This window comes from Eulemur rufifrons, chromosome 9 (genome assembly GCF_041146395.1).
Source record: "Eulemur rufifrons isolate Redbay chromosome 9, OSU_ERuf_1, whole genome shotgun sequence".
In the NCBI taxonomy this organism is placed as follows: Eukaryota; Metazoa; Chordata; class Mammalia; order Primates; family Lemuridae; genus Eulemur; species Eulemur rufifrons.
The window spans coordinates 38,007,271-38,075,000 of NC_090991.1; the positions used below are offsets into that span (position 1 = coordinate 38,007,271).

At 55.0% G+C, this 67,730-nt stretch overlaps 5 protein-coding genes across 8 annotated transcripts in view; all 5 read right to left on the bottom strand.

The window, feature by feature from the left end:
* Positions 1-220: 220 nt before the first annotated feature.
* On the bottom strand, positions 221-3,958 carry KRT36 (keratin 36). Its single transcript, XM_069481414.1, has 7 exons — positions 3,454-3,958; positions 2,731-2,813; positions 2,311-2,467; positions 1,640-1,801; positions 1,414-1,539; positions 1,019-1,239; positions 221-656 (listed from the first exon to the last, which is right to left on the bottom strand). The coding sequence occupies exons 1-7, from the start codon at positions 3,910-3,912 to the stop codon at positions 461-463; spliced, it is 1,404 nt and encodes a 467-aa protein (XP_069337515.1). The 5' UTR covers positions 3,913-3,958; the 3' UTR covers positions 221-460.
* A 10,093-nt stretch (positions 3,959-14,051) lies between these two features.
* LOC138391583 (keratin, type I cytoskeletal 13) lies at positions 14,052-16,917 on the bottom strand. Of its 2 annotated transcripts, XM_069481417.1 has the most exons (7): positions 16,772-16,839; positions 16,432-16,660; positions 15,307-15,389; positions 14,954-15,110; positions 14,604-14,765; positions 14,368-14,493; positions 14,052-14,276 (listed from the first exon to the last, which is right to left on the bottom strand). In XM_069481417.1, exons 2-7 carry the CDS (start codon positions 16,603-16,605, stop codon positions 14,052-14,054), a joined length of 927 nt encoding a protein of 308 aa, XP_069337518.1. In that variant the 5' UTR covers positions 16,606-16,660; positions 16,772-16,839. The 2 variants fall into 2 exon arrangements, with proteins under 2 accessions (XP_069337518.1, XP_069337516.1); XM_069481415.1 differs by having other exon boundaries at positions 16,432-16,917.
* A 7,657-nt stretch (positions 16,918-24,574) lies between these two features.
* KRT15 (keratin 15) lies at positions 24,575-28,703 on the bottom strand. 3 transcript variants are annotated; one of them, XM_069482547.1, is made up of 8 exons: positions 28,197-28,703; positions 27,180-27,262; positions 26,902-27,058; positions 26,296-26,457; positions 26,081-26,206; positions 25,671-25,891; positions 25,144-25,169; positions 24,575-24,672 (listed from the first exon to the last, which is right to left on the bottom strand). In XM_069482547.1, the coding sequence occupies exons 1-8, from the start codon at positions 28,701-28,703 to the stop codon at positions 24,575-24,577; spliced, it is 1,380 nt and encodes a 459-aa protein (XP_069338648.1). The 3 variants fall into 3 exon arrangements, with proteins under 3 accessions (XP_069338648.1, XP_069338647.1, XP_069338649.1); XM_069482546.1 differs by having other exon boundaries at positions 24,575-24,659; positions 25,128-25,169; XM_069482548.1 differs by lacking the exons at positions 24,575-24,672; positions 25,144-25,169 and having other exon boundaries at positions 25,667-25,891; positions 28,197-28,431; positions 28,528-28,640.
* A 4,455-nt stretch (positions 28,704-33,158) lies between these two features.
* Positions 33,159-37,193, bottom strand: KRT19 (keratin 19). Its single transcript, XM_069482549.1, has 6 exons — positions 36,717-37,193; positions 34,746-34,828; positions 34,361-34,517; positions 33,895-34,056; positions 33,659-33,784; positions 33,159-33,515 (listed from the first exon to the last, which is right to left on the bottom strand). Exons 1-6 carry the CDS (start codon positions 37,155-37,157, stop codon positions 33,261-33,263), a joined length of 1,224 nt encoding a protein of 407 aa, XP_069338650.1. The 5' UTR covers positions 37,158-37,193; the 3' UTR covers positions 33,159-33,260.
* A 28,608-nt stretch (positions 37,194-65,801) lies between these two features.
* The window catches only part of KRT9 (keratin 9), a 5,900-nt gene continuing 3,971 nt past the window's right edge, over positions 65,802-67,730 (bottom strand). The window contains exons 7-8 of the mRNA XM_069483148.1: positions 66,927-67,513; positions 65,802-65,821 (exon numbers count right to left, since the gene is read on the bottom strand). Of these exons, the coding sequence (XP_069339249.1) occupies positions 65,802-65,821; positions 66,927-67,513 (607 nt within the window). The remainder of the gene's footprint in view (positions 65,822-66,926; positions 67,514-67,730) is intronic.

The following is a 67,730-nucleotide window of genomic DNA, read 5'->3' on the forward strand; positions in this document are numbered from 1 at the left end:
GAGCCACGGCCAGCACCCATCCAGATTGGGACGTGCCTGTCCTCGCTGGCCAGGCCGGAAGCATCCCCGTTCTTAACCACTTTGAGTCACCCTGCCACTTGTACCACTCAGACCCCAAGAAGACAGACCTGAAACCAAAACCCTCAACTTTACTGCAACCCCTGATCAAACACCTTCACCAACTAACCACATGACAATCAACAGAAGCAGCCAGGGTCGCGTTTGCTATGCCAAGAGGACACACTTTATTGGGTAAATTTCCAGGAAACCTGGTTTTGCACGGCGTAAAAGCATAGTTAAGTTCAGAAACACAATACAAGAAGTATTTTGGTAGAAAAACCTGCTAAGCGGGAGGGTAGGAGGGCCCCTCTAGGGAAGGGTGTGGTCATATATCAGCCAGGAGCCACAAGGGTGTCCTCCTCCCTGTGGCGCAGGCCCTGCCCTGGTGGCCGCCAGGTGCTCACAGCGGCCGGGGCTGCAGGTGCTCCCTGGAGGAGACGACCTTCCCGTCCCTGATCTCCTCCGTGATGGTGCGGATCTGAGTGCTGACCTGGGGAGCCGGAGCGCAGGGAATGGCCGGGGCGCAGGGCACAGAGGGGACATAAGGAACTCTAATGGCAGTCTTGCACTCCGTGGCACAGGGGTGGGCAGGAAGCCTGTGGAAATGAAACCATGCAGGGTGCGCTTGGCATTGGGTGCTGGACTAAGATTCGTGATAAACAGATCAATGAGACGGGCGACCTCAGACCTTTTCAGTGCCTTTGAACTCCCCAAGGGTGGGATGATCGGGCTGCAGGAATGAAGACCAGAAGCTAACAATCAAAAAAGGTGGTTGGAGAAGAGCTGTGTGTGTTGAGTTGGCTCATACCCCTGCACGTTACCAAAGCCCAGGGCCAGAAGCAATCTCGAGGGGCTTTGGCTCGACCTTCTCCATCTGTGCGAAAACCACTTCTGGGACTGGCACCCTCCAGGGAGCCTCCCTCCCCCTGCCTGGCTCTCAGTGCCCGGGGCCACTCACTTGCAGTCCTCGCCCTCCAGCAGGCGGCGGTACGTGTTGATCTCACACTCCAGCCGGGCCTTGACGTCCAGCAGCACCTGGTACTCCTGGTTCTGCCGCTCCAGGTCAGCCCGGATCTCGGCCAGCTGGGCCTCCACGTTGCTGATCAGGCACTGCATCTGGGACAGCTGGGAGCCATATCGGGCCTCCGTCTCCGCCAGCGTGTTTTCCAGGGAATTCCGCTACAATGAGAAAGAGGAAAAGCTGCCAATGGGAAGGAATCCCACCCCAGAAATAACAGCCCTGAGTGTCCGTGTGTGGCCTGTAATCACAGCCCGTGAGAGCCTGCACGCAGAGGCCGGTGGGGCCGGGCCTGCCCCGAGCTGTGGCCAGCCACCAAGGCAGAGGCCACTCACCAGGCTGTGCTGGGCCTGCAGCTCGATCTCCAGGGTGTTGACCGTGCGTCGCAGCTCGATGATCTCCGTCTGGCAGCACTGCAGCTGCTCCGAGCTCGACACCACCTGCTGGTTCAGCTCCTCGGTCTGAAACACGAGGGGGCACAGAGCATGGTCAGACCAGGGCAGCCATGTAAAGGGTCACCCCACCCCAGGATCTTGTGGTCCCGGGCCGCCCCAGCCCCACCTGGGTGTTGAACCAGGCCTCCACATCTCTGCGGTTGTTCTCCACCAGGGCCTCGTACTGGCATCTCATCTCATCCAGGACCTTGTTGAGATCCACAGGTGGGGCAGCGTCTACCTCCACATTCAGTCGGTCCCCAAGTTGGCAACGCAGTGCACTGACTTCCTGCAGAGAAGAGGCAAGATGGCATGAGGTTATGGAATGGATGCTGGATTGCGGGTTCAACTGACCTGGATGCAAACCTTCCTCCCTCCGTTGTCAGCTGTGTAACATTAGATAGAACACTTAACCTCTCTGAGCCTCGGTTTCCTCATAGACAAATACCTACCTCCACCTGGGAATCTGGGAGAGACAAATGAAATGACATAAGCACCGGGCAAATAGAATTGCTCCTACTCAGCACTATAGCCCAGATGGAGATTTAGTGTCCTGGACAGAAGTGTGAGCTCTGTGTGACCTTAGGCAAGTGACAACCTCTTTGTTCCTCAGTTTTTTCATCTGTAAAATGGAGCGAGTAATAGTTTATACCTCCTGGGATTATTGTAAGGATGAAACAAAACAAGAATGACATGCAAAGGGCTTTATGTAATTCCTGGCACACAGGAAGCCCAGGGCCAGCAGTGGCTCCCTAAGCTGGATGGGAATCATCGGGAGGTCATGTGCACCAGCCTCACCTCCTCGTGGTTCTTCTTCAGGCACATCAGCTCCTCCTTCAGGGACTCCACCTGGGTCTCCAGGTCGGCCTTGCACAGGGTCAGCTCATCCAGGATCCTGCGCAGGCCGTGGATGTCGGCCTCCACCAGCTGCCGCAGGGACAGCTCGGTCTCGTACCTGCACACACAGAGCCCTGCCCAGTCTGCAGCAAGGGAAGCTGCCCACAGGGAGGGCCCCCGGACTACTGTCCCGCTGCAGGGCTGACTCAAGTTCAGGAACATGGTGGACCTTGCCCTTGACCTGGGAGGGATCCAGGGCCTGTGCCATATTTTCCCATTTACAGCTCTGTCTGGCCTCATTCCCACTTCCCCAGCTCCCAAAGGCAGGGGACAGAGGCAAGGGAGCAGCCCAGCAAACCTCCCCTGATCAGGCCCACTCACTTGGTTCGGAAGTCGTCAGCCGCCAGCTTGGCGTTATCAATCTGCAGGACCAGCCTGGTGTTCTCAGCCTTGGTCAGCAGGATCTGGGGAACAAGGAGCTTCCTATGAGCTGGAAAAGGCTGGGCAGTGTGGGGGCCATGCTCCTAGGTACCACCAGCACCTTCAGCCCAGACCCCAAGTGTGGTGGGAGCATCGACCTCAGGATGGTCATTGCAAGGATGTCAGTGGTCATGGTCCTGGCACGTGTAGTCCCAGAGAGGGACAGCAGGATAAACCAAGGTGAGGCAGACCTGGATTCAGGTTCTGCATCTAACATTCAGACTGTGTGATCTCGGGCAAGTTGCTGAACCTCTCAAAAGTCAACTTCCACATCTGTTAAATGGGTCCAGTAATACTCATCTCTCTGAGGTGAGGAATAAGTAAGCAGGTGGATGGGAAGGTGCCAGGCACAGTGCTGTATCCACTAGGGGCTTGGGACATGTCCCTTCCCTCCCTACAGCTGAGACAGTGAGGGGAGGGGAGGAATGGCTGGCAACAAGGTACAGGCAAGAGTCCAGCAGAAAAGCCTGCGTCCCCCAGGAAATCAAAGCCCTAGAGAGAAAAGCTTGCCCTGCCGGGAGGACGCCCTAAAAGCTACAGTCGCATCTGGAAAGGCCTTGGAATGAGAAAGACCCCTCCCGGGAGTTGGGCTGCTCAGCTGGAGAGGGGCCAGGTCCCCACTACCTTCTGCTGGAAGTCCTCGATGGTCTTGAAGTAGGACTGGTAGTCGGGGCAGATGTACGGGATCTGAGACTCGTACCACTCCCGGATGCGGCACTCCAGCTCCGCGTTCTCCCGCTCCAGCTGACGCACCTTCTCCAGGTAGCTGGCCAGGCGGTCGTTCAGGAACTGCATGGTCTCCTTCTCATTGCTGTTGAAGGAGCCCTCGCAGAACCAGCCCCCACTCCCAACAAAGCCAGAGGGGTGGCACCCAGAGGACAGGTAGGAGCCAGGTAAGCAGCTCCCGAGGCCAGAGAGGCCCAGCCTAGCAGAAGAGACAGACCCCGCAGCACCTCCAAAACTGGGGACCCTGCAGGAGCCCACAGAGCGGATGGAGGACACCCGAGAGATGCCACCTGCTGTGCCACAGAGGCCCTTGACAGACCCAGTGGAGAAGGTCGGGGTACTGATCTGGGTGGCCATGACGCTAGCAGAGGGAGGTCGCAGCTTAGCAAGGAGCTCGGGTTCTGGACTCTCGAGGCCTCTCTGGAGCATTTATATACCCTCTCCACGGGGTGTCGGCGTGTTACACACCTGTTACTCTTGGGAAAGCCTCGTCCTATCCCAGAAAGCTAATCTCATTAGAATGTGATTTTTGCTACCCATCCAGAATTCCTTGTCTTGTAAAAAAAAAAAAAAAAATTGTTGAATTTGGTTTGCTAAGTCAGGACTCTCAGCTTTTGTCATTTCCCAGCAGAATATGAATTTTATTGCCTCTTCAAAGAGTCTTCGCACCAGATCCCATAAATCGGGAGTGGCCTTGCAAATGATATTTGATTCCTGCCTCACCTGCCTACCTTTCCCTGAGGAGCCCAGTCTGTCCACTGTCACCTCCATCCACTGCACCACCCCTCACAGATGCTCGCCTGTGCCCGGGCCACCCGCGTGGTGAAAGGGAACGAAGGGAACTCAAAGTCGTGGAGCACCTGCTATATCCCAGGCGCATAGAGGTTTCATTTACACCCGGTAACGATCCTGGGGGGAGGCTGATGCGATCTTCATTTTACCCATGTGGAAACCGGGGCTTAGAATGGTTTAGAAACTTGCTCAAGGTGAACAGCAAGTGAGTAGCAGAGCTCAGATCTGAAGCCAGGGCTCTCAGACGCCAAATCCTATGCCCCTGCCCCACCGCTTCCCCACACAGCTGAGGTCAAGCCTGGGTACCCAGACATTAGGGACAGGTAAGAGAATTCGGTTCAAGTCCTGGCTCTGCTGATAATGTGCTCTGTGATGGTGAGCACGTCACTTCCTCCCTGCGATCCTCAGAGTCCTCCTCGCAACAGTAGAGATGTCACCCTGCCCTGCCTGCTTCCCACCGATATGACAAGGACCAAACAAGAACAAATAATTTCAAAAGTATTTTGAAGCCACCGTGTACTGCAGAAGTTCTGGTTAGGCTCAGGGGACAGTCTTTGATGATGGTTTATGGCTGTGGGTCCCAGGCAGGGGGCCCCAAATGGGGCAGTGAGGGTGAGGCCTGCCCACCTCATGGTGGCCATGGGGTGAGGGGGTGCCCTGTCACCAACCCTCACACAGTCGATGGCCGCATCGTCCTGGAGAGTCTCCTGCCACTGTGGAATCTGCAAGCTTGGCTCCATGCATGGGGCCGGGGGCCGTTCCCTTTGAGGGCCTCAGCTTGTTGAACCAGTGAAAGTAGAATCAGGACCCCAGGGCAGCCCACTCTGACCCTCCTGGTCCCGGAGCAGGTCACAGGGTCGGCCAATGGCAGAGTCTTTGAACAATAAAGAATAAGAAGAACAAAGCTAAGTACCACCAGATAGTTACACACATCGAGAGAGGAGAATCAGAGAATTAAAGACCAAAAATAAACCTGGTCCTTCTGCCTGGAAACGGGGGCTTTGCCAAGGCTTGGGCAGCCTGCTCTCGCTGCTCCCACACGGACTTGGTTTGCAAGGCTGGCATTTATGGAAGCGTTTATGTGCTTCTAAAGTTGTAATTTGCCAACCTCTTAAAATGCTTTATAAGCTTCTCTCTGAAATTATCCAAGGATTGGCAGTGGTGAACATGCCTCGCCCAGTGCAGTGGGCACCTCGGCAAGAAGCCCGAGAGCAGCTGGTGACGGTCTCCCTGGGGGCCCGCTCCGTGCAGCCCCTCCTGGGTGTGAACGCAGGGCCTTCGCCCTCCAGAGCAGCCTCTGCCCCGGCAAGGGTTTCCCCATGGCCTCCCCATCTCCCCTGCTCTCCCGGCAGGGCCCAGGGTTGGACTGTCACAGGGCTTCCCGATCTCAGCGCTGTCGACACCATGGCCGGGTCATTCTCTGTTGTCTGGGGCTCTCCTGTGCATTGCAAAATGTCTGACAGCATCCCCGGACTCTACCACCCTGTGCCAGTGGCAAAGCCCTGCCCCGGCTGTGACAACCAAAAATTTCTACAGATATTGCCAAATGTCCCAAGGTGCCAAAGAACCAGTCCCAGTTGAGAACCACTGGCCTGTCAGGACAGAGACAATGTCTCTGACCCAATCTCTCCCCACTTTGTTTTCTATGACAACTAATACAGAGTCGGGCTGTCTCTGTTGGGCCCACTCAGGCACATCCTCAACACACCTGTGCCTCAACTTACCTCATTTGGGACACGGAGTACTTGCTCTGCAACATAGGTCCACTTTTTCCTTGTAACAAAAAATTAGCCAGGCCGGGCGCAGTGGCTCACGCCTGTAATCCTAGCACTCTGGGAGGCCGAGGTGGGCGGATCGTTTGAGCTCAGGAGTTCGAGACCAGCCTGAGCAAGAGCGAGACCCCATCTCTACTAAAAATAGAAAGAAATTATATGGACAGCTAAAAATATATATAGAAAAAAATTAGCCGGGCATGGTGGTGCATGCCTGTAGTCCCAACTACTCGGGAGGCTGAGACAGGAGGATCCCTTGAGCTCAGGAGTTTGAGGTTGCTGTGAGCTAGGCTGATGCCACGGCACTCACTCTAGCCTGGGCAACAAAGTGAGACTCTGTCTCAAAAAAAAAAAAAAAAATTTGTTCAAGTGAAAAAGCACTTGGGACCCCCCGGCCCCTCCCCTGGAAAGCACGGTTCTATATAGTCTGTGTCAAATAACCACATCTATAGCTGGTGAGGAAGCTGTTGCCCGCTTAGGTTGGATTCCAGTACAGACATGCTGTAACAGGTACACAAAGTTGAAGAAGGCATTGCAGACGGTAAAAGAACTTACAATTAGACATTTCTAACCACCAATGTAGTTTTTCCAAAGAATCCAGGAAAGGTCTTGCTCATTCAGTTTTGATGGTGGAAGACTGAGGGCCATTTGCAGACCTGGTAAGGGTAGGCTTGCCAGATTTGGCAAGTAAAAATACATGTGATATTTGGGACACACTTGTACTAAAAAGAAATTATTTGTTGTTTATCTGAGGTTCCAATTTAACTGTGTGTTACCTGGCAGCCCTGGGTAAGGAAGCACGGCTGGAGGAGAGCCTTGGGCTAACGAGATGCAGCCGTTCCTCCCCTCCTCCCCTGGTGGCCTGTCACCATGGTTAGCTCTTCTTGGGGACAGACAGATCGGGCTTCCCTTGGAACATGATGCCTTTCTGTCTCCTGACTCCCTGCTCTCAGTGGCGGCCATTTTTGCCCTTCCAGGCCCAGAGAGCAGGACTTGGAGGTACCTGGGCTAAGTTGTCCTGCCTCCCATCCTGGCCACCTCAGTGACATTCCACCCTGATTGTAGTTGCCTTCAGTAGGGTGACTCAGACCATCCTGCACAAGATTTCGCAAGTCTTTCTCTGCTCCATTTCCAACCCCCCGCCCCAGCCCATGCCCCAAGCCTCCATCTGCCCCTGCTGTCACTCAGCCTCACCAGGCTGAAGACAACGTGAACACACATGCAGTGACCAAGGAGGTCTTGCCCCCGCTCCCTGGCTGCCCCTCCACTGTAGCGACCCTGGCCCTGAGCAGCGGCTCCTACGGAGACTCGGGGGCCCTACGAGGCTCGCAGGCCCGGATTTCGGACATGCTGCTCCGGGCCTGTCCTGAATGCCCATTAGGCCTCCACCTTACCCACCTTGAAACCCCCACTTTACAAGGCCCAGAGCTTCTCTAGAATTCTCATCTCTCCCAAAATACAAAAGCATTTTCTCTACCCCAGGGTGTGGTTCCGGCAATTGCTCAGGGCTTCAGGATCCTGCTCCAAGCTGCTCATGCCACAGTGGATGCCCAGAGAGCCACCCTGACCCGGTCCTAAGCCATACCTGACAGGATACGTGGAGAAGTCCAAGCTCGGCCCTCCACACCTCAGAGCCCACTGCCTCCTCCCCGGGGCCAGCTCTCGCTGCACGGCTGCGCTGACCGCCGGCTCCCATCTAGAAGGGTCCACAGACAGCCTCCTGTTCAGATCCACTGAGGCCCTACCTCCCCCCCACCCAGTTTGTATGGCCCAGAGCATTCCAGAGTGTCGTTTCTCTCCCCGGTGTGCTTGGAGAAGCTGTGGTTCGTGGAGATGCACAGCCAGGCCCACTGAGAGAAAGAGCCGGTACCTCAGTGTCTCGTGTCCCCTGATTCAAGTATCGTTTAACTGAACCACAAAGCGAATTTCCCAAACTCCCTGTTTGATTGGACTCAGCATCTGCATTTACCGGGGCGGCGTGCCGTCCGCCTGACTCTTCCCACGGACAACAGCGTGTCTGAAACCGGAGCGCGGGCTCCAGGCTGTCATTAGCCGTGCTCGACCCTGTGGGTTTCACTTTCAAACTGGTCTGAGATCCTGGGATGAAAGAAGCCACAGAATCATTATGACTGTTCATAAAAATGGGCCAAAAGAGTGAATAAACACCAGCTCTGTGCCGACTTCCCCAAATGCCCACCCTCCGCAAGTACCTGGGCAGGTCTCCGCAGCACCCACCCATCCACCTGTTCCCTCCCGAGCTCTGCGGGAGGGTGGAGGGGATGAGTGTGCCCAGCTCTTTCAGGGCCCTCCAGAGGAGCTGCTCAAGGAGACACAGCCCACACACCCTGCTCCACTCCAGCCACCAGCAGCCCCAGTGGCAACATCCAGAAGAGGGCAGGTCCCCAGGCAGCGCCTGACACGCTCTGACCCAGTCCAGGAGGAAGGAAGGGCCCCAGCAGCTGAGTAAGAGAAGCTGGAACCATCCATGATCAGACCCCAGAGACAAACGGCCCTGCTGGGACTTTGCTTCCCAGTCTTCCCCCAGGCTTCCCTGGGCCAGCACGGTGAGAGTCCCCTTGCTAGGAAGGCCTGGGCACCCTCGGCTCATACTCCAGGTCTTCTGTGGGTCCTCAGAGGAGGACCAGAGCAGAGGGGCAGCAGGCACCAAAGGAGCCTCAGGCCTGGAACTCTGCCCCCAGCCACGCCCTGCTGGCCAGATGCCCAGCTGCCCAACGCAACACGGGGACTGGACAGGGCCTGATGCTGGGGCCAGGCCTGGGCAGGACTGGGTCTGGGGCCCTGTCCACGCCCCCACCCCGGGACCCAGTGTCCCAGCAGGTGGCCAGAGAAGCATGGACCTGCTTTCTGGAGTGAGCCTGCCCCCTACAGGGCCCGGGCAGGACAGACACCCCATGGAGGAGGGCAGAAGTGCACTGGCCCATTGACCTGGGTGGAGCCTGGTAGAGAGGGAGGGGCCTGCTGCTCAGGGCGAGGACCAGGGTGGCAGGAGCAGCCGGGACTCTCACAGTAGCACAGCATCTCGCGACCTGCATGGAGCACCTGCTGTGTGCCAGGCTCCTCCCTCTGGAAACCGACCTGGCCCTGAGGCACCAGGACAGCACAGGATCATCTCGTGGTTGATTCCTTCGTCTCCTGGGCACAGGTGGCCAGGAGAGAGCCTCGTTTCTTCTCCAGATTCCTGGAGCTGAACACTTGACCCTTGACCAAGGGCCAGCCGCAGTCTTGGAAAGCGTGTTGGAACCAGTGATCCCAGCTCTCCCACGAGATGGGTCATTTAACCAGTCTGGGCCTCAGTCTTTCCACATGTAAAATGGGCACAATGGTGCCAACTCATGGGATTGCAAAGTTGAAATGAAATAAAGGATGAAAGGAGCTTTGTCGAGCAGGAAGTGCCGGATGCACCCTACGTTCCCTTTCCTACTGTCCCTTTATTCCAGAGTCTCTTGCACTAACATGCGCTCATTCACAGACAGTCAAGAGCACGGAGATGAGCCAGATGCCATCGGGACAGGGCTGTTTCCTCACTCAGAAGCAGCGGCGTGAGCCTGGGGTGGGCGTGACACCTAGGCCACCCCCGTGGAGGAGCAACATTTATACATCTGCCCCCTCCTCGAGTGGCCGCCCCACGTAGATGATTAAGTTAAAGCTGAGTCCTAGACAGCAACGGGGTCCTCACTCCCTGCCTCTCCCACCCCCCAGGCCACAGAGCTGGGGCCACGGCCTCCTTCTCCCAGCTCAGGGAGGCTTCCGCGGGCTTTGGCAGGAACACCTGCTCTTGGCCTGCCCTCCAGCTTCCCCAGGACTCCTGACGGGGCCAGAGGTCCTCAGGTGTGGCCCAGCGGCTTGGCGCCCTCCCCGGGGCCTGGGTGAAGGGCTCCCAGGCCAGATCGCCACTGGGCCAAGGGTGCAGCTCCTTTCACTGCTCCACGTGGGCGACTACCCTCACCCCCCACTGAGCTCCCCGAGACCCAGCCCAGGGCTATTTAGGGGCAGCTCTCTCCTTTTCTGAGCTGGTGCTACGGAGAAGGCATGGGGTCCGGACCCCAGGGTACCTGGACCAGCCAGGGCAGCTCGGGCTGAGGACGCAGGCCCCACTCTCAGTCCGGGGCAGGGGCTCCTTTCCCTCGTGCCCGCAACGCGACGAGCTTTCTTACCTCGCTCGCTCCCCACGGCTGTATCTGCCCCTCCCCCACTCCTCCATTCAGCACGTGGACTGGGCCCCTGCAACATCCTAGGTATGAGGATGAGGATGACTATGAAACCATCCCTGCCCTGAAGGAACTCACAGGGCATGACCAGAGGTATCGTTTACAGAGCACGTGCTACATGCCAGGGAGTGTTCTGAGCACTTGACTTTCATTAACCCGAGAGGGAGGCAGCACTCAGCAGATGAGGAAGGGAGGCTCAGGAAGGCTAAGTCACTTGCCCAGGGTGCAAACAGAGTAGGTGGCAGAGCCAGGACGCAAACCAGGTTACGGTGGCTCCAGAGCCTGCACTGTGGACCTGGCGCTCCGGTAATTGCTGGGACGGCTGAAGCGCAGGGGTCTGGCTGGGACCGGGGTAGGGCAGGGGGCGGCGGCGAAGACCAGAGAAGGGTGAGACCTGAGCTGAGCTCTGGAGATTATAATAATTTACGGTGGTGGGTATCTCCTTCATGGACTCCCTGAAGACACAGGCTGCCTTTTATTTGTCTCCTTTTCCCCCAGGATTCCATACAGCACCTGGTACACTGTGGGCACTCAGCAAATAGCTGCTGAATGAATAGGTTAACACAAAGGGTTAAGAGGTGTCGGGAGTGGGAGCAGGTCCTGTTTCTCTGTGATGCCTTCCTTAGCTCCCGGCACCATTCTGGGCATGTGAACTTGAACTGAGCCCCACCTCGTTCTGTAGTGGGGGTGGGCAGGGCCTGGGGGGGATCTGGAATGGGTGGAGGGTGGACACCTTCCTTCTGGCTTGGCGAGCTGGGCTGGGCATGTCTGAGTGACCCCCATGTGAATAAGCCGACCACTCGTAGCCCACAAACGCGTGTGAGCAGGGAAAGAGAAGAAGGTAGACAGTGAATGAGGACAGTAAACCACACAGGGGGCTGCAGAGGGGAGGGCGGGGGAATGAGAAGGGTGACAGGGGAGGAGGGAGATGGCCAGGGTGCCAGAGCTCTACCTACCCTCTGGCCTCAAAGACGATGACAAAAATCAAATGGCACCTGACAGGCATTTCCCCAGTTCATTCATTCATCTCAGCCTTTAATCCCCTGTGCTCCAGCCGGATGCCAGGCCCAAGAGGAGGAAGACACCGCCCTACCCCCTTAGAGCACACCATCAATGCTGGAGCAGGCGGGCACACATGTGTGAGCACCTAAGTGTGCCGCATGCCAGCCAAGTGCTGCAGAGGAGGAGGTGTTCATCCCGGTCTGAACTTCCAATAAAAGTTAGTCTCCAATACAATAAACACAGGGGTATGGAGAGAAAGGGGAGGAGGAAGGTCAGATCAGACTGGGGTCACTCGTTGAACCAGGGCCCCAGGATGCCCAGTCATGTGGCTGGCTGCCTCCCGCAGAGCAGTTTGGGATGGCAGGACCTTGGGGTGGGCTGGGGAGGCCAGGACAGGAGCCAGAGCTGGAGTTCCCAGCGATTGCCCCTGCTGGAGTACGGAGCTTGGGAGCAGGGCGGGAGGCCAAGGAGGAGGCTGTGGCCACAAACCCAGAGTTAGGACCAGGGAGGACGTTAAAGCTAAAGCAACATCCACAGGAAGGACTCGTGCAAGGGGTGAGGGGGAGAGGAGGCCAGAATGATTCCAGGGCTCCTGGCTCCGGTTTCCACATCCTCAAGGATGGGGACAAGGAAGGAGCTGATCTGGGAGAAGGACGGGAGCTCCTCTGCACGTGGGGATTGGAGGAGGTGGGGTCTGGTGCACAGTCGGGCTCGGGGGTCTGAAGCTGAGCGGGGCCCCGCGGGAGATTCAGGTTCAGGAGTCACCTGAACAGACAGGTAATTGTAACCCTGGTCATGTCCAGGATGGTCCAACGGGACCACGAAGAGAAAAGGGAGGAGAAGGCCTATGCCAAAGTCCAGGGCATGTTGACATAGGGCGTCAGCAGGGAAAGAGGAGGCTGCACTTCGGAGCTGAGGCTTCCTGAGGGGCAGAGGACCGTGCAGAGAGAAGAAGGAGGGGGACAGCAGGCCATGGAGCCTGCCAATGAGCGTTTGGAGTGGCAGGCCTTTGGGGTGGGCTGAGAAGACAGCAGGACGGGATGCCTCAGGCCAGAGTGGAGCCATCAGCCTGCAGGAAGCAGGGAGGCAGCAGGTTGGGGCTGGGCCTCTGTCTCCCCAAGTCACCCCTTGACTGCCCCTTGCAGCCTCTGTACCTTTCCCCACATTTCCCACCACGTGACTCGCCTACAACCCCACTGCTGCCTTTGTCACTAGACGTCCCGCAGCACTGCTGAGCTGGCTAATGTGTCCCTGCACTGTCCTGGTGTGTTCCCTTAGTCCATGTTTGCTGGGCACCATCATGTAAGAGCTACCTGTGTCCTCTGTGTTTGTCATTTTTGCACCCATGTGCCTTGTGTCCTTCTTAGCTGTGCAGATCCCCAGGCCTGTCCTTGTCTGGGTTAGCGGCTCAGCCCAACTGTGCCCACCTCCCCCCCAACCCTAAATCAGGGCCTTAGCAGGGGCCACCCTCAGAAACCAGGCCAGAACCAAAAATACGTTTGCAAAAAGGCAGGAAACTTTATTGAGTTATCTTTTCTTTTTAGTAGAGAAGTTGAGAAACCAAAGAGTAACCAGGTGGGGGAGGGAAGAGAGGGGCAGGGAGGGTCCACCCAGGGGGAGCGTCAGGACGGCCCTAGGAGCAGAGGGCCTGAGCCCCCCATCCTTCATCCCCTCTCTTCTGCAGGGAACATCAGCTCTCTCCTCTGGGTGCTGCAGACAGAGGGAGGGGGTGCCAGGCAGATTTAAGACCTACTGACGTCGGCCATCGGAGGTGCGGCGAGCTGAGCCATTAGCAGCAATGCTGACGCTTCCTGGAAAACAGAGGAGACAAGATGCTCAGGTTAGAGAAGACCCACCTCAAGCCAGGTCAGGGACCCCAGGAAGGCTCACAAACTCCTAATTAGTCGGGTGTTGTGTTGATAGGGACTCTATTGTCCAAAGGTGGCTCTCTCCAAGACAGCCCAGTGGCTCCATGGGGCAGGGCCATCTACTTAGGAAAACAGCTGAGCCAAGGACCACCTGCCCAGTAGCTCCCTCCTTCCCTCCCCCTGGGAGCCCAGCACCCCCTGCCTCCCGTCCCCGCCCCACCCCAAGGAGCAGTGAGCCTAGCCCCGCCTCCCTGTGAGCTGTTTCCTTACCTCCTGCAGAGGTGAAGCCGGCTATCCTGGGAGAGAGGAGAGAAGCAACTGTGAGCAGAGGGTAAGGCCAGGACAGGAGCCCCTGCGTTGGACTCTCACTGAGCTGTGCTCCAGTTCAAGGGCAGCAGCATCAACTACCCGCCAGGCCTGTCTGTCTGTCTGCCTATCTCTCTGTCTGAGAGGCCTCAAGAGGAGAGATCATTGGCGCATTTGCCAGAAGCTCTGTCCTCCCTCTGGTTCACTCAACCCCTCCCCCGAGCCCACAAGGAAGGCCCAGTCTCTGCAAATGGCCTGAAGGCAGTTAAACCACCATAGACATAGCTTTGTTTGGCTGAGCTGAATCCAAGCTCATTTTTTTCCCAATATTAGTTGGTCCCTCCGCAGTCCCTATTCCTGCCCGTCCATTTCAGGGGCCTGAAAGAGAAAGTTTTTAAATGTCCCCACAGCCTGATTCAAGAGATCATCTTCAGGCTCAGACAGGTGACCATCCCCTCTCTGACACCAGTGGGCTGACCTCTGAGGCCCTGCCTGCTCTACGTTCTGCAGAGGGAGGCTGGAGGGACCTACTTGGCGTCCTGGCCCTCGAGCAGGCTGCGGTAGGTGGCGATCTCCTGCTCCAGCCGCGTCTTGATGTCCAGCAGCACCTTGTACTCCTGGTTCTGGCACTCCATCTCACTGCGCAGCTCGCTCAGCTGGGACTCGATGCTGCTGATGAGCCCCTGGATCTGCTGCAGCTGCAGGGCGTAGCGGCACTCCGTCTCCGCCAGCGAGTTCTCCAGCCCCGCTTTCTGGTGGGGCGAGAGAGAAGATGTTACGGGGGAGCCAGGCCAGAGGGAGACCTGGAGGAGGTGGCCGCCGGGCAGGGGGCCGCAGGTGTACCATGCTCAGCTGGGACTGCAGCTCGATCTCCAGGCCCTGCAGCGTGCGCCTGAGCTCTGTGATCTCTGTCTTGCTGGTCTGGATCATGGCGGTGCTGGAAGTGACCTCCTTGTTCAGCTCTGCACTCTGGAATTCAAGCAGGAAGGAGGTGACGGAAGAGCTCAGCTAGAAGAGACTGACCAAGAGGCCGTGTCTGCCTGGCACCACCTGGCTACGTGGGGTGAGAGGGCCGGTACCTTGCTCTGGAACCACTCCTCCGCGTCCCGGCGGTTCCTCTCCGCCATGGCCTCGTACTGCTCCCTCATCTCCGCCAGCACGCGGGTCAGGTCGATGCCTGGGGTGGCGTCCATCTCCACGTTGACCTGGCCGACCACCTGGTTGCTGAACTCCTTCATCTCCTGTGGGGGGGAAAGGAAGCTGCATGAAACTCCTTGTCCTCCCCCTCCTTGGCTCTGAAAGCTGGTGGAGTGTTCTGGAAAGCGCTCCCAGGTCCCGCAGTGGAGGGCTCAGCCTAGCTGCAGCAGAGGGCCCCCCTTTCTCCCTGGAGGTGCCTTGGCCCATGGCAGGCCTGTGATTCCCCCCTCACCTCCTCATGGTTCTTCTTTATGTAGGCCAGCTCCTCGTTCAGACTCTCGATCTGCAACTCCAGGTCGGTCTTGGACAGGGTCAGCTCGTCCAGCACGCGGCGCAGGCCATTGATGTCAGCCTCCACGCTCTGACGCAGGGTCAGCTCGTTCTCATGCCTGAAATAGTGGGGAAAAAAACATTTTTTGCAAAAGCAAGACATGGGTGATATTAGACACTCCCCGTACCTCTGCACGGGACTCTGCTGCTTCTCCAAGACCTTCACTCTCGGGGTGCTCCAATTCCATTGACCAGAGGAGCATTTGCCTAAGCTAAGAGCCTGCTGGGAAAGGAGAATGAGGGAAACAAACTCACTTGAGCCTGAAGTCATCCGCAGCCAACCTGGCATTGTCGATCTCCAGGATGACCCGGTTGTTGTCAATGGTGGCAGCCAGGATCTACAAAATACAGAAGAAGGTGACCTCTTGCAGGGGTCCACATGTCTGGGGAGGAGGACTGAGAAAACACGGCAGGACTGGTTCTCGTGGGACCCTGCCTCCTCCCTGTCCTGCGAGCCGGGACAAGGCACTTCCCTCTTCTACGCGGTGAGAGTGGGGCTGGCCAGCCTGTCCCATCGCCCCAGCATTCTATGTGTGGCCCTGAAAGGGAAGATCCAGGACATGCCTTTCAGGGGAATGATAGCCGAGAACATCTCGGGTTAGTCATGTCTCGGCAGCATCAGGCCAGCAACCTCTGGGGGCCCCTGTCTTGAGAGCCTCCTCCTGGAAGTCAGAAGGGACTCGGCTTGGCTCCACATTGCATGACAACGTCCCTGGAGCAGGCCTCCCAGCTGAGCACAGGGGAAATCCAACAGCTATTCCCACCCATCCAAATCTCTAGTCCCAACTTTTATATCTCAAAGCATTTGAAACCCACCCCACAGGGCTGGGACTCAGCCCCCGCTGGTGGATTTCTGTTCCGACAGGCTGGTACGCAGCGTAAGGGGCAGGCCTCGGTGGACAGGAGCCAGGCTCTGGGCCACCCGAGCCTCTGCCTCCCTCCCTCTGCCACCGCCAATTAGGAATTACAGTTTCAACGGGTGCCCTACAAAATAAACAGTTATTCCCAGAACAATGACTGAACATGTCTCCCTTTCTCTGTTGATTTTAGTCATTCTTCATTGTAAAACTGTCATGTTTCCAAATAACTCAGTGGGCTAGGATTATAGAGATCGAGTCACTAATAACATAACTGTTTGGAAAGCAGTAAAACTTTTTGACATGATTAAGAACAATGAAAGCAAATAGTGGGACAACATGCATCTGGGAAGCTGTGGCACGAGAAAGCCCATGAGCAGAGACTCTGCAGTAAAAGATTAGAATTTTCCCCTGCAAGAAGGGTGCGAATTCCATCCACACCTGCTCTCTGTGACGCAGCATTTCCTGGCCTCCGAGGCTGTGCCCTGCCCTGAGGACCCCTGCTTAGCTTCCAAGGGCTCACCTTGTCCCGGAGCTCTTCGATGGTCTTGTAGTAGTGGCTGTAGTCTCGCTCGGGGCTGCTCGGGGCCTGCTTCTGGTACCAGTCACGGATCTTCACCTCCAGCTCAGTGTTGGCCTCCTCCAGGGCGCGCACCTTGTCCAGGTAGGAGGCCAGGCGCTCGTTGAGGTTCTGCATGGTGATCTTCTCATTGCCGGAAAGGAGACCACCATCGCCACCACCAAAACCACCAGCAAAGCTACCACCAAAACCCCCACCAAAGCTACCACCAAAACCCCCACCAACGCCAGCTCCAAAGCCTCCACCAAAGCCACTACCAGCCCCTCCACCAAAGCCACAGCTCACGCCACCCCCGTATCCCCCGGCTGAGCCGCCAGAGACAAACCGGCTTGAACAGGAAGAGACACCGCGGCCTCCCCCCAGCTGGCAAGAGCCACCCCCGAAACCACCTCCATAGCTGGCGGAGGAACTCTGCAGGCGAACGCTCATGGCGAGAGGGGGATTGAGATCAGGTGCAGAGAGAAGCTTGGCTTGGCTTGGCTTGGGCCGAGGATGGTGGCTCTTCCCTGGAGTGGATGCCTTTTATACACCTCCGTGGGGGCTGGACGTCTTCTCTCCTCCCTTCCCCACCCTCTGACTTGCTGCCAACTGCACTTCTGATTCCCACAGCCCAGTTACCTCTGCTCTCCAGGGTGGGTTGTGCCTTTTGGGGGTGGCTTTTTTCTAATCCTCAACAAAAGAGATGATTCAGAGGGGACAGCGTTCTGCCCGCAATTGCCCTTTTGACAGCTGCATTCTGTGCTCCCTCTCCGCTTAAGGAGCTCACCCTGCAGGCTCTCGGCCCCACCCAGTATTAGCATGGGGACCGAGCTGCGAAGGTCTGCCAAGGAGCCTCTGCCAAGGGAAGGGTGGCCGCAGAGTGGCCCTGTGCTTTGCAAGATCACCGCAGCCCTTGACCTCCCTTTCTTCTCTCCCTAAAACTGCTGAAGATGTTCTGGATCCTTCCTAGCTCTTCATCCACACCAGCACTCCCAACGACTCTGGTGACAAACTGCTTGGTCTTGTAGAACAAACTGCCTTGAAAGTGTTTTGCCCAAGAAAGAAACAGCCCCAAGACTATCAGGAAAAGTCACAGTGACAGGGACCTTAGGGGGTCTTCAGGACACTCAAGCACAGCTGGGGAAACTGAGGCATGGAAAGACGAAGCCGCCTTGCACATTATAATAGCCAGTATTCTCAGGGCTCTTACCGTAGGCAGCCTCTGGGCCAAGTCCTTCACACTCCCCGTCCCATTTCATCTTTGCAACAGCCCCTTGCGGTGGGTCCTACTATTGTCTCTCTTCCACACATGAGGAAAATGAGCCTTAGGACTGAAACCCAAATCTGGCTCTGTCTGACACTGAGGTTCATTTTAAGTATATTTTTCACACTATAAAATGTATACGTCACGTGTCCTGCTTGTGTCTTTTGGCCCATGCATGGCCTGTGTACCCACCACCCAACACACTTCCTACACTCCATAAAGCTCCTTGTACCTTTCCCAGCCAATTGCCGACACCCCACACACCTGACATAACCACTGACAGCCTCTGTCACCATAGCCCAGCTCCGAGGTTCTCAGCCAGGGGCTACTTTGCTCCCCAGGGGACATTTGACAATGTCTAAAGACATTTTGGTTGTCCAGGGATGGGGCTAAACACCCTACAATGCACAGGACCGTTCCCACAACAAAGAATCATCGGGCCCAAAATGTGAGGAGCGTCAAGGTTGAGGTGCCCTAGATCAGTGTGACCTGTGGTTTCGTCACTCTGTCATACTAACCGCCGTAGCCGCACAGCCGCGTCCGGAAGGCAGGTCTTGCAATAACCCGCACGGGGCCCCTTCTAGTGCCCCAGCCGTGTGAGGTGTTTGACTAAGAGGACACATAGGAGGATGCGTCCCAGGGGCTGGGGCCAGGGTCCCTTGGGATGTGGCTGAGAAACGCAAGGACTGTGTAGTGACCCTGCCAGGGGAGGCCTCACCATTCGGGCTGGATTCAGCAAGACCAGAAATGAGAGACCTGAGTCAGGGCTTTCTTGCCCTTTGTTTTCTGGGGTAGGGAAGTGGGCCTGTGTCTCACCCAGCCAGCATCTGCACCAGTGGGAAAGCCGGGGTGTCTGCCGCTGCCCAACAGCCCCCAACCCCACGGCAGTGCCAGGGATTCAGGCTGACCTCTGACCCTGCCCAGCCCTCCTGCCTGAGGTGACAGCTCAGCTCTCTCTCTCTGAAAAGGGGTGATTCAGCCCAAAGCAGGAGTGCTCAGGCTCTAGTAGAGGATCAAAACTGACAGCAAGGTGATTAATGGAACCTGCCAGGCCTGGGGTGACAATGCCCCAGTCCTCCCGGGGCTGACAAGCAGGTTCATGCCAACGCCTCTTAGAGTAACAATGCCGCAGATCCTCCAAAGCCCCGGTAGGACAAACATGGGTGGCCCATGGCATGTCTCCCCTAGGGGTCAGGGCACGGCCCCGCCCCTCCGCACGGGGACTCATGGTGCCTTGACACAAGAAAGCCTTCCTCCAACACGCGGGGAACCCCAGGGCCCACAGGACTAGGGGACACATGCCAGGCCCTCCTGGAGGAAGTGGGGCAGAGACCCAGCTCTCCTCTCCCGTCCCCGGTCCTAGTGGAGACAGGACAGAGCTAGAGCCAAGGAGCTGCTAGCTTGGCTTAGGCTTTCTGCTTTGCTTTTTGGCAAAATAACATGAAATGACTGCGATCCCTCCCCAGTAACGTTTCAAGGGAACAGAGGGAAACCTGCAAGCCAGGCAGTGCTTAATAACACATCGTCCTTGAGTCTCGAAAGCACAGGAGAAGGTTTTATTAGCCCCATTTTATAGATGAGGCAGTTGAGGTTCAGGGAGGGCAAGTCACTTGCCCGAGGACACCATGAAGTCAAGATTTAAATCTGGCTTCTGGCTCTCTCTGCCCTGACAGTGTCTTGGCAGCCTAAGTACCCTGCTCTCCTGGGATCTGTGAGCTGCTCTGTCAAACTGTCAAACCCAAGAAGGGAGTCATGGAAACCCGTGATCTGTAGCCAAGTCAGAAGCTGCGGGTCACCGGGGGACCTGCTACTTGTGACAGGCATCTCAAGCGAGGGGCATCTCAGTCTTGTGGGACTGAGCCCTTCATCCGTGGGGTCTGTGCTAACTCCAGGTGGGGTCAGAAGTGGGTTGACTTGTAGGATACACAGCTGGTGTCGGAGACTTGCGTGGTGCGGGGTCACAGAAGTGGTCTGTGTTGAGTATGAGCACAGGTAAGAAGGAAAAGCAGTTTCTTTCTCCGATATTCACGTTCTATACATGTTAAGAGATAATAAAGCTAACACTAGCTGACATTTACTGAAGACTAGGTGAAATGTGAAACACTCTACATGCATGAGCTCACCTGGTCCTCAAAACAACTCTACTATTTTTATCACACTCTTTTTTCAGGTGAGGAAACTGAGGCCCAGGGAGGTTAAACACATTGCCCAAACCAGAAAGTGCGATTGTGTCCGTGGAGAACCCCTTTCAGGCCAGTGTGAGCACCACCCCGTGCAAGCAAGGACACCCCCTGGCCTCGCCCTTTCTCAGGCCAACCTATCACCCCAGGTGGGGCCGGCGGATGGTCCTGCCAGGCCTGTGCAGCCGATGCCATGACAGGGCAGCCTGTCTGCCATCTGTCCCCGGTCTGAGCTCCAAGGCTCAGGGGCCTGTGGAAGTGCTTGCTCAGCACAGAACTGTTGCAGGGACTTTCCCATCCAACCACCATCACACGTGTGGAAACTGAGGCCCAGAATGCTGAGGCCCAGGACGGTGGGAACAAGAAAAAATTGAATGGATTTGTCCAGCTCTGCCGCCAGTTCACCATGGGCCTGACACTGCCATGATTTCTAAGTTTCCTTCAGCAAGCGGCCTTTCTGAGTCTCTGGTTCATCTGCAGAGCTCAGGCCTAAACCCTGTCCCCCAGATCCTAACCGAGAATCCCTTGCTTGAATCAGACACCGCCCTCCCTCCCTCTCTCTCAGGACTCCAAGGGCCCAGAGCCCAGGACGGCCGACTCACCACCCAAAGGGTCTCGAGGCTCCCCCACAGGGGACGGGCCTCTCCTGAAAGGTGGCCTGTCCCCAGACAGTCACCCTGGGCCCTCTGGGCAGCTCCCCCCTCCTCGGAGATGCCTGCTTGGTATTACTCAGAAGTCCTTGCAGACATGCCTCAATGCCTCAGGCCCTTACCTTTCTATAGCACCCAGCTTTCTAAAGTCTCTTTGATATCACCCAGACTTCCCAGAAATTCAGCTAAGTCAGCAAAGGCTTTGGACAAGGTAGACCAGAGTTTCAACCCTTCATCTGCAATCGACTAGCTGTGTGACCTCAGGAAAGTCACTCAACCTCTCAGTGCCTCTGTGGCCACCACTGGAGAATGGGCATGAGGTGAGTTAATATTTGAGGCTTTTCAAATACCTGGGCTGTGGGAGGCGCTGGGCAGGTGGAAGGTTGCTATGGCCTCCCTCTTACAAATGAGGAAATGCAAGTCACGCATGGCGAGTGACCTGTCCGAGAATTCTTCCCAGCCTCCACCCGGCACTGACACATTTCTTTGCTCACAGCAAGCACACAAATGGCAGTTGGTGGCCTTCCTATTTTATTTCTCTCACTCCATCTTGGGTTCCCTGAGGATAGGACCTTTGTCAAATATGTCTCCAGATACTGCTCCTGGCATAGGAAAGCCCTTGATAAATGCCTGAGAAGCTGTTTTGGGGACACTTTGCTGCCTTTAGGTGAGAAGGAAGGGCAAACGAGAGTGGGGTCACCCCAGCTCCAAATCTCATTTTCTCCTGTGCAGCCTGCTGTCACCAGGTGGGCACACTCCCCAGATACCGATGAACATCCAAAGCCATGCCCAGGCAGGAGAAAGCAAAGGAGAAGTAAGTTCGTGCATTAATTTTACAAATACATATTCAGCACCCACACTGAGGGTTTAGCGGTGAATACAGTGAACACAGTCCCTGCTGTCACAGATCTTACAGTCTGGGCTCCCCCCGAGGTCCCGAATATGGAGCATCTCATAGAGACCTTAGTGATCCTCTCATCCAGCCAGACTCCCGATTTACAGATGGGGAAACTGAGACCCAGAGAGAGGCAGGGACCAGCCACAGTCCTCAGGGAGACAGTGGCAGGCATGTCCCGTGCCTGCTCTGGGAAGCCCAGCCTGAGCAGAGGACACACCCAAGGTCCTAATCTCTAGTCCCAAAGCCACCCTCTCTCTGTGGGGAGAAGGGAGGGGATATCACCTGCTGCCTCCTTCCCTGATTGGCTGAAAACCAAGCCTGAGCTCAACCCAGAGCAGTCGGAAGATGCACCACCTCTGTCTATGGACTATTTAAGGGCTTAGCGGGGCGTAAGCCATCCCTGGGGACGGATGTCTCACTCCAGGGTCAGGCTGGGGACAGGACTTGGCAAGTTCCAAGGATTTCTCTGACAGTACCTCTTGGAATCCCAGGAGAGCAGAAACAGGCACTCCAGGGAGATAGAAACAGATTGCCCTCCTACCCCCCAACTCGGGGTCTGGCCCCAAGAGAAGCCACACGAGATGTGGCCCATGGGCTGAGTGCCACCTAGCCTCGCTGCTCCTTTTACAGAGATTGTTATTTTTGGAAACTAAAAGCTGAGAAAACCCTTTGCTGGCTGCTTGGAAGGCCTGAGACCTCTCAACAGAGGCCCACAGTCCAGCGAGGCAGAAGCAGCAGCTGGGGACACTGGCTACAACTGCCAGGGGCTGACGGGGGCTTGGGAATGAGCCTGGCGTGTTCCCAGGAGGACAAGGCAGCTGACGGTGGGGGCTTCAGTGTGAGCTTAAACCACAGCATGAGAGACCGAGGTTAGAGGTGAGGACGATCTTTCTGACACTAGTGCCTGTATGACATTTGAAGAGGCTGCCCACAGAGGGTAAGACATGGGCTTTACTGCACACCGTCTTAAGAACCATGTCTCAGCTTCTGTCACCTCATGATGTCAGGGAAAATCAAGGGCCTGGGATCAGAGAGACCAGTCCCATTCCCCGGCTTGTGACCTCATTCAAGTTATTTAGCTTCCCCCGGCCTCAGTTTCCTCTTCTAAAACCGACTTCACAGAGCTGTGGGGAGTTAATGAGACGCAGCCATGGACGGCCCTGCCCAGGGCCTGGCATATTTCAGACACTCAGCAAGTCCCATCTCCTTCCTCCATCCCCAGGGAAGCCCAGCCTCCGGGTGTCCTCAGGATTCTTGATTAAATCTCCCCCAGGAAGAGCAGGCACCACCTCCTCTCCAACCCAGGCTGGTGGGGAAGGGACTGTGCCCAGCAAGACACAGGAAGACCCTCTGCAAGGGCTTGGCTCTTCCCTCAAAAGATCACATTGTCCGAAGAACAGAGACACCTCCAGCCTGCCCTTCCCAGTGGGACTAAGAAACCGGTTCTCCCTCCCTGCCCCATCCTCACCCCAGGGCCTGAGCCAGCCCAGCCTCTGCACCCCACCCGGAATTTGCTTCCTCTTCCTCATTTCCTCCCTCTGTTCAGGGCAATAAATCCCAGAGCTCGGAGAAACCAGACGCAGACCAGAGGCAACAAACCAGGTGTGGGGTGGATGCTGCTGCTCTTACAGACTTGGGGAGGGGATGCTGGAGACGGAAAGCAGGGGTGGGCTTTGGATGGTGGAGGGCCAGAGTGGTGGCATTGGTTTGGACTTAAGCTTGGGGAAATCGGGGAAGGTGGCTTCAGGGGCATGGGGCCAGCTTTGCAGGGGATAGAGGTGGAAGTCGGGAGTGCCCATCTGGAAAGGAGGGAAAGTCGAGAAGCACAGGTGGTGAGGGCTGGAAGCAAGGAGGGTCCTGGCAACAGGCTGTGAGAAGGGGCCTGGGGTCCCAGCAAGCCCTGGTCTTGGAGTCCCCGGCCCAGACCTGCTGGGTACTATCCATCTACAGGGCCCAGGCAAGTCCTTCCTCGCTCTGACTTCAGTGTCCTCATCTCTAAGATGGGAATAATAAATCCTGGCCGCCTACAGTGGGGGGGATTAAGTGAAACACATGGTGAGTGTGCCTGACGCCGTACCAGCCTCACAATGTCAAACCAATGCAATCAGTGCACTGGGTCACTTAGTAAATAATCATTAGATGCATCGAGTGCTGTGCTGGGTGCACCAACTGCTCTGGGGAATCCCCCACTCCCACTTCCCCAGTCACCCCATGGGGACAGCCAGAAGAGCAAGTCACCTGAGCAGCACTGGGTTTGTTTCAGGCCCCAGCACCCTGGGCACCCCAGAGAACGAATTATGGCCACGCAGGGAAGAAGCCAAAATGAAAGGACATGTCAGCACATGGACCCTGGGTCTCCTCAGGGGTCAGAGGCCAACCTGGACCCCATCAAGCAAAACAAGACACGCTACCAAGAGATATTTGCAAAAACAAGGCAATTCTTTTTTTTTTTTTTTTTTTTTTTTTGAGGCAAAGGAAAGAGAAGTTTATCACTTTGCTGGAAAAAGAGAAGGATGGAGATTTCTGTCTGAAAAATGCCATCGTCCTAATAATAAGCAGAACTACAGAGTTTTTAAAGGGTGGGTTCTCGGCATCAGGCAATTGCTGTTCAACTACAGTTGATGATCCTGATCATCCCATCGTAGCTGTCCCACCTCTGCTGAAGACAGTCCCGTGACCTCCACCCAGGACCTCCCTCCCCAGGTTCTGGCTGAGCCATCTCCTGTAGCACAAATAACAAAAGACTCATCCTGCCTCTCCCAACCACTGGTCTGAGGCAGGGATGCAGGTTTTATTTCTCAAAAAGGAGTGGAGGGATGTTTCAAAGAAACAGGAAATATTTTTGAGGAAAGGCAATTTTTTATTTCATGAACAGACACCGCACAAATGAAGTGGTTACACAATTCAGCTTCTTCTGCTGGGGAGGGGTAGGGGGGAGGAAGGGCAAGCATGCAAAGCCCCAACCAAGAAGAGGGAGGGACCCTCTTCAGCTGGTCTGTCCCTGAAGGCACGAACTGGAGTTTCCTTGTCCAGCCCCTCTGGCCCGTCCTCCACTCAGCCTGGGGAGGGTGGGGGTGGCAAGGGACGTTTCCCCTGCACTGAGCACTTAGATCTCTCACTGGCGGGAAGAAAACGTCTTTCCATCCACTGACTCCTCTATTTTGATGTGCAAATTGCCACTGCTGCTGCCACCGCCACCACTTCCCAAAGCAGCTGCGGAGCAAAGGGGCGAGCTATAGAGTGGGGGAACCAGGACCTTGGCTGGACTCTGGGAAGACTGGACAGCACCCTGAGAATGGCCACTGCTCAGTCCTTTAAGAGCTGCCAGGTCTGGTGTTGAATTACTCATCAAAGAGATGGGCAGTGGCCGTGGCAGACATGCCCGGCAGGGAGCGACAACAGGGAGTAGCCGTGGGCATCTTACCAGAAGTGCATGCAGATGGGGCCTGGGGGAGAGACATGCCCTGCACAAAGCCTGCTCAGCCTGGAAGTTTCTCAATAAATCTCCAACCCCAACCCCACCTGGGGCCAGTAGAGGGTCCCACTGAGGAAGGGACATCGATTGGAATGGGCGTGTCCCTGCCTCACTGGGAAGTTTGGTCTCTTTCTCCTTCCCCATCTCCAAGGAGAAGCTTCAACAGCTCCCCACCGCCACCCCACACCAGGACAGTGAAGCCGTCCTACCTGCTGGGATGCCAATGCCAGCCATCCTGAAAGAGAGGGGGAAGCAGATGTTAGCAAAGGGCAAAAGCTCAGGTCTCCCTAGGAGCTTGTGTGGATGGTGAAGCAGCCCCTCCCGCCCACTCCAACACTATCTCCACACCCTAACCCTAATCCGACACTTTGGAAGCTGTGACACCCTAATACCCTGACACCCACCCAGGCCTGCTACCCCCGAGTAGACAGATTCTGATCTACAAGAACACACCATCTACTCCATGCAGAGAATGGAACGAGCATTAGATCTCAAAGGCTACTAGCCCAACCCTGACCATTTACAGAAGCAAACCAAGACCAGACTGGTGAAGTGACCTGCCCAAGGCAATAGCCAAAGACCAGAGCACAGAGTCCAGACCCTCCCTCCTTGCTAGGCTCTCTTTTTGTCGTCCCTCGAAGGCACTTGGGGACACCCTGCAATCCCCTTAGGATGACCCTGAGCCCCAGCCACACCCAGACCGTCCTCATCCCTCCCCCTGTGCCCATGCGCCTACTTGGCGTCCTGGCCCTCCAGCAGGCTGCGGTAGGTGGCGATCTCCTGCTCCAGCCGCGTCTTGATGTCCAGCAGCACCTTGTACTCCTGGTTCTGAGCCTCCATCTCGCATCGCAGCTCGCTCAGCTGGGCCTCCAGGCCGCTGATGAGCCCCTGGATCTGCTGCAGCTGCGTGGCGTAGCGGCACTCCGTCTCCGCCAGCGAGTTCTCCAGCCCCGCTTTCTGGTGGGGCGACAGATCCACAGACACATCAGGCTGGAGAGGAACCCGCCCAGACCCCGGGGGCAGAGGGGATTGAATGGAGCTCAGGGAACCACCCCCGAGGGGGCTTGAGAACTCCGAGGCGTAACCAGCGGCGGAGGGTGGGAGCATCTGTCATCCGTGGGGCTGGGGCGGGGGCGGGGGCCGTACCATGCTGAGCTGGGACTGCAACTCGATCTCCAGCCCCTGCAGGGTGCGTCTCAGGTCTGTGATCTCCGTCTTGCTGGTCTGGATCATTTCCGTGTTGGAGGCCACCTCCTTGTTCAGCTCCTCGGTCTGCAGGTCCCACACAAGAGTAATGAGCCAGGGCCTCCTCAGAGACCCAGGGCGTGGGGCGGGCGGGGTGGGCGGGAGGTCAGGACAACCTTGCTGAAGAACCAGGCCTCGGCTTCCCGGCGGTTCCTCTCCGCCATGGCCTCGTACTGCTCCCTCATCTCCGCCAGCGCGCGGGTCAGGTCCACGCCTGGCGCTGCATCCATCTCCACGTTGACCTGGCCGGCCAGCTGGCTGCTGAACTCCTTCATCTCCTGCAGGGCGGGAGGAACCATTTGGAGACAGAGGGCAGAAGAGAGCCCAGAGTGGGGCCCCGCGTGCGAATCCTGGCTCTGTCCCTAACTCACACTGTGACCTTGGCACCCACCCCGGCCAGCCTGTGCTCCGCATTGCACATGGAAAGCTCTGATCACATGGGTGCCTCAGCTCCGGACCTCTCCTCTGCTCCAGGTCCTACCAAGGGAGGACCCGAGACAGCAGGGCTCTGGCGTGAGCTTGCCAAGCTAATGAGGAAGGCAGCAGTTCACACGGACCACCTGGCCTGGCCGTGGGTCTTGCCTCTAGAGGACAGTGTCCTTTCCTCTCCACAGGGACCCCTGTTTTTGGTGGCAGTGCATTTCTGAACTACTAGCACAGCCATGAAGAGGCACTAGCAGCCCCGTGACCTCCCACCAGCCCCAGCGCCTGCCCGTACTCACCTCCTCGTGGTTCTTCCTCAAGTAGGCCAGCTCCTCGTTCAGGCTCTCGATCTGCATCTCCAGGTCGGTCCTGGCCAGGGTCAGCTCGTCCAGCACGCGGCGCAGGCCATTGATGTCGGCCTCCACGCTCTGGCGCAGGGCCAGCTCGTTCTCATACCTGGGAAGTAAGAGGGGGCCCAAAGCGAGAGGGGTGAGGGGCCTGGGCTGCCTGAGCCCAGGGAGAGGACGGCCAGGGGAAGGGGGCAACACAGGAAGGGGAGAGGGAGGTGGGCACACACTTGAGCCTGAAGTCGTCCGCAGCCAGCCTGGCGTTGTCGATCTCCAGGATCACGCGGGAGTTGTCGATAGTGGCCGCCAGGATCTGCAGGAGACTGGGAGTTGGTGCCAGGAAGACTCCTCCCCCTGCCCCGCCACTCTCTGCTCTGCACCCAGGGCCTGCCCCTCACCGACAGTCTCCCCTCTGACACTGCCCGTAGGGCCCCAAGGGCAGGCAGAGCCCAGCCTCACCTGGCGTGCCCATTACTTGGTCTGCCCCCCTGCCACCATCCCTGGGACACCTGAGGGGTTGCCCTCCCTGTCTCCAGGGCATGAAGGGCCAGGGAGGCAGCACTGGCTGGAATCTCCTGTGGGGACTGGCTGCCCCAGAGTGGGTGGGGCCACATTCGGCTGTGACAATAGCCCCTTCAGGGATGCTCCACCAGCCCCCTACTCCAGCCTATGTGGCCGCTGCTTCCTGCACACCTCGGACACAGCTATGAATCTACAGAACGTTCCAGCCAGTAGGGACCTGGAGGGCAGCTAAAAAGGTATTTTACAGATGAGGAACTCAGTCCCGGGGAGGGAAAGGGTGAGTGAGTCGGGGGCAGAACCTGCAATGAGCGCACAGGTCTCCTAAGTCCCGACAGTGCTTCTGGCACTAAAGACACCCTCACAGGGAAAGGCAAGAGGTCCTGGCATGTCGGGCTCTTGCCAGAGAGATAAAGGAGCCTTTACACAGAGCCCTGCAGGGTGCACAGGGCGAGGAGGGCGAGTGGCTCTTTGCATGTGCCCCACCTGTGCCCCATTGGTCCTACGATTCCCGACACCCCTCCCTCCCCAGCACTGCCAAGTTGAGCAGATGTGCGCCACAGCTGCACCTGGAAAGCAGGTGCATTCCAAGTTTGCCGAGGTTACACGCCAGACAGTCATCGCCTGGGCAGGAAAGGATTTCCTCGAGTCAGCAGTAGCACTGCCGTTGGAGATGTGTGCAGGGCGCCAGCCGCCTGCTCCCCTGTCTCCGATGTCGGAGGACTTACCTTGTCCCGGAGCTCTTCCATGGTCTTGAAGTAGTGGCTGTAGTCACGCTTGGGGCTGGTCGGGGCCTGCTTCTGGTACCAGTCTCGGATCTTCACCTCCAGGTCGGTGTTGGCCTCCTCCAGGGCGCGCACCTTGTCCAGGTAGGAGGCCAGGCGGTCGTTGAGGTTCTGCATGGTGACCTTCTCATTGCCAGAGAGGAGACTGCCATCGCCACCACCAAAACCCCCACCGAAGCTGCCGCCAAAACCCCCACCAACACCACCCCCGAAGCCTCCACCAAAAGCACTACCAGCCCCTCCACCAAAGCCACAGCTCATGCCACCCCCATACCCCCCTCCTGACCCCGAAGAGACAAACCTAGCAGAAGAAGCTGAGATACTGCGGCTTCCACCTCCCCCGTAGAGACTCCCGCCACCAAAGCCGCCTCCCCCAGCCCGGAGGGAACCCCCTCTGTTAGAGCCCCCACCAAAGGTGGAGGAAGAAGTTTGCAGAAATGTGGTGGTCATGGCCAGGTAGCCGGTGTCTGAGTTCTCAGCAAGCACGAGAGACGCTGGCAGGGAGGCGCCGGGCTGGGCTGAAACAGAGCGCAGTGCCTGTCACCCCCTCGCTGGGGCTCCTTATATACCCCTCAGAGGGGCCTGTGGGACCTCGTCTCCTCCCACAAAGTGAAGCCAACTCCTCTACCTTCCTGACAAACACAGCTGCCTGCACACCTCGAAGTGGCTCGTGTGAAATTTTTCTTCTCTTTTTTTTAAAGCAACAAAAGAGATGATTCAGAATTAATGGTGTTTTGCCCCGGGCCATAGTTTTAACACTTGGATTACAGGTTCATCTCTCCACTCCAGGAGAAAAGAGGGAGCAGGGAGCAAACCCTATTCACAGCACGGCCACCAAAGCCTCTGCCTGAACAGTTAGAACAGCCCCGGCCAGCCGTGCCCTCAGCCAGACCTCCTGTGCCCCCATTCTGGGAGCCTTGCCCCATGGGCTCCATTACTGCTTTGTGTCTCCAGCTCTAGGACCCTGTGTGTAAGCCTGCAGGGCTTGGAATGCAGGTCCCACAGGGACAGGCTGGGGACAGGAGAGGGGGTCTTGAGTCACGTTCCAGCTAAGGTGACCAGAGGAGCCAGCATCTGTCCCTTCCCTGGCCTCTCTTCCTCTCACCTCTGCTCCACCCCGCCACCTGAAGCCCCCTCCTGTTTCTCTAGCCCGTGGCTCTTGCACCCTCACAAAAGCCCAGCGGGCTCAGCGCTGACAAGGGGCTGATTGATGATCCTGCCACCTGCCAACTGCACATGTCGCTGAACCCTTGCTTGCTCCTGGGACACGTCGGGGCAAACCTCTGCCGATAAGGCTGGGGCAAGTTCCAGGCAGCCCCTGCCTTCTCCAGGGAGAGACAAGTCGCTGCTTAGCAGGGCCAGATTAACCCCCCGTTTGTCCTGTCAAGTGCCGCACGACTGGGGAGAGGCTGACCCAGAAGGCTCTGCGTGCCCGAGCACTGCGGGAAGGGAGGAGACGGGAGGCCTGGCGGCCAGGCTGGAAAACACCAGAGATCTTGAAGGCCAAGGCACCGCTTCACACAGAAGGTACCAAGGCCAGGGAGGGGAGTCGCACACTCAGAAGAGCCCTTTCCTCTATCCCCAGCTCAGGGGCCCCACTCCCCAGTGACATCTGATACCTGCGGGCAGTGACACCTAGAGGCCTGGCCCAGCCCTCTGGCCCTGCCTCCAGGGTTTACAGAAAGCCCAGGGGTGGAGAGTTAGGAGGAAGCTTCCTGGTTGTGGCACAGTGAAGTGGACAGGGCTCTGGGCTCCCTCAGACCTGGGTTCAAATCCTGGCTCTGTCAATTATGCTGTGAGACCTTAGACATTTTACTTTTTAAGTCTGTTTCCTTGCAGCCAGGGGCGCTCTCAGCTCTCAGCTCCAGGGAAGCCCTGAGGCCCAAGAGCCCCCATCTTCTGAGGGGCCAGATGAGAGGCCACAGGTCCGGCACCTGGGCCTCCTGAGCGCCCTCACCAGGAGGACTCTGTCTTTGGCGTCACACCATGGCCCTGTGAGCCTGACATGCTCCTGGGCCGTTCTGTGGCCAGCTCCTGTGGGACAATGCCGCTTCTTCTCCGCTCGCTGGAATAACATCATCCTTTACTTCCACGACACACTTCACTATTTGCATAGCACTTTTGCACCCATCGCCTCTTCTAATCCTCACGACACAGAGGGTGACCCCCCACCCGAGTTTCAGAAGGAATGAAATGGGGACTCAGGTGAAGCGATTTGTACAAGGTGGCAAAGCTGCTAAGGGGCATCACCAGGACTCAGCTGGGTCCTTGGACCCCCCCCCAACAAAACAGGGGACAGGAGAAGAGGGTCCCTCCCTCAGACCCCAAATTCCTGCATCTGCGCTCGGGTGGTAGGAGGGGAAGCACAGGCCTTGGTTGGGGGCGTCCCCCCACAGTGCGGCTTCACAGCGAGCAGGGCGTCCAAGCTGGGCGCAGACAGTGTGGTATTGTCTCACCGGTGGGAGGATATTGTCTTTTCCTCCGAAGGAAAAATAATCAAACTCGGATCAGCCAGAGCTCATTAAGCCTCTGCAGACATTGTGGCCCCAGCAATTAACAAGGAACAATTACTCGCCAGCCACCCAAGTAAGGACGGCTGGACCCCTGCCAGCCTCCCTTCTGCACCCTGACCGGCCTCCAGCACCCCCTCGAGGTGGCGTTCCCCACGCTCGCAGGCCCAGCTGCCCCCTCGCCGCCCCCATAACAACTGCCTGGTTTCAGCCCAAACAGCTACTGCGAGCTCAGGTCTGGGCAGCCCTGGGGACTCCATTAGCACCGGGTGGGACCAAGCTGCACCCAGGCTGCAGCCCCAGGCCCTGCCCCAGTTTCCGACCTTCGCCCACTGCAGCCAGACAGTCTCTGGAGTAAGCGTCCCTCCTTGGGAGGGGGCAGTGCGGCCGGATGGCAAGAGCCTGGGCCGGATGCCACCTCTGGGTGTGACTCAGCCCCTCTGAGCCTGGTTCCTGATTTAAAATGGGGCCATTAACAGGGACCCCAGTGAGCATTTGAGGGCACATGGGGAGGGAGGTCTCCATAAACCTGAGAGCCCCCCCCACCTCCCCATTCCCCAAGGAGATGCCAGGCACAGAGTGTACCACCTGCGGCCTGGAGATGTCCCTTCGAATCCCTCCTTTCCCCTTTATTACGTGTGCGGCTTTGGGACTGACACTTCCTCTCTCTCAGCCTCAGTCTACCAGTCAGGACAAATGGAAACAACTCCAGCGCCGCCTGACTCACGGAGACAGAGTGAGATGACCGTGAGATGACCGACAGGAAATGCTTTCCAGACTGCAGTGGCCCTGATGACCAGCAGTGACGCGAAGACCTCTCTTCTATTCCCTCTCTTCTATCCCAGGTCTCCGGGGACACAGCTCCCACGCTGAGGCAGAAGAGTGTCCCGCCCTGGCCCCTCCCCCACCATGCACACACAAAGGCCGGTTTCATTCCTGACACCCAGGCCAAGACCAGGTCACCTGCCCCGCCTGTGGGCCCAGACCAGCCCCCAGCCACATTCCAGGGGCCCCTGAGGCAGGGGGAGCATTCAGCTGTGACAAGGGAAGCTTTGTTGGTCAGGGACAGGTATCTCTGGGCAGCCCCAGCCTGGGGGTGCAGCCAGGCTTCTGCCTCCGGCTCCAAGGCTCCCTGAGAATTTGGTGGGGGCCAGGGTGGGGGCTGGGGGCCTCCGTCCAGGGCTGCAGCAGGGAGAGGGAAGAGCTGGGCTCTGGAGTCACATGTTCATAACCAGCGGGCAAGCTAACCAACCTGAGACCCACAGGAAAATAGAGGAAATAGCGCCTCCCTCAGGGTTACAGTGGCTACGACAGGGTCACGGGCCTCCTTAGCAGGGTGCTGGGCACAGATGCTGACCCTCACGGGGCCAGCCTGCTGTCACGGAGCTGTGGGGCACACTCAGCCTGAACTTCTCAGCTGCGGAGAAGTGAGGCTTCTTTGCACCTTGAATTGGCCTCAGTTCTCAGTAGCTGAGCTGTAAACACAGGAGCAGGGCCGTCCCCCCACCAAGAAGCTGGGACTGTATTCATTTGCTGGCCCAGGGTAGGCCCCAGGCGAGCCAGGTTGGGGGTCCGTGTGGGAGGTCTGGGTCACAACTGGGTCTCATTCCAGGCTCTGGGCCCAGGTATGGGCTGGTGGGCGTAAGGGCTTATGGAGGGCTGCCCCAGTACGGACGAATGTGTCAGTGCATGCACACACACACACCCTCGCCAGCCTTGCTCCAAGTAGAATGCCTGACCCCAAAACCCCACTTTCAGTTAGGTGGAGAAATGTGTCAGAAGAAACTGCCCCTGGGGATCCCAGTCCTGAGCCATCATATGGAACACAGCTGGAATGCCAGCAAGATGTGTATCAACTCTAGGAGGCCACCTGGATTAGGCAATTTAGATTCTAATCTTGGCTCTGCCATGTAGTTGCTGTGCAGCCTCGGACAAGTTACTTAACCTCTCTGAGCCTATTTCCTGATCTATAAGATGTAGCTCATACTATCTCTTAGAGTTGTTTTGATCAATGGCACATTGTAGGTGTTCAGTGAACATTAATGTCACACAGACACTCCAACAACCATGGGAGTAGAGTGGAAAGAAAACTAAATCTGGAAACAAAAACCACAGTTTCAAATTTCACCTTTGCCATGTGTTAGAGCAGTTACACATAAAACAAACCACTTTACCTCTCTGAGCCTTAGTTTACCTCTCTGTAAAATGGAAGCAATGCTTATTTCACAAGGAATTGCCACTCCAGTTCAAGTATGTGAGTGCCCTCCGTTCCCTCTCCTAGAACAGGGTGGACTTTGGTTCAAATAAAACCTAAACACGGGCCGGGCCTGACCCATGTCTCCATGGGCTGAATGAACAAACAAATCATCCTTCCTCCCCCGGGGCCATAAAATTTTATTGGCAGGTCAGGGGAAGAGCCAGGGGTAAGTGTCCCTCCCTGCCCATGCCTCCTACCCAGGGAATCCCTCTGCAGGTGGGCGGAAGCCCAGAAGCCTGCTTAGATGACCTTGGAAGTGGGCAGGTCATTGTAGTGGGCCTCCTGGCCCTCAAGCAGGCTGCGGTAGGTGGCAATCTCCTGCTCCAGCCGCGACTTGATGTCCATGAGCCGCTGGTAGTCCTGGTTCTGCCGCTCGCTGTCGGCACGCACGTCAGCCAGCTGGGCTTCAATAGCGCTGATCAGCCCCTGGATCTGCGCCAGCTGGGCTCCATAGCGGGCCTCTGTCTCTGCCACAGTGCCTTCCAGGGCGGCTTTCTGAGGGTAGGGAGAGGGGAGGTGACTCAGCGGAGCCTGGTACCTGGACACGGCATGGGCACAGCCACCAGCCAGCCTCCCCAAGGCTGCAAGGGCACAAGGGTGCAACCCATGGGGCAGGGGAGGGGCTGGGGGACACATACCATGCTGAGCTGTGACTGCAGCTCAATCTCAAGACCCTGCAGGGTACGCCGCAGGTCAGTGACCTCGGACTTGCTAATCTGGAGCTGCTCCTTGTTGCTGGTGACCTCCTTGTTCAGTACGTCGATCTGGGATGAGAGAGGAGAAGGGAATGAGCACTGAGGCAGACCTTTGGGTGGGGAGGATCCAACCCTCTCTCCGTGCCACCCGCCAAGGGTGCCTGATTCCCGCTGCGTACCTGGCTCATGTACCAGGTTTCCACATCCTTCCGGTTCTGTTCAGCCAAGACTTCATATTGGCTTCGCATGTCACTCAGGATCTTGGCAAGATCGATGCCCGGAGCAGAATCCACCTCCACGTTGACCTGACCACCCACCTGGCCCCTCAGGACGCTGATTTCCTGGAAAGACACAGCAGAGATAGGCATGTCAGGGCCCAGAGCCTCCTGGGCCTGGACCAGGTCACTCTCCCACCTCTCCAGGCCAAAGGGGGTGGGTTTGCAGGTGCAGACCTAGGAGCCAGCACTGGGGGATGGACTGGGTCGCCACTGTCCCATGCTGGAATCCTGGGAGCCATGATCCACACCCCAGGCCATGCTGAGGGTGCAACAAGTGTGATCACGGTCAGAGGATATAGATTAAAAGAGTGTCCTCAGCCCTGGGAAGCTGGGAAAGGATGGAAGGAAAGCCCAGCTTGAAACCCACCTCCTCGTGGTTCTTCTTCAGGTAGGCCAGCTCCTCCTTCAGGTTCTCGATCTGCGCCTCCAGGTCAGTCCTGGACAGGGTCAGGTCGTCCAGCACCCGGCGCAGGCCGTTGATGTCGGCCTCCACACTCAGACGCAGGGCCTGCTCCGTCTCGAACCTTTCAGAGGAAATAGCTGCAGTCAGGCCAGAGTTTTCTCTGCACCCCTGAAGACTTCCCCAGCTCCCCAGAGCTCAGAGTCCATGGTGGTGGAGGGGGTTGCTTCAGGCCAGCTGGTGTAGGTGAGGACAGAGTCCAGTCTACCCCCTACACTGAGCGCCGCAAAGGCCTGGGATTCCCCACCCCCCGCCTATCCTGGCTTCTGCAGCCCCCAGGGCAGACCCTCACTTGGTTCGGAAGTCATCTGCAGCCAGACGGGCATTGTCGATCTGCAGGACAATCCTGGAGTTCTCAATGGTGGCACCAAGAATCTGGAAGGCAGAGGCAGGAGTTTGGCACCAGTTCAGCATACAGACACTACCCACCCACTTTCTTTCCAGAAGAGAGACGAGAGCAAATGAATATGCCCCCGCTCCCTAGAGACCAAAGCCCCAGCCACCCATCTGCTGCCCATGGACCTGCTCTCTGGGAGGCCTTGGAATCCAGCCATGCCCAGGAGGAAACACTGGGGCCAGGGAGGCAGGGGCATGGGCGGAGGAGGGCAGGAAATCTCTGAGGTCTGTGCCCAGTGAAACTCTAAATGGCCTGAGGGGATCCATAGACCAGATGCAGGGAAGTGTGGGGGAAGGAAGAGAAGCATAGAGAAAGGCTGACCCTCTGGTCTACACCCCACTCAAAGCACATTCTGCCTTCATAAAAGAGAATCCCATGTACTGAGTATCTATTATGTGCCAGGCACTTTGTACCTATTCTTTTACAGCCTCTGGAACCTCACTGCCGGGCTAGTGGGTACTCCTATTTCACAGCAGTGGAAACTCAAGTTCAGGACACCTCGGCCAAGTCCACCCCAACCTGAGGTCTCTCTGACCTGAGGGGTGTACTCACGTCACCCAGCTCACCGCTGATTCAGGAACTTGGGGTCAGTGTTTTCCAAAGAGCAGGTCCTAACTCATTACTCAGTACACCAGATGGTGATTTGAAACAGAACGGAATATAAAATATCCAAGGGCATCGCCCACAGTAGGGCAAGAATTGTTTCAAGAAACTTTTGTCTCTGTTTTACACGAGTGTGTGCACACAGGCGAGAAAACGAGAGAGAGAGAGAGTGTGTGAGGGTGCCCAGTAAAATGTATTTCTCATTACAGGTCAGGATTTAAGAAGCGTGAAAAGCATGGTTCTAGTTGGCTGTTGACATCTCCAGCTCCCCCTCTGTGCCTGTGGGTCCGGGTCTATCCCCCCAGCACCCAGCACCATGGCAGGCACACGGCGGACAGTGGATAATGTTTGGGGGGGCTGCGTGTTGGGAGACCCAGCGTGTGGGGCTGTTAAATGTCCCACTGGTTTCTGATCCATTTCTTCAGGACCAAGCTCTTCCCTGTGAGCCCCTTAGAGCCTCCCTAAGAGTGTGTGGCTCAGACCCCCCAGGGTCTCCGGCCCCTGACCCTCCAGCCACAGGGAGCTGCGCTATACCTGGTCCTCCCCAGCAGAGGTCTGTGCAAGTGCCCCTCCTCCACCCAGCCCAGCGGTCACAGCCCCCCTGTCCCATTCTTCCTAGAACGCCTCTTAAGTCCTGGGTGGGCTCCTGAGTGGCCCCTGGGCGGGAGAAGAGTGGAAGGAGGCCAAAGCCTGAGCCTGATGGAAACCAGACCAGCCCGGCCAGAGGAAAGGAATGCAGGGGGCCCCGCGCTGGGGTCGCAGGGGCCAGGTCCGGCCCGGGGTGGCCCGGATCCTCCCAGGCCAAACTCCTGCATCTCCCTGCTGCGGCCGCGGCCCCTGGCCTAGACCGCTGGGCACTCCACAGCCGTGTCCCATCTCCTCCCACTCTTCGTCCCCCTTTTCTCCTGGCCTTGCAGACCCGCGCCCCTCCTTCTCCCCCGCCCTCCAACCCCGCCCCCGTCCCGCACCTCTAGAGGCCCCGCCCGCTTACCTGTCCCACCCAGTTCCCCTCCCCCTCCACCCCCACCCCCACCCCGGCCGCCACTTCTCGCCCTACGGTCCTGCCCCTGGTCTCTGCCCCGCTTCTCTCTGCCCCACCCTGCGGGCCCTCCCACGTCCTAACGGGCTCACTTCCGCCCCCCGCCAGGCGGTGACCCGAGCGCCACCGCCCCAGCCCCAACCTCGCCCGGCACACCGGGCAGGTTTCCGCGGCCCCCGCCCCGCCGCGGCAGGTGCACTTCCTGCGGCCGGGCAGCCGCCCACCTTTTCCCGCAGGTCCTCGATGGTCTTGAAGTAGTGGCTGTAGTCGCGGGAGGGCCCGGGCCCCTGCTTCTGGTACCAGTCTCGGATCTTCACCTCCAGCTCGCCGTTGGCCGTCTCCAGGGCGCGCACCTTGTCCAGGTAGGAGGCCAGGCGGTCGTTGAGGTTCTGCATGGTGGCCTTCTCGTTGCCCGCCAACAGCACGTCGGACCCGCCCCGGGCACTGGCAAAGCCGCCGCCGTAGCCCCCGCCATAGCCCGAGGAGGACGAGGACACCAAGCGGGCCGAGGACACGGACACGCCGCGGCCGCCAGATCCCCCGTGGATGCTGGGCGCGCGGAAGGCGCCCCCCGCCCCAAAGCGCACGGAGCCGCTGCCCAGGCCCCCGCCCAGGCCCCCGAAGGACGAGGTGGCCGACGACTGGCGATAGCTGTATGAAGTCATGGCAAGGAGGAGAACAGAGTGACACAGGCCAGAGGAGCTGCGATCTCAGGAGGAGTGGCGAGGCCCTCACCTGGCGCCTTTTATGCCCCGGGCGGAGGGGGGAAGGGAGGGATGGTGTCAGGGGCGGATATCTGAGCCCCGAGGAATTCGCTGGCTCCTGAGTGTAAATATGGGCACTCTCCCCATTGGTCAATTCCTGGAGGCTCTGCCCCCAACTGTCCCCTCCCAGAGACCAGAGGCCCCTGCCCTTCCAGCGCTGCCCCACTGCAGCCCACTCAGAAGGTCCTACTGGCTCTCCCCTGTGCTCCCTTTGGGACACTCATTCTGGATCTTCGCCCCACCATACGCATACTTAGACACCCCATCCCTGGGAGTCACATCCTGACCCTCGCCCTTTAAAAGCACCCAGAGTTTTACACACAGAATTGCAGTCCGAGATTACACTCCACACACTCACTAAGTGACTACTGGCTCAGAGCACCTTCTCTGGAGTCATGTTAGGAGCCTCCTTCTTGTGATCATAATGAACACCCTCCCCCAGGTGCATTCACCAGATTCCTACCCTCCCCTGGAAATTACAACCTTCCAGAGCCCACTCCCTTGGGAGACCACCCACACTCTAACTCCTCTATAGTCCCCTCTGACAAAGGCACAGTTTCCGGAGGAGGGTGCTCTGAGCTGTCAGAGACAAAGCTGCCCCACCCTGCTGTGGCCATATAATGCCCCAGGTGACAATAGGCTCCGGGGAGCAGCTGCAGGGAGTGGTTCTGGCAGCTGGATTGGCACCTTTACAACCCCCAGCTCAAGCCTGACCCGGACCCTTGGAATTCTCAAAGCCCATCCCCCACCAGGATAATCTCCTCCCTTCCAGCCCCAGCAGTAGGCATTTATCTAGCAGCTTTAATGTTCCCATGATGAGGAAGCTGAGCCTGGGGGAGGTGAGTAACTTGCCCAAGAGGTATTTAGCGTCTCCCACCCGAAGGCAAAAATAGGATGCGATCCTGCCCTCCTGAGCATCTGGAAGGAGGGTGTCAGGATGCCAAATCTGTGTGCCCAACAGAGTCCCCATCCTAGCATGAGGATGATGAGTGAGTGGACAAACTAGGGAGAGGAACTCAAAGGAGCCTGTGCGCAAAGTGAAGGGTTTTGATAACAGAGGCAGAGCCCTCTGCGTGCAGCCCTGGCTCTTCCCCCAGTTCAACAATTCCACCCACCTCTTTTGATGTCTTTGGAGGGCCAGGCCCCCCACAAAACACTGCAGGACACTGCAACAACCTCACCCCGATTCCTCTCCCTTGTGACCCCACCTGTCCCCAGAGTTGTCCCCAGGGCTCCTTCTCGTCCTTAGGGCAGAGCAGCCATCCAGGCTCAGGACAGAGGCCCTGTGCCCTCCTGAGAGGGTGTTACAGGGATGGGAAAGTCACTCCCCATCTCTAGGCCTCAGTTTCTCCCCGTGAAATGAAAGAAGTCCCAGCTCAGCCCTCTCTCTGCATATTATCACCTGGGTCCCTGTGACCAATGAAGATTTTGTCCCTGGCCTCTAAAACCTAAATCCCAGCAGACTATCTTCAAGCCACCAACTTCTCCTGGAAGAGAGGCAGGAAACCCCACACACACCCCTGACCCCCAGGAGCAGCCGTCAGCCACTCAGGAAGGCCATCCTGGGGTTGTTGAAACTAGTGGCTCAGTCGTAGGAAAACTGAAGGTCTTCGGGGAGCCCTAAGGGGGAAGGAAGGGGGCCTAAGGCCGACTGTAAAAGCAGGGTGCGGCTGGACCTCACAAAGGTTGTAGCTGCCAGGACGGGTCTGATGTGAGTCACTCTCCTTATCTGGCCCTGAGAAGGCCTGATCCTTGTTGCGGGTGGGGGGAGATTGGCCAGATAGTTGCCATGCACACCGAGCCCCAGCAGGCATCTCTGGTTTTCTGTGCCGATAGATAGGAGGGGTCTGGAGAGGGACTTTGTATTAGGAAACAGAATAGGACCAACAGTTCTACCCCTAAGGTGTTCTGAGCTCCCTAACCTTCAGAGAAGCTTAGAGTTCCAGCCCCCTACCCCAGGGCCATAACCGTAGACTGTAGGTAGCACAGTTGACAGATCTCATTGGGGCCTCACAGCAGCCCAGTGGAGAGGGTAATTTGACCCCATTTTACAAAGGAGGAGGCAGAGGCTCAGTGAGAGGCAGTGACTTACTCCTGGCAGTGACATAGCCAGGAGTATCAGCTTCCAGCGTCTCTCCCCTCACCCCATGGCCTGGGATCCTGAGTGTGACAGGCTCTGCTGTCCCTTCCAAGGAAGTCTCAGCCCCAAAACAACTCCTTTGGGTCCCTTCCCCAAAAATCTTATCATGCCAACTCCAAGGGCAGTCAACTCCAGACTGCACTGTAGGCTGGGGCCAGGGAGAACATCTGCTCCCTCTCTCTGGCCAGAAACAGTGCCTAGCCATGAGCTACCTGGCTTTTGGCACTTCTCTGACACACCAAGAACTCAGGGGAACAGCCTGGACAGGCTGCCCTCCCTGGAGATGGAACTGGGGGTTCAAACTGATGCTCCCATTCCAGAAACAGGCTCCATGATGGGGAGTGTCCAGGCGGCCCCTGGCTTCCAGGGGGCAGTGCCTGATCGGAAATGCCCGGGTCCAGAGTCCCCCAACTTGATTTACAGACCCCTGGCACCGTGCGATCCCTGTGGGAAAAGAGATCCCTGTCAAATAAGGTCAGAGACTTTGCGCTTTCTGACCCCATTTCGGAGTTTCACAGTGCACAGTCCCAGGAGCCCTGAAATCCTCAGGCCCCCACTGTAAAGTAGAGATGACGATGATGATTATGGTACTTATTTCGTAGGGTTGTTTCAAGGAATAAATATGATGGAGCTTGTAAAAGTGTTATCACAGTGCCTGGCAAATAGCACTCAAACAACATCCTTATTATTTTATTATGTAATGTTATTGTTATATAATATACTGTTATTATGATCATGATTATAAGCATTATTATTTTAGCTTTGTTTAACCAACTTTCCCCAATGTACTGGACCATGGGATCTTCTGTGTGGTTAATAACTATTAATAAGCCACAAATTACAGAAAAAGCCGATCTGGTCCAAGGGTGCTCAGAGAGGTGAAGTGACTTGCCTGAGGTCGCATGAGTGATTCCACTGACTTAACTGAGGCAGAGCTGGGATCAGTTGCCAAGTCTTGACTATGAGGCTGAGGCTCTCTCTGCATCTATTGGATATATGCTAGAAGCTTCTTACACTTGAGCAGATGCAGATGGTTCCCATAGGGGAGAGGTTAAAGGTCAGGGAGTTTCCATCATCCCTGAGGAGATGGGATAGTGGTTTGGGACCACTGGAAAGGAGGTGAGGGTGAGAGTCCCAATCCTTGGGTAGAATAGAATGATGTGATAATGACAATGACAATGATGACAACGGTGGTACAGTACATGGTCACAGCCAATATCTGTGACAGCCACTATGCTACACATTTTATGTATATTATTTCAATGAATCATGTCAGTTAAGTATTGTTCTCCCCATTTTACAGTCGGGAATACTGAGGCTCAGAAAAGTTAATACCTTGACCAAGGTCACACAAGTAAGTAGTGGTCCCAGGATTCATGCTAAAATCTTTAACTCCATCAAGTCCCAGCCACTAATGCTGTCCCCCTACCTCCACCCACAGGATAGGGCTCAAGGTGCCTTCCTCTATTGGCCCAGAGAGAGAGTCACCAAGTTGGGGAAAACATAGTGTCACCTGCCAAGGTCCTAACGTGTCCTTCCTGCTCTAGTGCACCATTATTTGGTCAGTCAGTAGGCCATTCAAGTAAGTTTCCTCAAAGTTGAGCCTAGCAGATGGGACAGACTCGTGTCTATGTTCATAAGCTAGAGGGGAGAAAGGTGAAAGTGTGCAGACTTCGTGAGCTTGTCCATGGTGTAATTAGCAACCCCTTCCCTGGACACTGTCCCCTTCCTCAGGGGCCATCAGCACCAGGTGCTCTGTCACCAACTGCCACATTCAGTGGCCACGCATCAAGCCTCTTCGTCTTTGCCAGACACGTGGCCAGGGGCTGGGACACAGAAGTGAATACAAAGTTTTCCTGCCTCTAAGAGGCCGGCAGTCTGGAAGGGGGAGTCTAGGGATGTATTCGTTTTGATGAAATGTGGTAAATTGAATACCCACATTAATTTTCACTCCTTCCTAAAACCCTGCTAAGATGACAGTTAAGAAATATTTCAAGAGAGAATAAATGAAGAGACAACAGAAGATGAGAAATGTCAACAAAAACTTTAAAGCTCAAAAATGATAACATAGCAGATGAGAGTGGAATCCTAGGGTTTGGGAGAATAGAAAGGCGGCAAGAGAAGGGAGGGTAGGAAGCCCATGAAAAATAAACAAATTCTCAACACACATCCCAGGGAAGCTCAGGAATTACGGGGTGGGGATACCCCAGGGAACTTGAGAGGAGAAGTGGGAGACAGGATGGTGAACAGGGCTGGCTGGAAGTTTCCATGAACATCACCAGGCCGCCCTCCCAGATCGCCTACCCAACCAAGGCATCTGGGACCACCTCTCCCCAGCCCAGGAGGAGGCAGGAGATTTATTTTTCCCTATGAGATTGGCCAAATCACAAAGTTTGACAATGTCAAGTGTAGGGAAAGCTTCGGACAAGTGAACCGCCTCCAACATGTTAGTGGGAGGTGAGTTGTAGCAGCCACTTTGCAGGGTGATTTGGCGGTGTCACCTTTAAAAAAAATTCACACACCCTATGAGCCATCAGTCCCCCTCACCCCAGAACTCCCTGGCCCATGTATTCAGGAAGACATATAGAAGGCTCTTTGAAGCATTGCTTGTAATAGTGGAAAGACAGAAACAACCCCTGGGGTGAGGGCGGGGAGGTCAGTAAATTGTGTGACATCTCCGCTATATAGACTAGAGGCAGAAATTAAGCACAATGAGTAATGGCAATGAATGGTGACAAGGAAAACCCTAAAGAAACATTTGTGGGGTACAGTAAATTCAGTGAGAGAGCAGCACACTTAATACGATAACTTCCTATTGACACACACTTAAAAGATGACGTATTTCTGTAGGTCCGTGCGAACACGTACGTGAGCACACAGATGAGGCAGGAAATGCGCCGGCTGACGAGGGCGGTTTCCTCTGGGGAGAAGTGACTGGGGATCAGCAGCCCAAGGGAACCTAACCTCGCTCTCTATGGCTTTCATTTCTGCAAGAACATATTTATGTGCTACTTCTTAATTAAAAATAAGTAGTTTCTTAAGAAAAGCTATATGATGAGCATTTAGAACCAGCCAGATTTAATGTATTCATAGTAAATACCCTCTTGCGTGGCTGGCATCGCTGATTCTGCTCACCCACCCCCATGCTCTGGCCTTGAGCTGGGAAAGGAGAGAGGAGGCTTTGGAAGGCGGAGAAGCAGATGTGGGGAGAAGAGAGACCCCAGAAAAGGTTTCTATGCTGCCGCCCCCACCCCAGGTCCTTTGGGCTGGTTTTACTTTATGAAGCAAGAGCGTGAAAGAGATGAGAAGAACTTGGAAAGAGTCTGAGGACAAGGAGGGCTCCTTTGGGCCAATGACTTAGACCCAGGAGAGCCCCACCCCACTCAGAAGTTTGGGGAATATCTGGAACTGGTCCCACCAGCTGTTCTCACAAGGGGCAGCAAGGCTGTCCCAGGTGGTGCACGTGGACCTGTGGAGCCAGAGCTGGTGGCAGAGCAGAGGGCACTACGTGCAGGCCAGCAGGCGCCTTGTTGGCACATGGGACACATTCCTTTGGGGGACTTTCTGAAATAACTGGAGGATCTTTCGGGGTGCTGGAGCGGGAAGCCACACTGTGGGCCGTCTGCTGGAACTATTGAGCCAGTAGGCATTTAGGCCTAGGACCAATCAACACGATCAAGTATGTGGATGCTGGGAATTAGGTCTGCTCATTTCTGCCTGGAGCATAGAGAGCTGTTTCATCATAGAGGACACGACCCTTGAGCAAGAATCTGACCGACCGGTAGGTGTTTCTCAGGCAGGGTTTTTCTCATCAGGGTAAACCGAATAGGGGCCTGGAAGAGCCAAGGCACTGGGGGCCAGCTTGGGAGCCCACCGGCAGTCCAGTGTGACTGGGACGAGGTCAGCAGGGCTGTCAGCTCAGCCGGGGAGCTGGACTTGCTCCTGCAGACAACGGAGTCATTGTAATCACGATGTGCCGTGGCCAGCCTGGGTTCTGCATGGCGCATGGGCTGGAGGGACGAGGGAAGCAGGCGTGACCAGGGGTAAGGAGGCCAGTTACGGCCTGTTGAAATAGCCCATGTTAGAGATGAGGGGGTCTGAACCTCATCACAGTGGCGGGGCAGAAAGTACAGGACAGAGACAAGAAATACGCATGTGACTCGATGACAAACTGGAGAGACGAAGGAAAGGGACGATGCATACAGCACTGCCACGTGCCACGTCCTGCGGAGCCTGCGATGAGCAGGACTCTGCCGCTGTCACCTGCCGATCCCCCCCATGCCTTCTCTTGGGGAGCCCTGCTCATCCTCAAACTGGGCAGAATCCGCTCCGCTGGCTCGAAGGGCCGGGCAGCAGGACGGGGCAGAACGGGGCAGAGCTGGCCGTGCTGTGAGCAGCCTTGCTGGGGCCAGGGGGCTGGTGCCAGCGGGACTTGGGCCTCCCCACAGCCGGGTCTGGCCCCTTCTGCCGAAGCTCAGCTCACCGGGGCTCCCTCAGGATGGCCCAGGTGTTCCTCAAGTCCTCAGGGGAGGAAAAACCAGCCTGACCAGAACCAGGGCAGGTGGGGGAGGGGAGGGAGAGCCAGTCCCTTGTCCAGGCGGGTGGGGGAAGGGGGAGGATCTGCTTCTCCCAGGTGCCACATTCCACACCCTGGGGAGACTGTGGACTGGCCTCTCCCTGCCTGCTCCGGTGGCCCAGGACTGAGTGTACGTGAGGAGGTTCAGGCCCCTCTGTACAGGAGGGGCCCAGCTGACCTCAGCCAGGGGGCCTCGGCCTTTGCCCTGCCCTGGTCTATTTGGGCCCCATTTAGAACTTCTACACTACCCCGAGCCGTGGCCCATTCCCTCTGGACTGGAGTGTGCCAGACACAGGACAGAGAGAGACAAACGTCCCGGTGCCTGCCCCCAACTTCACAGAGCCCAGGAGGAGGCAGCTGGATGGTCTCTGCACCCTTCCTGGCCAGCTAACTTCCCTCTTACCGGAAAACAGGGCTGCCTCCCTCAGGGGCAAAGACTCTACGACTCCACACACGCAAGATCTCCCCATTTCCAGCTGTAAATCATCCTGTGAATCCTGGGGAGTGCTTCAGAGTGCTCCGTGACCTCCCCTGGGAAGGTTCCCATCTTCCTCTGCGGCAGGTTTCCCTGCGTACCTGCTGAGCGCCAGAAGCTGACACAGCCCAGGGACAGCATTCCTGCCCCCCAGAGGGGCCTGGGCCTGGAGGGTCCTCGAATCTCCTCCCTGCCCCTGGATGGCAGCCCCCTCAGTTCCATCCACCCCCCTCCACTCGGGCTGGGCAGGGGTCCTACCCCTCCTCCCACAGTCCCTGGACTCCCCGTCACACACCACAGCTCAGTCTCTCCCGTTGTCTCCTGGCACTACAGGTGTCTCATGATTATTCATGGAAACAGAGGAAGAAAGGGGAGAAGCCCCTTTTATTATCATTTAACACATAATTACAGACCACTCTCTAAAGCCCCCTGCCCTCTGGAGCTTTCGTTCTGGGGAGATGAAGAGTGTACAGGGTGGGGCTTGCAGGGGAGGGGTGAAGGGCGGTCAGTGGGGAAGGCCACTGAGGGGTGGGCAGAGAAGGCCTCTCTGAGGAGGTGACACACGAACGGAGACCTAAATGAGGTGAAGGAGCCTTGGGGTCCCCAAGGAAGAGCTTTCCTGGCCAAGGGCACAGCAAAGGCAAAACCCCTAAAGAAGGAGTTTGGAGTGTTCCAAGCGGGCTCGGGGCGGGGGGGGGGGGGGTCGGCGGGGGCGGAAGGTGGGGAAGTGGGGTGGTTCCAGGAGAGGAGCCCAGAGGACGCTGGGCGAGCACCGGGGTCCTGCAGTCTAACTGAGGAGGTGGGTTTTTTCCTGGAGTAACGGGGCTTTGAGCAGAGGAGTACTGAGTCACCCACCCCAGCCACAGGGGAGAGAGCATAGGGCCAAGACTCTAACAACGTCCAGGTTAGAGATGCTGAGGGCTTGTTTGGGGGAGACATCAGAGGACTTGGGGTGCAGTGGCCTGGTATGACGGCGTCCCAAGGGAAGAGCCAGCAGGTCGAGCTGACGGATTCACGTGAAGCACAAAGGAACGAGAGAGTCCTGGACGGTTCCTAGTTGGAGGCCTGAGCCTGCATTTGCACTGCAGTCAGGAAACCGGTCTCGGCCGTGGTTTATCCAATCACCCCCAGGATGAGGACAGGAGTCACCCCGGGGTCCTCCTGGATCTGCGCTGGAAGGAGTCCTGGCAGAATTAAGTTCTACTAACCCAGCCTTGGCTGTGCCCCTATCTCTGCCAGCGCGATGGCAGGAGGAAGGGGAAGGACAGAAGCTGTGTCCACCCAGGCCCTGCCTCACGGACAGAGCCCACGGTCAGGGGTAGGGAGTAGGGAGGTGGCTTCTGAGTGGGACCTGTGTTTTCCAGATTTTCAACAAAGCAACAATGAACATTGGTCACCTCTATAATTGGGTTGAGGGAAGTATTCATATATTTTCGATTCTGACTCATCTCAGGCTCCGCTGGCCTCAAGCTGGCAGGTGGGGCCTTGTAGACAGGGGAGGGGTGGTCAGGTTAGCTGAGTTTCTGGACCAGCAGAGCAGAGCAGGGTGGGGGAGAAGGGACATTCCTAAGTGCAGCTGAAAGGAGCTTCAGAGCCCCAGCCCCTTCTGGCTCCTCCTGGCTCCAGCCGGCTGCAGGATAAACACTCATCCAGCCACAGAGAATCCCATAGCTAGGGGGGCTGCCAGGAGCTGGGAACACCGGGAGTGCTCCGGTCTGGGGGCTGAGGGGGGTGATAACCTTTGCCCTGAGAAAGAGCAGCTGAGGCCTGACCCTGGTGTCCGACCCTGGTATCCGGGTGGCATTTTGATCAGTGGACAGTCAATTGGGAGGGAACACACACCCCACCCCAAAGCAGAGCATTCACTGGGACGAAACCCCACTGGCTCCCTGGGGCACCTCACTTCCATTCCAGGCAGGACCCATCCAGTGCCAGTCCCCGTCCTCCCCTGGGTGCCTGAGCACCAGCCTGGGCCCTACCAGCCGGGCCAGCACCAGGGAGGGGCTGCGGTGCTGGGAAGCACCTCCTGCCCACCCCGGCCCAGTCCTGCCGAGACCCTGCCCCCTCCAGTGGAATGTGCTGGAGTTGGGGGCAGGGGGCGATGCTTCCCCGGTGTCGGCCTTGCCTGGGATCAGGGCTGAGGCCTGTGCAGACTAAAAGATCCACCAAAGATATTAGTCCCAGCTCAGTAAACATGCAGCTCCAGCCCTGGCACACACAACCAAACAAATACCTTCCAACAGAGATCTGTATCTGGGGCTGCAGGGGAAGGGCTGGAGCTCAGGGAGGGGAGGGGAGCTTCTGGGAACCCTATTCCTGTCATGCCCACTTTACCCTGTCCTAACCTTCACCTTGACCACTAAGAAACACATCAAACATCTCCCATAAGCCTAGCAAGATGAATTAGACAAAACTCCTACCCTGGTGGCAGGTAGAATCCTTCGAGCCCAGAGGTTTTCAAGCCTCACCTGCGGAGCCCCAAGCAGAGAGGTGGGAGCTGAGCAGATCTGCCGCTGACCACCCACACTCACACGCCCCCCTACACACACAGACATGCTCTTACATGTGCTGACACACTCACATGTGTGCTCACACATCTACACATACACACACATGCATGCTCGCACTCATGCACACACCATGTGCACACTCACACTTGCACTCACACACACTCACAAACACATGTGTACACACACACACACTTTTCCACCCAAAGCAGCCCTCCCTGGTTTTACACCCCCAGTCTTCTGTAAGATTTAGCTTCAGCAAAGGGTTTCTCCGCTTTTAAAGCTCAAAAACTGGTGCATTATCCCAATTCTGCTAGTTTATAGGTCAGAAAACTGACACAGAGTGGGGTCTCAGCCTGCCTGAGGGCCTGCAGCTGGTGTCCTGCTGAGCGGAGACCAGCAGGCAGTGCCCTGGATCCAGGCTGCCTGCCCCCAGGGGACCATCTGGGCTCAGGGAAGAGAAAGAGTAAACATTGCAGGTCCCAACAAGAGCAGGTGGCAGGCCAGTGGCAGGAGAGGAATGAGGGCTCCGGGGCTCAGGGCAGGAGAGCACCCTGAGCCAGGAAGAGAGGCCTGGGGTGAGCAGGGAGGGAGTCCTGGAGGAGTGGCCTGAGCAGCCCCAGAGTGAACAATAGTAAGTGGTGCAGGGAGTGAGGACATGGAGGTGGCAGATAGCAGAAAGTTCCAGTAAAAAAGAAGGATCTTATAAAAACAGGCCAAATGTATTGAGCCCTTCCTATACGCCTGACAGCGTATGGGAAGGACCCTCTATAGTGGCAGCCTGTCCTCTGACTATTCGAGTGTGTGGCATGCACGAGTTTGTGGAAATCATCAAAGCTCCCCTATGCTGTAGATAACTGTCGCCATTCCCACTTTACTGATTAGAAAACTGAGGGCCACTCGCCTAAACTTAGTTTAGTAAGGTACAAAGCTGGGATTTGAACCCAGGATGTCTGGCCCTACGTCATGCGGTCTAACCACTGTGCCAAGGGAAACCAGGAGCAGAGGCTGCAGAGCTGGTTAGACCCAGACAGGAAGGGCCTTGCAGGTCAGACCACCGGATCTGATTTATTTTCCCCCTGCGGAAGCCAACAGTGATTTTTGAGCCAGGAGATGACACATGCAAAGCATCAGATGAGTCAGCCAGCCAGATACAGGGAGCCCTGAGCTGGGAATGCAGGGCAAGTGCCCACCTGGGGCGCCTCAGCACCTCTTCACTCCTCCCCTCCACTGCCCTCACCATCCTCACCTTATCACTTCAAGACCAAAGGCCCCAGCAACTGCCCCCAGAGCTGACCTCTGGTGTCTCCCCCCAGCAGCAGGCCCATCTGTCCCAAGCCAGCTTTGATCACACCACTCCCTGCTCACAAACCAGCTCTCAGCGTGTGGTCCTTCTATCCCCTTGGAACAGAACCCCTGGGGAGGGGAGCTTGTTTAAAACAAGCCAGGTTCCATCCCAGGATTACTGAATCACATCTCTGTGGGTGCATCTGCGTTTTTAATAAGTTTGAATTTTTACTAGGCATCCAAGTGATTCCAAAGCTCGCTCAAGTTTGAGAACCCCTGGCCCAAAGCGTGAGATCCACTGAATTTCACCTGGTACAGGAGAGACCCACAGATAAAGCAGCTAGAAGCAGCCTAGCCATGGGCAGTTTACTTGCTAGCAGAGGAAGGCCATGTTAGCACGACCCAAACTTGGAGTGTGGAGTAAGAGACCCAGTTCCAGACCCAGTTTTGCTACTTTCTATCCAGGTGACCTTGGGTTCAGGAGCCAAAGCCTCACTTTGCCCAGCTGCTAAATTGTCAAGAACTGTGCAGGTCTGAGATTTATTCTTTTTGCAAGCTAACAGGTTGTCCTGCCACGGTTTTATGGATGCTGGCAGAAGACACAAGACCCTGGCTCAGAGACAAAGAACTTTTTTATTCACAGCATAGTAAGCTGCTTGAGTTTCATGTTTGCGTTGAATCCTCTCACCCCCTAAGTACCCTGAGGACAACGCAAAGCTTGACCCTGCTAGATGCTACATATGCAATGACTTTTGCATCACAGCTAAGGAACTCCAAGCTTTGGAAAACCAAATCTTTTATCATGGGCTACAGGCGAACCTGTTTGATCTTTGCCCCAGAGAGAAATATTATTATTGTTATACAGAACAGTAAAAAACCTGCCTCTTTTCCAGAGAAAGATGCTACCTCTATCTTCCAAGGACGTTCACTACTAAAACATTCTTGAAAAGACAGACCAGAACAAAAGCTGTCTGTGCCTCTGATTGTGAGACATGCAGAAATGCAAGGGAACCACAGAGAATCGTCTCCCCACACAAATGGGAATGTCCACATTCACCTTGCATGGAGGTAACAAGCTTTAAACCAGATAAGGCGAGTGAAATGCCCTGGAAATGTGAGGAATAATTATAGAGGAGATCAGACAAGGAGGCAGGAAAATATTCACGACCTTTATCATGGACCAAAGGCTAATATCCTTAAGACACATGAAGGATCCCTACAAATAACTAAGTAAGAGACCAAAAACCCTGGAGGAGAAAAAGACAAAGCATTTGGGCAAACAGTTCCCAGAAAAGGTTCCTTCTCACTCACAAGAGATATGCAAATTTAGACCACCATGACATCCCATTTTTACATGTCAGATTGGAAAAGATGAAAAGGTTTAACAATTTACTATTTGTTGGGAATATGGGGCATATGGACCCTCCACACATGGCTGGTAGTAGAAACTCTATGGACAGTAATTTCCAATAAGTATCAACATTTTAAATATCATTCTTTGACCCTTCAATTTCTCTCACAGGGGTTTGTCTTTCAGATGTACTTCTGCACATGTGCCACACGACACGATGCACTAGGATGTTCGCTGCAGTGTTGTTTATGACAGCAAAAGACTGGAAATGCCTAAAATGTTCGCTATGTGATACATGTCAAAAATGCATGCGATAGCTATGCAATGGAATACTGTGGAACTATCAAAAAGAACCAGGCGGCTCTACAGAGTACTGAGAGGGGAGTTGTTCAAAGGAAAAGAGAAGGCGTCATAGTAGCAAAAACGCACCCGCACCCGAATGCTCATCGCAGCACAATTCACAATCATAAAGATATGGAAGCGACCTGAGAGCCCATCAGCTGAAGCGTGGATAAAGAAAATGGGGTGTATACACACATGGAGTGCTACTCGGCCATAAAAAGAATCCAATAATGTCTTTTGCGGCAACTTGCATGGTCTGGAGAACATTATCCTAAGTGAAGTAACTCAGGAACGGAAAACCAAATACTGCATGTTGTCACTTAGAAGTGAGAGCTAAGCTGCAGCTACGGTGGTCATACAGAGTGGCATAATGGACACTGGAGACTTGAAGAGGGGAAAGAGGGTAAAAAAACTACCTACTGGGCACAATGCACACTAGTTGGTGATGGGCACACTACCAGCCCAGACTTCAGCACTGTACAATATATACAGGTAACAAAGCTCCACTTGTACCCCCTAAATCTACTGAAATAAAAATCTGCAAAGTGAAAGAAAAAAGAAAAAGTAAGCTGGCAGAGCAATGTACATAATTTGCTACTATTTATATGTGTGGTCCAGGGAAGAACAATGCGTATATATGTTTGTAAATGCATAGGTGTGTTTAGAAGGCTACGCAAAAAAGTGATAGCAGGGGATACTTCTGGGAGGGGAGCCGGGAGACTGGATTCAAAGGATGGAGAGACACCAACGTTTTGCTGTACATCCTTTGTACATTTGAAATTTCATACTGTATTGTGTATATATTACTTCTCCACACACATATATATAAAATAGTATGTTTATAAAACAAACACAAACTTGGGCATTCAGATCTGCCAAGAAGTTGGGGGTGGGGGGACCCCAAGCCTGGGCCCCTCTGGAGCTGTTGGCAGCAGGTGGCCTCGCTGAGCAGCTCCGTGCTTTGTCTGAACCCACACCAGGAAATGTCATTCATTCTGTCATTCACGCAAGTGCCAGGCATGCGCTCGGAGCCAGACCCTGTGCTGCACACAGAATACAGGATGAAAGAGACTCAGGCCCAGCCCCAGTGAGCTCCCTGAAGAGTGGGAGAGGTGGGGATGGGGGAGGGAAAGAGCTGTGCAAATATCTACAAAACAGAGGCCAAGCAGTACAGCGTAGCAGTAAAGATTAATGAGTGACCGTGTAGCAAGGCAGTGCCAAGCCAGGCCTCTGAGATGAGCCACACCTTGATTTGAGAGCTACTCATTAGCCAGACCCAGTTATTTAACGTCCCCGAGCTTCAGTTTCCTCCTCTATAAAATGTGGCCCGTAGTCATCCCAAGTGTAGCTCGTGCTTTGGAGCAGGGCCTTGGAGCCGGGGGGCCTGGGTCTGATTCTCAGACCCCCCCATTTATTTTAAAGCTGTGTCCTGCAAGGTCAGCTACCTCACTCCTCGGAGCCTCAACTTCCTCATCTCTGAAATGAGGCTAATACCAGCACCCTCAGAGGGTTTGTGGGGGACGAATGAGAAATCACGTGTGAAGCACAGTGCCTGGCACACAGTGAGCTCTCGAGTACTGATAGCATTATCACCAACATGGGGACTGAATGTCGTGTGTCCATCAGCCCTGCATGGGACACCGCTCATCAGGTGTGGGGTTTTATGAAAGGCCTTGTGGGAGCCACTCTCTGCTCTGAGCACCATGGGGAGGATGGAGGGGGAGGGTGCTCATCCAAAGAGCTGAGGCTTGAAGGGTGAGGAGTGGGAAGAGGTCTTGCAGGAGGGTATGTCTGGCACAAGGAAAGCTACTGAAGTGACTTGGCTGTGTGGAAAAATGTGGAGAGTTCAGGGAGCAGCTCGGTGTGTCAGGAACATAAAACTGGGGAGAGTCAGAGTCCTTGAGGCGGGGAGGGGCGTGGTGCTGCCGCTGGGCCTGTTGGTAGCGGAGGTGAGTAGGCAGGTGGAAGACCGGCCAACTGGAGGGCACCACTGGGGGGACAATTGCAAGGGTCTGAGTTGCCATGCAGGGCCTGGAGAAGAGGGGGCCCCTGTGAGGGGGATGGACACTGAACAGGGAGGCTCACCTCCCATCCAGGAGGCCCGCCCCAGCCTGCCACCCCTCAGGGGCCAACATTTGCCAGTCATCCTCAGAGCCAACTGCATTCGTTAGAAAACGGAGCAAGGCGCTGGCCGTGTGCAGGTAGGCTTTCCAGCCCTGCTCCCCAAAGCCACACCTGCAACCACACGCAGGTGCTGGTAGATGCTGCTTGGGTCCTCGCACCCCTGCCTCTGCTAGGGCTGTCCCTCCACCTGCAGGGCCCCTCCCTGCAGCCACCGCATGTCTAAGCCCCACCCCGTCTGCGGCACAGGCAGAGTAACAGAGATGTACCTGTGCTAATCCCTGCTACCTGCACATATGTACCTTACGTGGCAAAAAGGGAGTTTCCAGGTGGGATTAAATGAAGGATGTTGAAATAGGGGGCAGATTACCCTGAATGATCTGGTTGAGACCAAAGTAATCACAAGGGTCCTTATAAGAGGGAGACAAGACGGTCACAGTCAGAGAGAGGAGATGTGGCCGTGGAAACAGAGGTCAGAGTGCTTCACTTTGAAGGAGGAAGGGGCCACTAGCCAAGGAGTGCAGGCAGCCTCCAGGAGCCGGAGAAGGCCAGGAAATGGATTCTCCCCAGAGCCTCCAGAAGGAACACGTTTCTGCCAACACCTTGATTTTAGCCTGTAAGACCCACTGCAGGGGTCTGACCTTCAGGACTATAAGAAAGTACATTTGCCTTGTTTTAAGCCACTGAATTTGTGGTCACTTGTTACAACAGCAATGCGGGCCTAATGCATCACCTCTTCCTTCAGGCCTCTGTGATCCCAGGTGCCCTCCCTGCCTCTGAGTCTCTCTGGGGCTTTACCTGCACCTCTCCCAGGCACTGTCCTCTCCTGCCGGAGTGAGGATTAGTTGGCTCTTATCTCCTCCACCAGCCTGTGAGCTCCTCCAGGGCAGCGTCTGGCTTATTCACTCATCTGTGTGTCCCCGTTGCCCAGCCCCTTGTGCAGAGAATTCTCCCTAGGTCCTTCCAGATCCGTTCTCCACTCTTCTGTGCCCTGCTCTGTGCCTGGATGCAGCGACCTCTGCTTCACTGGCTCCCTTGCCTCCAGCTGCCCTAGAATCTGCTGGAATCGTCAGAGGCAGTGGTGAGGGGTGAAGGACAGGAAGAGAGGGGCCTGGGTGTCTGTTCCCCTGCTGTTTCCCTGCCAGGCCAGCGTTCAGGCAACAGGTGCTTGCTCTGCAGCTGTGGTCACCACTCTTGTAGGGCAGGCCACCCCTGGCCACAGCCCTCACTAGCGCCTGCCACACTGCTCCCTCCTCCCAATCCCTTTGGGTTCCCATGGCTCCTCCAGGAGCAGGTCCAACCCCTGCTGCTCCTGTCCATGCCTCCGAAAATAGTTCCCTCTCTACCGTCCATTGGGTTAACCTGAGAGTCCTAGGTATCCTGTAGGGACCCTGGTGCATGCAGGCGTGGCTGAAGGTCTGTATGGACAGCCAGCTGCAATGTGCCTGGTGGACGTGTGGACAACTGCCTGGGTCTGTCTGTCTTGGACGGTGGCCCCACGGAGGCTGGCTGGGAGAGGCCCACGGAGCATTCTCTTCCATCCCCAGCATAGGGGCAGGAGGAAATGCCATATCACTGGGAGGAGAGCAGGGTAGGAAGCAGCCAGACTCTCAGCTCAGCTCTGCACCCGTTCTCAGGACCCCACTACCCACACAGACCCACACGTTGACAGACCCCAGGCCACATTCCTCCTTCGGCCCACCCCCACTCCTGGAGGTGCAGGGCAGGACAGAGGCCAGCTGTGTGGGGCTGGCGGGGTGCCATGCCCCTGCCTCCCTGCAGGGCTGCTCCCTACCTGGTAGCTCCGTGCCTGGTGCCGCCAGACCCGGCCCAGCTCCACACTCCTTCCTCTTCACACCACAATCGGAGCTGGTGAGTGACTCATCCCACATCCCTCCTGCCCTGCCCTGCTCTGCTGGACCCCACCAGGCCCCGGCCCCCCTCAGCCCCATCCCTGCACTGGCTCCCGGCACCTCCAACGCTCTGCGCCACGATCTGGGGCAGTTCACCCAGCCTCAAGCAGAAACAGCAGGGCTCTGACATTCCCAGCCCGGGCCTCCAGGGAGGTGGCTGCGCAGAGGACAGGGTCCCGTGGCCCCCACGTTTACAACACTGGCGACCCTAGATCGGGCACCCTGCTGTCTCTTGACGTCCATTGTGCCCATTCCTTACAACCTTCCAAGAGAGACGACTGCCGCCCACTCTACAGGTGGGCGGGGAGTGGCTGCCTCCTGCTACAGCACACCTTCCCATCCACCCTGAGCCACACGGGCAGCCAAGCCGTGCAGGAAAGAGCGCTGGGCTGGCGGTCCGAAGCCTGCGAGGAGCCAGCCTGGGCTCTGGACAGGGCGGGCGCGGGCACAGGGCTGCCTTTGCAAGCTCTCCAGGCCGGTGGCAGCGCCTGGTGGCCTCAGCCCACACAGTTCCCTCGGCCAGTGCAGGAGGCGCCCGAGCCGCCATCCCAGAGCCACAGCGCCCCCTGGAGGATGCACGGGGCCTCGCCACCTGGCATCAGGTGGGCTCCTTCCTCCTCTCGCCGCCTCCTGCACCCCTGACCCTGCTCAATGCTGTGTGGAGAGGAGCTATCAGAGGGAGCCTGTCCGGGCAAGGGCAGTCCCCTCATTCCACATTGCTCCCCGGCCGCCACATAGCAGCAAAAGGGCATTGCTCTGAGAACACTACAAGAGAAAGAGCCCCGGGAAGGCTAGTAAAAGTCCAAAGATGTGGATTCCACCTGTGTGGCCTTGGGCATGTGTCTTTCCCTCTCTGAGCACAAAGGACTGGAGGAGCTCACCTCTCTAAAGAAAGAAAACGCCTCTCCTAGCGCTGAAATTGTAGTTCATCTGACAATCAATTTCCTGGTGTGTAAAACGGCCATTAGGGGCCACTGCAGCCACACCTGTGAAGGAAGCAGATCACACCTGCCGAGCTCAACAACCTGCCCCCACCAAGCCACTGTGGCCAAGCCATCAGCCCAGCCTCCTGCCTCGAGTACCAGACCTGCTGGAATCACAACGTAACCCAAAGGTTTAAACTTCCCAGACTATGACGGTCCCCTTAATTCGCAGTTCTATTAAGGGTGGAGTTTAGTGGGATCCTCGGGAGATGAGGCTACAGACAGCCCGGCAAACTATGAGCATATATCCACTGAGGCCTAGGAATGTCCCTAAATGCCCTGCAAGGGACAGGGACAGGATGCCCAAAGGAAATCCACCAGCCTTGGAATTCCATGCATGCAGGTTCAAATCCAGACTCTATCCATCCCCCACTTGCTGTTTGTCCTTAGACAAGTTACTGAACCTCTCTGAACCTTGACTTCTCCCAGGACCACCTGATGGAGGGGAAATTCTGGAGCAGAGGTCAGTTTTGGTTGGGAGGGCCCTCCACTAAGCCCTCCCCCTGTCCCAGCAGTTGCCATACACAGATAGGCAATGTGGGCAAGGCAGGAGGGCCACAGCAGCACTAGCTCCCTCCAAGGTCATTCTAGAAATTTAGCATTAGAAGGTTCCACAGCCAGGGACCTTCATGGGTCCCCCCTCCCCAGCATGGCTTTCAAAACCCTTCAGGTCAGCCCTGCTGACCTCTCCAGCCTCAACCCTCGGCACTCTCCCCCTACCTAACCCACTACAAACCTCTCCCCCCATCTAACCCACCACAAACCTCTTTCGGTTTCTTGAGTGTGCCAGACTTGCTCTGCCCTCCAGGGCTCTGCAAATTAGTCCCCACCGGCCATGCCACCCCCGCCGGCACTTTCTCTTTTTTCCCATCCCATCTGCTTCTGCTTACCCCTCTCCCCAGCCCTCCCCCAAGCCCTGATTGGTGCCCCAGCTCTGTAGCTCTATCCTATCGCAGCCTTTAGCTCATGGAACATGGATTCTGTTCACCTGTGTGTCCCCTAGTAGGTAGTGAGGCTCGTGAGGACAGGGACCACTTGCTCACAGAGTATTCATCAACTTCGTGAGTGACCCTGGAAAGGGGCTAAGGGCCCAGCGTGGATTACCGTGTGGACACTGCAGAGACAGCCCCTCTTATCTTCCCTGACCCTTAGTCCCATAAACTCAACTGTGCTGTAAATCCCTAAATTCAGGCTCAGGTACCTGATGCACAGCTTAAGCCAAACACTGTGACTCCCGGTGCTTGGAGATAAAGAAAAGTTTATTTGATTTGGCCAAAGAGAGAAGATAGGAGAGCAATCTCTCAGATCTGCCTTGTCACAGAGATGAGGCCGCAAGCTTTTGTGCAGGGCAGGGGGTCAGGTAGGGGGATGTCTGTGTTGCTTTTAGTGTCAGATAACACCTTGGGTCTCCAGACTTCTGGGCGTCAGCAGCTAGGAGCAACGCTTCCAGGGGCATTCATTCCTTCTGCAAAACAAACGCATGGATTTTTTCTCCTGAGTTTACCGCCTCCTGCTGACAAAGAAATGGTGCATCTGCAGTTAATAATTGCAGTGAGAACAACAGGGGCTGCAAGCGCTTAATGGATGGTTAACTCGATTAAATGACCAAGGGCCTTGTCCAATTTTGCCTTATTTCAGTCATTAAAAATATCAGAGTACTCAAATCTCAAGGGGCCCAGCCACAACTCCATCTCAGCCCTCGCCCCAATCCTTCCTCAGTCATACTTGAACACGAGCGTTCAACAAACACCGGCCTCTGCCTCTGCACAGAAAACTGACTTATTTAGAGTTAGTACAGCTAGTTCCTGCCTATCTGAACCACTGTCATCTGAGAATTGAGGGTTAGGGTTAGGTCTTCTCTGAATCCAGGAGGTGCTTGGCCAGGTGGAGTATTGCAAAGAGCACCCACTTTGGAGCCAAACCAGCCACAGTCTTGAATCCAGGCCCTGTCACTTGTAAGCTACGTGACCCTGGGCAAGTCATTGAACCTAAGACTCAGGCTCCTGCAACAGAAAGACCTTCCTCAAATCATAGTGGTGCAAGTGAATGAAGTAACTTCTCTAACGTGTCTGGCACCCAGCAGAAGCTTCAACCGATGGAGTCATTAAATTTTATTTCTTTATTATTAGCAATAGCACACATTGCAGAGGAGGAAGTACCCAGCTCAGGGACACAATGTGCATGATTGCGAGGAAAACAGTGGAAACAGGGTGTGATGAACTGGCAAGGGCATTTGATAGAATAATGACAAGGCCCTGGCCTGATCAGTTGCTGGGAGAAGGAGAGGCTGAGGGGCTGGAGGTGGGGCTGGAGGGGGGTTCTCCCCACCACTCCCCACGCTGAACTTCTGCCGTCTGAAGTGGAAACAGAACTCTGTTCCCCCTTGTCCCATCCTGCCCTGGTGCTGTAGTCTCTCAGAAACTCTGATAGGACATGAGTCCATCTTCACTGGGGACCCTCCCCCTCCTAGGAGCCCCCTGCCAGGCTGGGGAAGGCAGGTGGGGGGACAAAGCCAGCCACCCCGGCAGCATCCAACAGCGAGCACCAGCGTTTCCCACCATGGACTCAGCAGCGCATCTCGTGACCAGATCAGTCAGGGAATTTCTGGGTTCTGTAACCTCCTCTTGGAAACTCATAAAGCACTTCAAGAAAACAAAGGCATTTGAAAGTCCTCCAAATAAAGAAAACAGTTTGACTTGTTTACTTCCATGTTTCCCACTAGATCTGGTCACAATTTTGTTTTGTTTGCAATTATTTTATGCTTTTAAACACTCCAGGGAATATGCACTAGAAAACCCAGAGGCCCAAGGAACTTAGAAAGGGGCTCCGGTTAAGAAATATTATGAAGGAGATTTTTTGTTGTTGTTGTTTGTTTGTTTGTTTGTTTGTTTTGAGACAGAGTCTGGCTCTGTCACCCGGGCTAGAGTGCCATGGCGTCAGCCTAGCTCACAGCAACCTCAAACTCCTGGGCTAAAGCAATCCTCCTGCCTCAGCCTCCTGAGTAGCTGGGACTACAGGCATGCGCCACCATGCCCGGCTAATTTTTTGTATATATTTTACTTGTCCAGTTAATTTCTTTCCATTTTTAGTAGAGATGGGGTCTCGCTCTAGCTCAGGCTGGTCTCGAACTCCTGAGCTCAAACAATCCACCCGCCTCGGCCTCCCAGAGTGCTAGGGTTACAGGCATGAGCCACTGCGCCCTGCCTGAAAGAGATGTTTTGAGCAAGTATCTCCTACCCCAAGTTTTTGCACCTCAAACATGACTATTTCTTATGGATTTTTTTAGCATTTTATTTTATTTTAGGGATGAGATCTTGTTCTGTCACCTAGGCTGGAGTGTTGTGGCATGATCATAGCTCACAGCAACCTCCCACTCCTGGGCTCAAGTGAACCTCCTGCCTCAGCCTCCCGAGTCGCTGACATTACAAGTGCACCACCACACCTGGCTCTGCTGCGGGTTTTGAATTTTCTTTGTTTCCTGTGTATTTATCGGAGGTTACCATTAGGGCTGACAGAAGTTCCTTTGGAAAATCCCAGCATGTGCTAGTCATGCCGAGGGCAATGGAGGGAAGGAACTTGTTTTGTTCCACATTTGGGCCTGAGGAGGGGAACAGCATGGCCCTGGGGCTGAGGGGGCCGCTGTCAGCAGAGATGGATGTGAGACCCCAGGGGCAGAGAAAATGCCAAGAGCTTATGCACCATGATCCTCCATGGCTCAGAAAGTCAGTGGAGACCACCCACCCCAGTGCCCTCATTCCTTCATTGCCACCTCATTTCTACCCCACGCTGAGGACCTCCGCCGAGGAAACTGAGGCCCAGAGATGATAAATAACTGGGACAAGGACCCATTGTTCCCATGTGGCTGCTTGTTTCCCAAGAACAGAATTTCCAGGGCTTTCCTGCTTATGGCAAGTGTTCATCTCCGCACTCAGCAGGTGGTCTGTGATTGTCCTACACAGCATGAGACAACGAGGGTGGGCTTGGGGGTCAGACCAATCCAGGTCCTTTGTCAGCTGAGTTATGTCATCTCTCTGAGCCTCGGTTTCCCATCTGTAAATGGAAGCAACAACAGCTACCTCACACAGTTGTGAGAAATCAACAAAATAACATACAGAAGGTCCTTGTCCTATTCCTATCATAGGAAGGCATGCTTTCACGGGCCTGTCCCCAAAACTACGTGACACCTGCCGATCTGCTTATCTGCCTCCAAGACCCGACTGTGAGTCCATGAGGGCAGAGGCCTCCTCTGTTCTGTTCACAGCTCGATTTAATCCCAACCCCCGACACAGGACAGGCACCCAATAAATATCTGTTGAATGAATGACCCGAGCAGGGGATTAAAATAGATGAGAGCTCCGACCCAGCCCCACCTTACCTGTCCTCACTAACTTTTAACTTCCCATCCTACCATTCCTCCTGGGTTTTATTTTTTGTTGTTGTTGGCTCATTTCTTGAACTTCCCTTTTGATTTCACAAGATTCCCTCAGACAGTCCCAGTGGTTCTCAGCCTTGTCAGAGGAACAAAAAGGGAGTTGGTTTTGTTCCTGTTTGGGCCTGAGGTGGGGAGAGAATCCAGGCCTGAGGCCAAGGGAGCCGCAGCTAGCAGGAGCCTCCAAGGGGAGGGGACTCGGAGATCAAAGCTGTCCGATTGATGAGTGTCAGAATAACAAGCTGTTGGGGCCAAAAGGATTTTCAGAGACCACCAGCTGTCACCCTCATTCCCCCACTGTGTGCTCGTGCACCCACTCCTCCCTTAGCAAGACCCAGGGCCTCTGGGGGAAACTGAGATCCCAGGAAAGAATCTACATGTGCGGGGTCACTCGTCTCGCAGCGCTTTGCACAGGCATTGCGTCCCACGTACGGCATTTCTGACAAGCTCTGCTTACGGGAGTCACTTGTGTCTGTGTTCACTGGGGACTCAATAATGGTTTGCGGCCACAGAAGGCAGGAAAAAGAGCACTAGCTTTGGAGCCAGGCCAAACTGGATTTAAATCTTTGCTTGATCACTTATAAGCTATGTGACCTCAGACAAGTTACCTGACCTCTCTGAGCTAGAGTTTCCTCCTCTGTAATGCCGGCTTCATCAGGTCAGAGTTCCTAGATTCAAGTCCTGGCTCCGCTCTTTAGGAGCTGTCTGATCTTTTGGCGAGTCCTTTAATCCCTCTAAACAAGTTTCCTCATGTGTAAAGTGAAAATAGGAGCAGCCTCATGAGGTTGCTGTGACGATTAAACAAGGTTACGTACATAAAGGGCTTAGCACAGCACCTGGCATATTGCTGGCTGTTCAGTGAATGTTAGTCCCTGCCCCTTCCTCTTGAAGATAATCGTTCTTATTCTTGGCCACCCAGCTCCTTTGAAAAACAATTCCCCATCTAGTGTCTGTGCCTCCCCACTAGAGAAGCCAGAAATTAGCCTTCCAGCCTCCCTTGCAGCTGGAGCACACACACGTGACCAAACACACCATAGAAGACTGCAGCCAGGAGCTAACGTCCCATAGAAGGAGGCCAGCCCAATCTCACTTTCTTAACAGAAGGGAATTTAATACAGGGAATACGGTGCTTGCAAAATCATTAGAAGCCTGGAAGAACGGAGTCTATGTGGGGCCTCTGGGAATGGCTTCCACCACAGAACTGGCCCCCAAGGGAACTCGTGGTCTGCCACAGTCAGAAAGCTTGGGAATCAGGAAGCCACTACCAGGTTTGTTGGCTGGTAGATTCACACAAACAAAAATACATTCCCCCTTCATGTCTCTCCCCACTCATGAACCACAGAGTGCATCTCATTGGAAAAACCTAAATTGCACCTGGAGCCATCGCCTTCTGGAGACTGGAAAAAGGTAAATTTAAGATTACCAGCCACTTGAGTATGGGACACTCACTAGGAGAACGTTGAAACGGATGTGATCAACTCCGTCTTCCAGATTTTCCACATTCACTACCCACCCCGCCACCGCTGCCAAAAAATAAAAACATTATGTCAAAAAGAGGCTCCTCTTGAGAATGACGGCCTCTCCTCCAATTCCGAAACCAGAATCGGGTCTTAGACCCAGAGAACTCTGAATGAACCCTCGAGGAAGGGCCCTGCAGTAGCATCACAAGCACGAGCTGTACATCTACCTCCCGGCCTTCCCCATAGGAACCTCTGGGCATTGACAAGAGCAGCTGTGCACCGGGGGAAGGAAAATATCTAGACCTTTGGGGATCATTGGACACTGGCTCCAAACCAACTCTAATCTCTAAAAATGCAGAACAATGCTGTGGTTTTCCCTTTAGAATGGAAGCTTATGTGTAGGTTATATCTGTTATTTTGGTCACTATTCTCTTCCTGGTAGACCTAAAAACTACATTTCCCAGCCTCCTTTGCCTCTGAGATGAGCCATGTGATTTAGGTCCTACCAGCCAGATGCACTCACGTGAGACTTGACTTAGAAGAGAGGTATGTGGGGAAATGGGCTCCCCTTGGGGCATCTGGTTTACGGGCAGATGACAAGTCAGCATGGTTCTGAACCCAGGCTGTGGAGGCTGTTTCTGAGTTTGGAGGCTCCATCCTGACTTGGCAGTTTCATGGTCTTGGCGGAGGCAGCAGCTCCCTTGGCAGACCCACTCTGCTGTGTCATTTGTGTGTTCTTGGAAATTCAGCCTAAATTCTGTTTCTCCAGCCTTCCTAATGATTCTTTGAGCTATCTAGAGCTCTTGTAAATCCTTTACTTATTAAATAGCCAGAGTAGCTTCTGTTGATTGCAATTGAGAACCTGACCAATACAGAGGATCAGATGGCCAATGAGCCCGATACTACCCTAGACCAATCCTGTGGTCATTTCCCAGTGTCTAAAATGAAATAGCTGTAGTCATTAAATGACTTCCTGATCCATGGAGTAAGGGTTATTATGGTAAGAACAATACGATAAGAACAAACAATACGACATCTCTAAGGGAATGACAGAGATTAGTGCCACATAAGAGATGTGATAAATTTAGGGTTGGAGACTCTGATCACTTCCCCATTAACTTGCCTATTTTTCCTGTGCAGAATATGAACAAATGTTAGAGAATCACAATAAATTACTTTACAATTATCATGTGGTTGTTCCAATAGCAATCATTGATCCAGATCGTGTCTACTTACCAGAACAGATCACCATAGTCCCTAGTACCAGCTGTGGGAAATTCTTTTTTCTCTATCCCAATAGACAAAGAATACTAGAATAAGTTTGCTGTCGCCCACAGAGAAAACAGTACAAGAGTCTTCCCTTATCCGTACTTTCACTTCCCATGGTTCCAGTTACCAGTGGTCAACTGCAGTCTGAAAGTATTAAATGAAAAATTCCACAAGTAAACAATGTATCTGTTTTAAATTGTGCACCATACTTAGCAACGTGATGAAATCTCACACTGTCCCACTCCATCCTGCCCAGGATGTGAATCATCCCTTTGTCCAGGGTGTCCACATGCATACGCCACCCACCCACTAGTCACCTAGTAGCCATCTGGGTTATCAGATCAACTGTTGCAGTTTCGCAGTGCTTGTATTCAAGTAACCCTTATTTTATTAATAATGGCCCCAAAGTGCAAGAGTAGCGAAGCTGGCAATTTGGATATGTCAAAGAGAAGCCACAAAGTGCTGCCTTTAAGTGAAAAGGAGAAAGTTCTCGAATTAATAAGGAAAAGGATCATATGCTGCCCCAACAGACTGTGTGTTTCTGCCTGGCCTTGTTCCTGCCATCGTGGATCCCACTCGGCATCTCCTTTACACCCTAGTCGGTCCCGTGTGGGTCACCTGCTTGGCAGAGTTGTCACATGCCCATGTCCTAGTGCAAGGGTGGTGGGAAGGCAAGTTCTGGCTTCTCTCGTAGAAAGCCTCAGCCTCATAATGAATAATTCCCCAAAGAAAGTTAGAGAAGTAGGCCGGGCGCGGTGGCTCACGCCTGTAATCCTAGCACTCTGGGAGGCCGAGGCGGGTGGATTGCTCAAGGTCAGGAGTTCGAGACCAGCCTGAGCGAGACCCCGTCTCTACTAAAAATAGAAAGACATTATATGGACAACTAAAAATCTATATAGAAAAAATTAGCCGGGCATAGTGGCGCATGCCTGTAGTCCCAGCTACTCGGGAGGCTGAGGCAGTAGGATCGCTTAAGCTGAGGAGTCTGAGGTTGCTGTGAGCTAAGCTGACGCCACGGCACTCACTCTAGCCTGGGCAACAAAGTGAGACTCTGTCTCAACAAAAAAAAAAAAAAAGAAAAAAAAAAAAAAGAAAGTTAGAGAAGTAGAGGAAAGATATAAAATGGTAGATGAGGAAGACAGCAGGTAGCAGGAAAAGAACCAGAGAAGAGAATGGCCAGTTACACATCACCAGTTGAGCACCAGAGAAAAGATCACAGACTCACTGCTCAGGCATCTTGCTAGAGCCACCTTAGACCCAGAGACACCATCCGGCACCTATCTCCATATATTCCAGGATCTCGAATCTTCCTGAGCGTCTGTGTCACTTGTTACCCTATGTGCACCCTTACATAACCCCTCCCCCAGTGATTTGAGCCAACCTATAGAAATCTGTGTTTTCCAAAATGACCCCATTAATATCCCATTGCACATGCTGTTCTTCAATGTGACGTGGACACGCCCACCTCCATCTAGACATGGGATCTGTATTTGTTTTCTATTTCTGCTTAACAAATTACTGCAAACTTAGCAGCTTAAAACAGCACCTGTTTATTAGCTGACAGCCTTGCTGGTGTGACTGGGCTCTCTGTGCAAGATGTCACCAGGCTGAAACCAAGATGTCAGCCGGGTTGGGTTCTCTTCTGGATGCTCAGGGGAAATCTGCTTCCAAACTCCTTCTTGATCTTAGAAAAATTCAGGTCCTTGCAGCTGGAGGACTGCAATCTCCTGTTCTTTGCTGGCTCTTAGCTCTTCGAGCCCACATTCCTTAGTACCTGGCCCCCTTCTGTCTTCCGCCAGCAAGGACACATTGAAATCTTTTCATATTATACTTAAGACAAGAAAAGGCATGTTCAGGGTGATGTAGCCATAGTTAGAAACCTTCTCATACTTCAAATCTCTGACTTCTTCTGTGACCAGCCAGACAAAACTCTTGGATTTGAAAGGGCTCATGTGATTAGGTTGGCCCCACCAGATAATCTCCTTATCTTAAGAGCAACGTATTTAAGACCTTAATTACCAAAATCCCTTCATTGCAGCATCTAGGTTAGTGCTTGATGGAATAACTGGGAGAAAGTGTGTGTACACCATGGCCAGGAATCTTGGGGGATCATCTTGGAATTCTGCCTAGCACAAAGTCTTTGTTCCCTTCCCTTGAATCTAGGCAGTCCTGTGACTACAGCAAAAGTGACACTGTGTGACTTCCAAGTCCAGGTGATAAGTAAAATAGCTTCTTCCTGGCAGTGTCTCACTTAGGACATATGTTTGGGGAGCCCTGAGCCAGCATGTAAGAATTTGGCTACCCGTCCTGCAGGAGGGATCACTCTGAGACTGTTAGCAGGTCCTGTGTTAGCTATGGATGGAAACAGAGAGACAGAGAGAGCTGCCCAAGGAACCCCAGCTGGGCCAGATGTGTGAGTGAGCAAGACTTCAGATGACTCCAGTCCCCAGCCTGTGAGCCACAATGACAACTAAGAGAAGCAGAGATGAGCTACCCCCACCAAGCCTGTCAAAATTGCAGATTTCATGAGCAAAAGAAATATTGTTTTAAACCTCTAAGCTTTGGGGTGACTTGCTATGTAGCTATAATACCTGGTACATAGGCTGAGGGGCACTGTCTGTCCCTAGCTATGAAAAGGAGTTTTGACTATCAGAATCCTTGGAGAATATTATTGGCTGCAGTCTTGTTTTGTGGAATGTTTCTTATTCTGCCTCAGAGCACCTGATTTTGCCTAATTTTTCACCATCTATGAAATCTTCCAAAGCAAAAACCATACCATTGTCTTGTTTTCCTCCATAGCTAACACATGACCTGCTAATAGACTATGGTGGATTGTTGGCAAAAAGTGGCCTCATTTATTGCCACCCCCCCCATACCCATCACCTTTGCCATATGACTTTGCACCTCCTCCCATCAAGAGAAGTCTATGTCCCCTGCTCTTGGTCTGGGTTAGGTCATCACTTGCTTTGGCCAATATAATGCAGCCAAAGTGACTGCTCTGAGCCTAAGCCCCAAGAGGCCTTGCACACTTCCATTATCTTGGAACACAGTTCAAGCTAACCGGGTGGAGGATGATAGTCGTATAGCTCATTCATCCCCATCACCCCAGCCAGCATTCAGCCAACCTCCAGAGGCAGAGCCACCTGGCTGACTTGCAACTGACCACAGATGCATAAAGGAAAACAGAACTACCCAGTCTAAATTGCCAACTACAAAGTTATAAGCTAAATGAATGGTTGTCATTTTTAGCCACTAAATTGTGGGCTGCTTTGGTACCAGCAAAAGTTAACTGGTAGAGAAACTAATCAGCGCTTTTTATGGTGGATTCACTTGTTTGTCCCTTCACCTCCATTCAGTCCCTTCTTATCTCAAAGAACAAATGAGTCCATGCTGAAGTTTGATTTGCAATGGGAAAGCTTTATTAGGAATTCAGGATCAGGCAAGGAATGAGGTCACCCCAGGCCCGAGAGAGAAAGGAAGGTCTCTCCAACCCTGAAGGCTTCAAAGCCGAGCAGAGCAGGGGGCCAGTGGACAGCCAGAGGCACACATGCCAAGTCAGTCCCGTCCCACACGGGCACCAGGGCTCGTTGCCAGCTATTCCTGATGGCAGGACGCATAAGCAGGCTTCATCCGGGGTCTGCCCATCTGGGGGAAGTTCCACTGGGGCTGGGCAGGGGAAGTTTACGGAGGCTCTAATATCGCACGTGGTAGCCTGTGGAGAGATGGAAGGGAAGTAAGAGTGAGAAGAGAGGACGGCGAGAGGTTGGGACTTGGCAAAAAATGGGGAAACTAGGAGCAAGGACACTAGAGCTCAAAGAGCTGGAGAGTCCTGAGAAGGAAGGACCCAGGGGTCATCCAACCTAGTGCCCCCGTCCGTTTTTTGAGTCCCTTGCAGCAACCCTGGCAGATGGTCCCCCAGGGAGGCAGCCCTCTGCATTCAATGGCTTTGTTAGTGAATTTTCTGCATATCAAGGTGAAGGTGGCCCCAGCCCCAGCCCTAGATGCACATTCATGGCCCTGCAGTGTCACTGTACACACAAAACCACACCAGACGCCCTACCGAAGGATGGCTCCCAGGCACCTCAAGCCTTCTCTGAGCTAAACATTCCCAGTCTTGTTACCCAGCCTTTTACTACGTCATTTCATATTAAGCTTTTATTTTATAAAATTCAGTGCGTAGATAAGGAAATTTTCCCTGACCTAGAGACCACCTCACTTGTGTGACTCCTTCTTACATTTAGATTATCATGTTCATTGTATATTCCTTTTGGCTGTTGCATCGTGTAATACTCGTGCAAGCCCACCGCCGACTAAAACCCCTGACTCTGTCTTCCACCTGGACCGTTGCTAATCCAGGTCTCCCATCCTCATGCTGGTTGAATGTATTGACCATGGAGCCCTACAAAGCTGAGTCCCTCATCTATGAACTGTATGACCTTGAGCAAATTACTTATTTTCTCTGGACCTCATTTTTTTTAAAAATAGGGATAATAATAAAACCAATTGCAAAAAGTGTGGTAGAAAATATATAAGCTAATGCACAATTTTCAACCCATCTCCTAAACTACTGAAACTCGGGCCATATGTCTATTTGGTCAGAGCCTCAACCAAAGCTTAGTCAAAAATAATGATCAATTCAGAACCAAGGGCAGGTCTACGGAATCTCACTAGAGACCTAAAATCTAGTTCTGCTCAGAATATGTATTCCCCAGAGAGGTTCAAAGATACTTAAAAAGGGGTAATACTTTGCCTCTTCCTCAACCCTACAACCTAGAGTTGTGCCTCCCCCCACCTGACAACATAGACTTGTCCCTTACCTTTTGATTCGTCATAGTCACCAGATTTTGAGGAGGAGGACTGGGACTGGGATGACCTTCCACCACTTCCTCCTTTGGATGCACTTCCTCCGCCGTAGCTGCCTCCACCTTCACCTCCAGAACCACTTCCTCCACCATAGCTGCCTCCACTTCCTCCCCCAGAACCACTTCCTCCACCATGGCTGCCTCCACTTCCTCCTCCAGAACCACTTCCTCCACCATAGCTGCCTCCACTTCCTCCCCCAGAACCACTTCCTCCACCATGGCTGCCTCCACTTCCTCCTCCAGAACTACCTCCACCATAGCCACCTCCACTTCCTCCTCCAGAACCACTTCCTCCACTGTAGCCACCTCCACTTCCTCCTCCAGAACTACTTCCTCCGCTGTAGCCACCTCCACTTCCTCCTCCAGAACTACTTCCTCCACCATAGCCGCCTCCACTTCCTCCCCTGGATCCACCATGGCTGCCTCCACTTCCTCCCCTGGATCCTCTTCCAGAACTGCCTCCACTTCCACCTCGAGATCCACTTCCTCCTCGACCTCCTTGGCCACTTCCAAAGCCAATTTGTTGAGCTCCAGAAGATTCACTGAGAAACAAAGAAAGAAAACACAGAGATAAAATGTGTGGCCCTCACATACACATACACATACAAGGATGGACCTGGACAGAGTGAAGACCCAAACATGAGTATTTCTGTTTTCCTTCCTGGGAGGCAGAGGACAGAGGCTGGCTGGTACTGCAGCTGGGAGGAGAGGGCCTCCAGCTGGGTCTGGGAAGCCTTCTCCTCCCTGGAGCAGCGAGGC

Coding starts and splice junctions, on each gene's coding strand:
- KRT36 (XM_069481414.1), bottom strand. CDS start 3,912: ATGGCCACCCAGATCAGTACCCCGACCTTCTCCACTGGGTCTGTCAAG. Junction 2,468..2,730: donor GCTGACGACTTCCGAACCAA/GTGAGTGGGCCT, acceptor CTGTGTGTGCAG/GTACGAGACCGAGCTGTCCC. Junction 1,540..1,639: donor AGGCCTGGTTCAACACCCAG/GTGGGGCTGGGG, acceptor CTCGTGTTTCAG/ACCGAGGAGCTGAACCAGCA.
- LOC138391583 (XM_069481415.1), bottom strand. CDS start 16,917: ATGAGCGTTCGCCTGCAGAGTTCCTCCGCCAGCTATGGAGGTGGTTTC. Junction 15,390..16,431: donor TCGAAGAGCTCCGGGACAAG/GTGAGCCCTTGG, acceptor TGTATTTTGTAG/ATCCTGGCTGCCACCATTGA. Junction 14,766..14,953: donor TAAAGAAGAACCATGAGGAG/GTGAGGGGGGAA, acceptor TCCCCCCCACAG/GAGATGAAGGAGTTCAGCAA.
- KRT15 (XM_069482546.1), bottom strand. CDS start 28,703: ATGACCACCACATTTCTGCAAACTTCTTCCTCCACCTTTGGTGGGGGC. Junction 26,458..26,901: donor TGAGGAAGAACCACGAGGAG/GTGAGTACGGGC, acceptor CCCGCCCTGCAG/GAGATGAAGGAGTTCAGCAG. Junction 25,892..26,080: donor TGCAGTCCCAGCTCAGCATG/GTACGGCCCCCG, acceptor TCGCCCCACCAG/AAAGCGGGGCTGGAGAACTC.
- KRT19 (XM_069482549.1), bottom strand. CDS start 37,157: ATGACTTCATACAGCTATCGCCAGTCGTCGGCCACCTCGTCCTTCGGG. Junction 34,518..34,745: donor GCAGATGACTTCCGAACCAA/GTGAGGGTCTGC, acceptor TTCCTCTGAAAG/GTTCGAGACGGAGCAGGCCC. Junction 33,516..33,658: donor TGCAGTCACAGCTCAGCATG/GTATGTGTCCCC, acceptor CCCTACCCTCAG/AAAGCCGCCCTGGAAGGCAC.